The 72089-nt window shown below is 37.8% G+C and overlaps 1 protein-coding gene across 1 annotated transcript; it reads right to left on the minus strand.

Moving 5' to 3' along the window:
* Nucleotides 1-9096: 9096 nt before the first annotated feature.
* LOC309839989 (serine/threonine-protein phosphatase 4 regulatory subunit 3B-like) lies at nt 9097-40563 on the minus strand (the record flags this gene model as incomplete). The annotated part of the gene is made up of 4 exons (XM_082682008.1): nt 9097-9294; nt 10221-10342; nt 13447-15871; nt 40282-40563. 4 exons carry the CDS (start codon nt 40561-40563, stop codon nt 9097-9099), a joined length of 3027 nt encoding a protein of 1008 aa, XP_082538134.1.
* Nucleotides 40564-72089: the final 31526 nt, after the last annotated feature.

A 72089-nucleotide genomic window follows, 5' to 3' on the forward strand; every position in this document is an offset into this window, starting at 1 on the left:
TTGACTCCCTTTTACATTTTGTTTAGAATTTTATTGTGTATGTTTGCCTGATGCTTCTTCTTTAAAAACTTTAGAGCCGCACTTCTGACCAATGTGGAACTTGGATTCATCTTCTCACCTGCAACACCCCAAAACAGCGAACAGTTGAAGGACACCGAACATCAGGCAAAAAAGGACACTGATTCTTTTTTTTTTTTTTTTAATGGAAGTATAGTTGCAGTACAATATTATATAAGGTACAGGTGTATAGGGAGTTCCCTGGCTGTCCAGTGGTTAGGACTTGGTGCTTTCACTGCCGTGGCTGGGTTTCAATCCCTGGTTGGGGAATTAAGATCCCACAAGCCACGTGGTGCAGCCACCTCCCCCCCCCCAAAAAAAAGTTACCGGTGTATAATATAATGATTCACAATTTTTAAAGGTTATATTCCAGTTATAGTTATTATAAAATATTGGCAATATTCCCTGTGTTGTATAATATATCCTTGTTGACTATTTTATACCTAATAGTTTTGAGAGATGGGACACAAACAAAGTGAGACCCTAGAACTGCCTGAGCTTAGTCCTGAGAGAGAGTTTCTTGGCCTTAGAGTTTCCAGGCAGGGTACTGGAGGGCCCCTGGGATGGAGCTGACAGTTCAGGGAGACCAGGGTGGCTCTTATTCTCAGAAAAGAGTATTGGAGATGAGGGAGCTCTACAGAGAGAGAACCCCGGAGATCTGTAGGGGGTACCTCTTAAGTATTCGGCTGATTACTGAGCAGCAGATTCACGTGAGCACACACTACCCAAGGCTGGGGAAGGAACTACTGAGAAGGATTAGCGGGAACAGTGCTTGGTATTCAATCCATGTAAGGTTTGGACAAACTTTATTTTTATTGGCTAGCCTCTTAAAGTAGAAGCAATAAGCTGGTGCTGTGGGAACAGAGCAAGGGGCAATCTTGTAGGAGCAAAAGGTAGAATATGTTGCCTCTTCTTCATCTTCTTTGTCATCAGCCTCATAGCAGCCAGTCTTCATCGTCATTGTTGTCTTCCTTATGGAAATCTTCAATTAGAGACGTGCATGTTTGTAAAAGTACATATATGGGATCTTACTATTCATATTCTTCTACATCCATTTTATATTTTGTTACAGTACTTAAAATGTACCTTTGAGGTATTTTCCTGGGTCTACATATTGAAATCAACTTTACTCTGTAATTTTTTTAACAGTCTTATTGAATATGTTCAGGTTGATAGGGTGCAAGCATTACCATGGTGCCATTATCAATGAAAAAATGTTGCCTGCCATATCAGTAAACAAAGGATGTTGCAGCCATCAAGCTATCACGTTACAGCCACCCAGCAATCAGCCGCTTCAGTCACCCCCAAGGGTGCACCCTGAAGAGACTCAGGATGACAAAGCACAGGATACTGGCTCCAGACAGCTGAGGTGCATATCAAAGGAATGATTTCAATGAGTCCAGACTCTTGCATTTTCCCATACATAGTAAAGCGCTAAATTCCTTAACTTGAGATGCCGGGTTTTCTTTAATTAACGGTAATCTTTGGATGTTCTGACTACTACCTGGTCTTTGTCGCAAAAACTCCTATATATCCTGGCTCTTCCCTTACCTCTTCAGAGCAGTCTCTCAGAGCTATCTGAGAGGCTGCGTCCTGGACTTAAGTCCTCAGTCTTGTCCACCAAATAAAATGTAATTCTCAACTTTCAGGTTGTTCAATTTTTTTCAGTCGACACCATCCTACCTGCTTTGTGGACTCTCTTGCCTGCCTCTTGGATAATAGTGATAACTTTTCCAGTCACTTTCAGATATTAATAGCAATAGTCCTCTGGTACGTTTTACACACTATGCCTGTCTCATTTAAATAATAAATTGTTCAGTGTGATGAACCTCCCAAGATGAACCTCCAAGTTTGATTTAACTTGATTTCGTTTCGGGGGGAATATCTGCAAAGACAATCAGTTTTCTCTCTCTCTCTCCCACATCTCTTCTTTTCCTAACTAGCTATATAGTTTCTGGCCATTCCAGGAAGGGAGTGGGGTTAGAGTACAGATATATTCAGCCAGCAGTCTCTGGGTTTGCCAGCTGTTCAAAGACAGCTTATTTACTCCTGGGGTGATTTTAGGGATTTCTAAGAAATTCATCCGCATGATGTGTGATGGCTCTTAAGTTCCTTGGTGTCTGGTAAGCTACTCCATAGACTTTCCAGACTGGAGCTCCTGCCCTCTTTCAGGTAGCTATTTTGGGCCAAGTTCCTGCTAAGATGGCTTCAAGCTATTTTCTCTTTAGCTCTCTGATGGCATATCAACATACCAATTTGTGGAAAACACACTCACAGGCTTGTGCATTCTGTAGGTGGAAGTTCTGTTTGCTCCTAATAGCAAACAGAACTTTACTCTCTGGATAATTCCACAGCCTCTTTAGAACTCTCAGGTATGAGTCAAACGCCAGGGCACTGTGTTCCCCAAACTTCAGTGGACACTTTTCAAAATCTTCAGCTGGTTTCCTTAAATAAAACCCCTCTCACTAGAATAGCAATGAAAAGCACCTTTGTCCTCTCTTTCCAAAGAGTAGTGTAATGAAGAAATAAGAAGAAGTATGAGAGTCCTATAGCAAACATCTCCAAAGAAATTCTCTCTCTACCTTACTTCAATTTAAAGTCTCAAGTGTGAGTCACAAAACCTTTTTTCATACAACTTCTTTATGTGAACTGCATAAATGGACTAGTGCCTCACTTTGGCAACAATTGTTTTGTTGTCCAGTGTTAGGACCTCAGCTGAAACTGAGACAAAAGAATCTCATGTCATTTCTACTGTATAGCACAGGAAACTATATTCAGTACCTTGTAATAAACCATAATGGGAAAGAATATGAAAAAGAATATATATATATAACTGAATCACTTTGCTGTACACCACAAACTAACAACATTGTAAACCAACTATACTTCAATTAAAGAAAAACCTTTCAGAAAAAAAAATCTCATTTCAAATAATATAACGTATGTGCATAGTATGCTATAATGTGTAATTCTAGTCACTCGGTGATGGACATTTAAGCTACTTACAGAATGTATTACTCTAAACAATGCTGCAGTAAGTATCAAGGTACATTTGTCTCTTCACTGTTTCTGAATATGTTACTAGGAAAAGTTCCAAGAAGATAATATATGAATCAAGGGTTGTGTTTCTTTCTATGCATATTTCAAAATTGCAGGGGAATAGAATAAAAGTACCCCACTTTTCTTCTATCACCATACTTCACCAAGGTTTTAAATCTTTGCCCAGAAATGTAAAATAATATCTCATTGTTATTTTAATTTATATTTTTAATTGTTAGGGCATGGATTAGTTTACAGTGGCTGCTGTAACAAATCACCACAAACTGGGGGACTTAAAACAACAACAAAAAGGGAACTCCCTGGCGGTCCAGTAGTTAGGACTCTGCCTTTCCACTGCAGGGGGTACGAGTTCGATCCCTGGTCAGGGAACTAAGATCCCGCATGCCGTGCGGCACGGTCAAAATAAATAAATAACAAAAAACCAAAAAAATTCTCTCACAGTTCTGGAGGACAAAAGTTCAAAAATTAGCATCATGGGGGGAAATCAATGTGTCAGCAGGGCTGCATTCTCTCCAGAGGCTCTAGGAGAGAATCTGTTTCTTGCCTCTTCCAGCTTCTGGTGACTGCTGGCATTCCTTGGCTTGTGGCCACGTTATCCCAATTTTCAAGACTAAGACTTCGAATCTTTCTCTGCTCAGCCTTTACATTATCTTTTCCTCTGTACGTGTGTCAAACCTCCCTCTGCCTTCCCTCTTGTAAGGATACATGGGATTGCATTTAGGGCCAACCTGTATTACCCAGGAAAATCTTTTCATCCCCAAATTCTGAATTAATCACATCTGCAAAGACTGTTATTTATATACAGTAATATTCACAGGTCCCAGAGATTAAGATGTAAATATCTTTGGGGGAGCGTATCTTTTTCAGCTTGCCACAGACTATAGGATTACATGTTTACTGGTTTTTGGTATTTCATTTTCTGTGAACTGCTAATTTACATTTTTTCTACCAGTAAATTTAGTCATTTATGTTTTTCTTCTTTGATTGTAAAAAAGAAAGTATAACCCATAGAAAAACAGATATATATTTGGCTTATTTCCCACTACCACAGAACATTTTTGTGTCATCAAATATATCAGTCTTTCCCTTTGTCACCACTTGGATTTCCTGTCATTATGAAAAAAGAAGTCTTTACCACCTATGATTAGTAAAATCACAAAATAAAGTAGTAGTTTTATGATTTATTTTCTTGAAATATTGTATTTCTGTAAAATTTATTTTAATAATATAGGATAAAGTCTCATTTTTCTGTTAGTGTCTAGACTGCTGAACCAACACCATGTTTGCATAACTTAGCTTACCCCATATTTAGCATATGAGAAACCCCATAAATATATCTCTAAATTTTATTCTTCTCACTGAAATGTTTCTTTCTTGCTGCACCAGTACAGTAAGGTTTTTATTAAATTGGACTTACATATTTTGATATCTAGTAGAAGTCATCCTCTAACATTATTTTTTTCATAAAAGTCCATGTTACTCTCAACTAGTAATATCTCTAGATAAATTTCAGAATAATCTTATATTAAAAAAATGAAATCCTCGTAGTACTTTTCCTTGGATTGCATTACATTAATGAACTTATGTTTGGAAAATGGAATTCCTCACAATGCTAATTTCCTGTCCAAAATCAAGGCATGTTATTATTAAAGGATTTTTATTAAAAATCTTAGTAAAGGATTTAATGTGTCTTAAGAAACTTTAAGGCTTTATTCATATAGGTTTTACACATTTCTTATATTTATTATAGACATTTAATTTTAAGTAGCTACTGTGCTTAAAGGAAAAGATAAGGGAAAGTTACTGGCTGTCATTTACTAATTGTATAATCAACACCCTTACTCAATTCTCTTTTTGTTTTTCAGATCTTTTGGATCTTCAAAGTATACAATAATAAAATCTGAAAAAGATAATATGTCTTTCTTCTTCCCAAAATTTATAGCTCTCTTTTCTACCTTTCTTATCTAATTGGATAGGCTAGGGGCAACAGTTCAATGTAAAATAATGACTGGTTAGTGGTATTTTTATCTTGCTCTTGACTATAATAGATATTTCCCTAAGGATTCACCATTAAATATGATTCTGATTTTCATATACACATATAGAACATATTTTACATTAATACACACACATTAACACACACCAGTTTGTATAATGGAATGAAATTCAAAACATACTACAGCACCTACCCAACAGACTTTGACCTCTATCAATGAGCACTGAGCAACCAGTCAAATTGTACACTACCTAGTATGCCTTACCAGTATGTACGTACTGGCTACATATCATCTCTATGGATACATGCTACACACAGTTAAGAAAGTGTTAACTTTTTATCAGAAATGGGTATTAAATTTTATAATTATTTTAGTGTTCTACGAGATGAATATTTTTATTTGTAATAGTAATATAAAAAACACCTTACTCACTAGAAAAATAGTCATGATGTACTGATAGGCTACAACTGGTGGTATTTTATTTAGGAACTTGCTTCAATATGAATTAAAATTTTCTTTGGGGAATCTTCTTGTTTGTTTGTTTTTTTTCTAGTAAAATTCCAATCCAGTTTTTGAAGTGTTTGGACATTCTTTTTCTCTGTGCCCTGAAGCGGTTAAAATAACATTGTAGTTAATTTTTATCTTTGACACTTAAACAGAGTTCACCTGTAATATTCTCAGAATATGTCAGATAATAGAAAACCCAATGTAAATCAGCTTAAATTACAAAGGAAACATTTTCTCTGGTTATTCAATAATCCAAAAGTAAAGCTTTAGGTGCAGCTTGATTTAGGGATTAATATTGTAGACGGATTTCTCTCTATACAATTATCTGCCTTGCTTCTTTGCTACTGGTTTCTTCTGCAGTATGTTTTTTCCCTTGTTCTCAAATTATGGCTGCCACCGGCTCCCAAAGCGACACATTTCTCATTTACATCCAGCAGCAAAGAGAATCTTCTCAAGTAGATCTCACAGAAGAATAGAATTCCTAGAACTTATGCATTTCATTTGCTCTGTCTTTGTTGTATATCTATCCATGTATCAGTGGCAAATGTCAAGGAATACATACACTAATACGTCCCTGGGGCTGGTGATGGGGTAGGGTCAATCTCACTCCAAGTGCTTGGCTAAGAATTGCAAGTTGAATTTCCTATTGGAAATTTAGAATAATTCTCAGGGAAATGGAGGGAGAATGGAAAAGACAAAGAGTAAATGTCTATCAATGTTACATAGTATATATTTTATGTACATACACACATAACTATAATATGAATTTGTTATGAGTATATGCATATAAAATCCGTTGAACACCAAATTCATGTTCATCAGACTGATAAGGATGAGCTCCTGAGCAAACTGTAGGAATGATAGATCTTAGATTTCAGGTACCTAATGTGTACAGCAACCCAATATTATGGGGTAGCTTATCAGGCTCCTCGGCCCATAAGGTCCTCCTTTTCTGAAGGGTTGCCATAGTAACTCTCCAACCAAAGTAGTCTTCTGCAGTGTTCTCCAAATACTACCTGCATAATTGTTTACTTTAGTCATTGCAGTGAGAGCAGGAAATAATGTATCTCAAATTTGGTTTGCTTCTGATTCCAACAGTTTGGAGACGAAAAACCTTCTAGTGAAAACAGCTAAAAGTGGCAAATATAGCAGAACAGCAATCACATGAAATACTATAGAGAGATTATGCATATAAAACAATTTCCTTTAATTATTCCAGGGAAGGAGAGACTGATTAAATTTAGTCTTTATAAAATAAAGTGTGCATGTTACAATTTAAAGGTAACTAATTACCAGATTAGAATTGAAAAAATGCCTTGGAAAGCAATAAAGGGGAAAAGAGAAACAAACAAACATGAAAACAATCCAATAGAAGGGCAGAAAGGAACATGAGTTGGTGCAAGTCTAGTGGTTAGGAAACTCAGTCTACACACTCTGAAATGCAAGGGGTTTAATTTCAAGTTGTATATAATTGGACATAATTTCTATTTCCAGCCTCCGTTCTTCAATGGGGCTGAAATTTAATCTCAGTACATCAAGTAAATCCCTATGCCAGCCAGTTTTCTCAGATTACCAACTAAATTCTAGCATGAGCGAATGCATGAGAAGTGGTGATATGGACTGCCAAGGTTAATGTCAATGTGTCCCACCACCCATATAAAGTATTTAGTAGCATGGTGCTTAGCACCCAGTGAAAGTTAGCTATTTTATCTGTCTTGACTTCTGAGGCAAGAGGGAAAATTTCACCAGTCACCTCTTTAGCAACTCTTGTGGTAAGTGTGATGACAGTGGTTTGCACAGTACAGTGTTTCATGGAGGAGAATTCAAGCAGTGTTAGCTTAACATTTGGAAGTGTGGGTAAAGCAGAAAGAGGGACATTGTTACTATTTATGTGCATAGATTGTTCAAAGACATGAGATATTGATTTCAGATTTCTACTTTATTATTAATAAATATATATTATATGGTAGGTGCATATAATGGTTTTAATGTTTAAAGTACTTTCACCATATATTTCAAGACACGTTATATGTAGCAGAATCAGTCTATGGAGTTAAACAAACATATCTGAATAGTCTCACTAGTACTAGTTATGCAACTCTGGGAACACACTTCTGTGTGCCTCTATTTCTCCTGTAAAATAGAGTCAAAATACATACTGTGTTAGTCCAGGTTCTCCAAGAAACAGTCAGCATAAGAGGATTAAGCATGCAAGGATTTTATTAGGGGAAAAGCTAATGAGAGGCAATGGAGAGCAAGCTGGAGAATGTTGGAAGAGCCGTCGGATCATGATACACTCTGATGTCAAGTGACGGAGAGAGAGAATGATGGCAGCATCCTAGATCACTATGCAGTTTAAGAATGCTCAGGAAGGCCTTCAGAAAGTCCTCAAGTCAAAGTCTCCAGTCAGAGGAGTTTCTCTTCTTCCAGGAACAAGCCTGTTTTAGTACCCACGCCGTGCTAACCACTGGCTAGCAAGTGCAGCCTGGGAGAAAGAGGGGCAATGGTTGCAGAGCACACTGGCTGAGGCCCTTTAGTTTACTCAATCATTCTCCTTCTCTACAAAGTGCACTCTCCTCGTCATCACATCAACCTTGCAGGTTTATTGTGAAATTAGAAATAATGTAGGTAAACTGCCTAAGAAGGTGTGCTTGACATATAACACATACTTAATAAAGAGTTGCTATTGTCATATCTCATTTTCGAACTCATTATCATAATAACTCTGTGATATTCATAAGATATGTATTCTTTCATTTTTGCAGAACTTCTTCTTATTAGATATTTGTATTAGTTTGCTAAGGCTGCCATTACAAAGTACCACAGACTGGGGGGCTTAAACAACAGAAATTTGTTTCCTCACAGTTCTGGAGGCTAGAAGTCTAAGATCAAAGTGTCAGCAGAGTTGGTTTCTTCTGAGGCCCATTCCCTTGGTTTGTAGGTGGCCATCTTTTCCTTGTGTCTCCACATGGTCTTCCCTCTGTATGTTATGTCTGTGTCCAAATTTCTTTCTTTTAAAGAAACCAGTTATATTGGAGTTGGGTCCACCCTAACAACCACATTTTAACTTATCTCTTTTAAGACCAAGTCTCCAAATATAGTCCCATATATTTGTATGGGACTGGGTACTGGGAGTTAGGACTTCAACATATGAATTTTGGCGGACACAATTCAGCCATAACAGTGTGGTTAGCCATATATTACAGATAAGAAAACTGAGATTAGAGGTGTCAAATAAGATGCCCTGATTACACTTGTCATGAAAAGCAGAACTGGGATCTCTGTGATTCCAAGCAAAGTCCGTTCTCTTTCTATGAAAGTATGTTATGTACCTGACCCTTGTATGTACTGGGGTCTTTCAGGTAGAGGGTAAAAAGAGAAGATGACTCAGCCTACTGGATGTGGACCCAATATCCACAAAGTAAGAGATGCCCTTGAATTAAGCTCCACACATCTTTGGACTAGAGGTTCACAGTCAAGGGTGATTTTGCCCCCTTGAGGGATATATAGCATCTCTGGATACATTTTTGGTTGTCACAGCTGAGGGTGTGCTGCTGGCATCTCGTGGGTAGATGTCAGGAACGCTGCTAAATATCCTGCAGTGCACAGGAAAGCCTCCTACAACCATGAATGATCTGGCCCCAAACGTCAACAGCTGTGACGTTGAGAAGCCCTACATCAGAGTAAGGCAATTTGGTCGTTAAATCAGGACTAAAGGGACGGGAAATTATATAGGCCTCTTTTGAAAAGATAGGGTTCTGTCATGACCATTTCGGGGCGTGATGCATATTTCTTTCCCCAGACCAGCCTGGCTGGTATAGCCATGGTGGCAGCAGGGCAAAAATGGGAACTACATGATTCAAACTTAATTCTGGTTTTATATAAATGTCCTGTGCCTCTCACACCTGATCCTTCTAGATAAAAAGTTTGGGTGAGAGTAGGGAATGAACGGAAAAAGGGGCAACATTATAGTTACCACAAAGGGGCACTCAGGTATTGTGGAGGCGGAGGAAGAGCAACAACCCAGCACCCAGGGTTGCACAGGGGAGGAAGGGGCATTAAGGACCCATGTATTTCAGAGCTGCCTCTGGAGACTTCCTCCCCAAGGGAAACATTCTGGTGCAGCTCCCTCAAACTCCTGCAGGAGTCTTCAGTTTAACTGACTGCTGGGTCTGCCAGCCCCAGCTAAGCAGCTCTGACCACCCTTCCCCTTAACCTTACTGAGAGATCTATCAGGAGAAGCAGGGGATGATCACACACACCCCTCTGGATGTCATTTGACTCCTAATCTCAGTCATTCCATGGGATGGACTAAGGTCATGCCACCATGCTGGTGGCATGGACAAACAAGAAAACTGGATTGACTGCACTTAGCAAACCCTCCAAAACAAGGACTAGGCTGTTTTTGTGACTGAACTGGGAACTTGAAGGCTGACCTGCTAGCATCCTCAAACTGTGTTCTCTGACTGGTGTTGGGACCACCTGACAGGCCTGCCAGTTGTAAAGATTTTCTTTCCATGGGCTCCATTTACGGTCTTGAGATTGTACTTCTTGGGTGGGAGCCACGCATTAACGTGTCTCTCTCCTGAAAACACGGACTTGCACCTCCGGGTGGTAAGCTTTCAGCATCCTGGATCCTCCAACACCCCAAAGAGAAGGGCTTAACTCTGAGGCAACAACATCCGTAACAGGGCCTTCAGCTTTGCCTGTTATCTCAGGGGCTGTAGGGCAAGGACATTCGGGCTGTTATCTAGGGACACATTCTAGTTGACTACCCTGCTTGCTGGGATGGGACAAGGGGAACCGGGCTCAGTGACTCTTGCCTCTTTTACAAATCTTCGATGCCCTCCCCATCTTCCCTCCTACTTTTCTAATTTCAATCCCATCCTTCACTCCTGACATCTCTCACTCTTTGGTTAACACCTCAGACACCACTCCACCCAACTATCTTCATTGCTATGAAGGTTTATTTTTTTGTCTACTTTTATGCTCTTTATTTCAGTTGTTTCTCAGCAAGGCATGATACATATACATAGACTTGTCTGCCAACCAGAACTGAACTCATTAGTTTTTAATGTATCATGTTGCTATCAATTTGATCAAGAATATAGGATTATTGATTTATGAGCATAACTTGTGATATAAGGGCTTATACCTGACTTTATCCTCCATCTTCTTGAAATTATTATACTGCTCCTGATGATGATAATGAGTTTTGAAAGTTATTTACTGAGTACTAAATATGTTCTGGGTAATTTATATATAGTTTCTAATTTTTTAAGACAAGATGGAGAGATTGTGGCTAAAGGAGAAAATAAGTAAATTGCCTAAGGTCATGGAACTGGTAAGCATCGGAGCCTGCATTGTCATCAAGGGCTGTCTAAATATGAAGCTTTTGCTTTATCTGTTATATCACCCTCCCTTTGTTGGTGTGTTTAGAAAGTCACTAAGCCATAAAGGTAACTGGAAGTCACGTTTAAAGCCGAAACCTTGACAAATCCAGGGCACCTCTTCAAAAACGCTCACCTGAATTTTGTTGTAAGTACAAGGCCATTCCAAACTGTTTCTTCTTTTCATAAATAATCCACTTAAGGGGACTTTTAAAATTACTTCTTAACAACTTAAAGGTGAAAGTAAACATTTTTGACATGTATCGTCTCACACACATTTTCTACAGAGACTGAACATTTTGGTCAATTTTTCACTCAGTGTGCAGACAGTAAGGATTGCTCGTCTGTGTTTTGCTGCCCTCTTAAATGTTCCCTTAATAGTAGGTTATGCCATCTGATGGGCAATCTGCCTTTGCACCATTTTGCTTGTCATGTTGTTTCCCTAATGTTAAGTTGCTGAGACTAGAAAAGGGCTCACGGAGGTTACACAGCTCAGCTCAAGAGAATGCCTGTCCTTTTTTCTTTTGTTTTTCTTTTCTTGTTCTTTTTTCCTTGTTTTTATTTTTACCTTTTATTAACTTCCCATTACAGCTATGCCCTCCCTCGTCTTTCCTTACACACTCACTGGGGACAATACAACAAGAAATGCAAATATTCATTTTTTTTCCCTCCTAGTGTCCATTTTTTATGGCTGATTAAAACTAGCTGAAGAGAAGAGAATAAGCAGAGAGAGCACCAAAGAATGGTTTTTCTCTGTCTGGTTGTAAATATCTGTTCTGCTAAGGAACTGGAGCTACTACCACCAAAACAAAGAGTTAAGTATATTTTTTTCAGATAAAACTCTGTGTATGCCTGTAAATGTGTGTACTACAGATAACATTCCCCTGTCATGTCCTCAGTAATGTCTGATTATATCTCCTGAGGTCATGTCCACACTTTATCAGACTTTATATTTGATGATGAAATGATTATTTGTTGTTTTAGGAATACACTCTTTTTGTAGCTCTAACACAACAATCTCTCAGTTTTGCATAAGATGTGTCTCCTATGGCATAATAGTACATTTAAAATGGTCTCTTTTATTTTTGGAATTACAGGGTCACTTTTTAATTCCTGAATTGTATAGCTCAGCATAAATATCAGCAAATGGTACAAAACAAGTGGTATTTTTAATACAAGAGAAATATCTGTCTTCTGGAAAACTATACTTCCTATCTACACAGTCTATCTTGTTCAAACCATGGTCATAATTAAAATTAACTCTAAAATCTTCAAGTAGGAGAAACTGCTTTAATTTAAGCAATTCCAGGAAAAATGGACCCAGTTAACTTCCACCTCTAAAAATAAAACCACTTAATGCTTTGTTACAACTTATTATTAGAAATTCACTTGCATTCACTCTTTAATAAAGCACCTTTCATATTACTCCTGTTTATAGAAAAAAAACTTCATGTACTGTGTGTGTACTTTGACACAAGTAACTTTTTCTTAAAAAACTGTCCAAAATGGTTTCTACATATTAAGTGCCACTTCATTCAGCACTATTTTTTATAAATTGTTAGTCTCTGTAAATTACACTTTAAAAGTTGCCCACTGCTCTGAAGACAGACACAACTTTATTAATGAATCAGGAAATGACTTCCAAGTATCTTTCACAATTTAGGCAGTTGAAAGTATTCTTTTCTACCCACTCCCAAGGTCTTAGAGAACACTATTTTAGAATACTACTGGACCGATTCTTCACATCTCATCTAAACAAACAAAAAATTATGCTAAGAACAGCACATTTTGAATCCAGCTTCCTTTTTTGTTCATGAAAATACATACCAAAAGTTACTTCCCTCTAATTACTCATAAGGGTGAATTTTTGTCAAATCTTCACAGAAATGTGAATAGCGTACCTTTATTTTTTATTACAGTTGACTTAGCTTTCCACATAAACATGAATGTAAATTTTTATTTCAAAGAAGGCAACTGAAAAAAGAAAACCATAGCCAGAACCACTGGGCAAATAATGTTATACTGTTAACAGTTGTTTCTAATATATACCCCTGAAACAGAACTACATTAATATTAGATTATCAACCTGTTTTCTCCCCTCAAGCAAGACTTTTTTTCTTGCTAAGAAGTTATCGCTCAGGTTCTGGTTAGCTTTTTTCTTTTATTTTTTTGAATTCTAGGAAGTTTGGTTTTTACAGAAATAAATTCTCCTAGATGATAACACTGAGCATCTTTGCTACTTATTGAATAGTTATAAGTTCACATGAGAAAGATTTGGATTCAGATGTTTCAGCTAATGTTACAGAATTTTATTAATGCTTTGATGTTTTAGTAATGTTTTACACAGCTTTAGTAATGTAGAGTTTAGTAATGTTAAGGGTTTTCCCTTAAGACTTTAGGAGCTACATGTAGTTTTTTCCTGGGGGGGGGGTCACCTTCTTTATCTTCTTTGTTGTCATCTGAATAATCCACTAAGTTCACCATGCTGCTATCGTTTGGGTTACCTGCTCCACTAGCATCACTAGCAGAATGGAATGAAGTAAATTCGGAGCCACCCAAAGATGTTTTGGGGGGAAGATCTGCCTTGTCTTCATTTTCTTTTGCTTTTTCAGTCTCCACAGATTTATCACAATGATCTTGAAAATCACTTTCTGATGATGACATACCTGCTTTTCCTTCCTCTATATTTTCTTTAAAACTCTTCTCTTCCTTGTGCTTCAAGACACTGGCACCTCTGCAAAATATCTTACTATACTGTACAGGATACAAATTCTTCCATAGTTGATTGTTCCGGTATTTCTGTTCTTCATATTTAATCTTCAATCCTTTGAATGTCTGAACATATTCAATTGACTCAAGTGTTTCATAAAACTCTTCAACTATATGTGCAACAAGAGACGTGATATTTTCCTCTCTTATGAATTCAAACAGCTCAATAATAGCTGAATTCAACATATTGTAGTGAGTTCCATTATCCAGAAGGGCATTTACAACTGGCTTAAAAAGGTTTCCCTCGATGATGTAAAAATTACAAAGTTCATCTTTAAGGCCAATCATCCTTCTCATAAAGCGAAGAGCACACAAGACCAGGAAAGTGTGCTTTGAATTCAACAAGATCAAGACTCTTCTTAGCAAGTCTTTTCTCAAAATATAGGTTTTTATGTAATACGTGTGACGTTGCACACAAAATGTGAGCAGCTCTAAAATTAAGGCAAGCAGCTCTGCTGTTTGGTAATTATTGAAGCAATTTTTGTTGTTTTTGTCAGATCCAACTATATTATCCTCTTCACATGTATCTTCTGAAGTAGCTGACAAAAGTGGTGCTGTGAAGTTATGTATACAATGTCTATAGAAGAAATTTAGAAATTCACTTCTTTTACATTTTCTATGTGTTGGCAGCATGTTGTCTGGATCAAGTAGAGCACGAAGAAGTCTCATTAAATGAACAGCACCTCCTAGCTCAGAGTCAGTATCACAGATCATTTTTTCAATTATTAAATTAGTGAAAAGTTTGCCATCTTCACTTTGCTGGGCTTCGTCCATCATAAATCTTTGGACAATGAATGGAGTATACTTCACTAGATCACCAAGTATATCAGTAGCAGCTAACCTTATTTGCAAATCATCCATGCCCATTACAATTTTAAGAGCAGGAAGAATTCCCAATTCTGTCAGTGTTGTGAATAGTGCACACCTGCTTTCAGAACGTAATAGATGAGAAAATACACAGAATTCCTTTAAAAAAAATACCAGGTCACGCCGTTTATCATCATCTGTGGTCTCATCCCTCATCTGTGCAAAAACTTCAGCCAAATACTCGTCATCTTCCTGCAACATGTTGACTAGCTCAACCTTGTTAAAAAAAATAAAACTTGTAAGATTAGGAAGAATATTGTCTTGAAACTTGGATGGTATAGGCAAAAGGATGTCGTGAATGTACTGTACCCTGTATGTCTGATGTATTTTTTGTCGAATTTCACTGTCTGTTATTGGTATAACTTCCCTGAAGTGTGCATTTTGGGTTAAGAATTCCCTATGCCTTTTTGGCTGAGCCAAAGCAGGGTCATATTCAAGGCATCCCACCACATCCATGATACACTCATCAGAAAACAGGATCTCAAACAGAGATGTATTGTCGAGGAATAAGATTCCTTTAATAATTTCATGCAAATGGTATAAGCCTTCAGTATACTCTAGGTTCTCACAAGTGTGGAACAACTGCAGTAGTTTTTGAATATAGTCCTCCCTTTCCAAGAGCAGAGCCAGGAGTTCTTTATCCATAGGTGAGGTGAGACTCAAGGTAACTAAGTCAACAATCTCTCCAAGTTTATCGAGTTCGCAGTTTGGCAGGTCGAGCAGTTCACTGGTTTTTGGTGAGTCATCACCCTCTTTGGCTTCTGATTCATCCATGATGTCATGTATAGTTTCGACACATGGGACTTTACTGTGAACCTGGCAAATGGCTTTCCAGACCTTATGACAAATTGCCGTGTCCTGGAAATGTATCGCTGTACCACGGTTCTCAGCCTCAAACCAAAAAATTAACGTTCCATCTTTCTCATAGTACATGTCTGGATTTATCTTTGACTCCAAGATCAGTGAGTCATCGGACTTGGATCTAACTAGCAGAAACATGGCCTGGGTCCCCTCCTCATAAGTGGATGAGATGTACCCTGTGTCTAGAATGACCCACTGTTGTTCATCTTTCAGGGTGTAGACTTTTACGTAGCGCTGGTTGCCCACCATGGTGACCTCGGGTCTCTTCACACCAGCCCTGGTCTTGGCGCTGGTCCCCGCTTCTGTTATGCCCCGACTCAGTGACGGCTGGCTCTGTGGTGGCAGCGACAGTAGTTGAGGTGGCTAGTAGGGAAAATCATAATTAGAACATGGTGGATAAATAATGGCCACAGGGACCCCGGCAGCTCCTCAGTTCAACAGGGTTTCCCCGGAGTCCCACTACTCACTCACATCCCTGGAGCCCCTCCTTCCATGCTGTGATTGAAGCAGTGAGTCACTGAGCCTTCTCGCTGCTGTCTAGGAAAGACTCTATTATGTCATGATTCTTATGATTCCCCCAGGATTCTACCCAAAAGGAACGTTCTACACTTAAGGCGAGATGCCACCAAGCGTACCAATGGAGGCTTAGGAATGCGAGCAAAGGGCACTGCTCTTTCCATAAAAGGTTTTGTCCCTGAGAAACATTTTCACTCATCAAGTGTGTGCGGATGGAGACTTAGGACCCTAGACAAAAGAAAGCTTAATCACTCATGTCCTGAGCAAGTCAACACCGAACACCGTGTGTCAAAGAAAGACACTTCCCCCCACAAGCCCTGCTCCCCCCAACTCTGACCCTCTCCCCAAAGAAGCAGGAACAAGTGTACTGTAGACCATTACCAATGATTAGAGATCTGTAGGTAGGCCTTCTCTAAAAGGCTTAGCCAATGTCAGTATCACTAACTTACCCATCCTTGGGAGAGGATATTGTTCTAAGAGGGAGTTGGCAACTCCTTTACTCTGTTCAGCTCAGGCTAAAGCTCTATCTTTCAGCACAACAGGGAAAACATTTCCTCAAATTTTCCCAATTCTATAACCACACTCTTTATTGCTAGGGAAGGAGTGGGCCAGAGGGAAACTCAGTTGAAATTAGCCAAAAGTGAGTACTGAATACCACAGATCAATTGTTTTATTTCTTTTCTTAATAATTATGGTAGTAATAGCAATGACAATAACTAAGGAATGATAACTTGACTGCTTATTATAAAGAAAGGTAATAATATCATTGACCAAATATAATAATTTAGCGCTTATGTTCAAGACACTGTGACAAGGACTTTTATATATTTTCTTACTTAATTTTAATAATAACCTAGTGAAATAGGAGTACTAAGTGTCCTTCAGAAAACAAACTGAGAGAAGTTAAATAAATTGCCAAAGATCATATGACTAATAATTTGAGGAACTCTGAACACATGTCTTTCTGATTACAAAATTGGTTTTCTCAGCCATTGAAGTATGCTATCCCCTGCTTTTCCTGGCCTTCATTACACTTTATTTTACATTCCTTCCATCTGTATAATTTGTAATCAACATAAAATTATCAAGAGAAGATGAAAGTCACGCACTTCCTCCTTTAGATCCACATCTGTGTACAGCCAGTGGAAAAATAGAAGCTTGTATATGGCAATTCTGTTAAATATAATTTTAATAGTAACCAAGTTGATTTTTGATGTAGCAGCAACTTCTGCAGTTTTCTTAAAAAACAATTTTTTTCCCCCAAAACATTAACCCTGTTATTGCAAAGGAGAAACTGAGAATTGGGCCGCATCAAGCACATTTGGACTTGAAGAGTCCTATTTGTAACAATCACTTCACTTTACATAGCATTGGAGATGTGCGACCATTCTCAAGTAGAGCACAGAAAAACTCTTCCACACACCTCTCTTGAAATGTAGCCTCCAGGAGGTTACTGTACAGGAATATTCCCTGGGACAGTACAGTCAGGGCTCTTTGGGAATTGAATGCAAATGACAATCATTTCATGAGAAAATTTAAATCAGTGCCAGGATACTGCTGGTTTAGAAACATTTACAAATTATAAATAATACTTAAACATAAGAACTCATAAATGACTAATACAAAATTTGGCATGTGTGCTAGTTAAAAGCTCCCGTCTTATTTCAATAAAAGAGAATATGCAAATATATAATAACAATAATGACATGCATGCTAATGGTCCAATTTTTTTCTCTGCTGTTAAAGTTTCTACTAGCATCAATTATAATACTGTCAAGTGTCTGAATATGCCCTCGGTTCCATTCTGAGAGGCATTCAGCACAAATCTATGTGTTCTCGCAATTTTATCACAGGGAGTTTCCCTTATGCCAATTAAGGTCCCTTTATCTTAATTAGGTTAACTAGAATCTCTTTACAGTCTAAAAGAGCCTCAAGTCCGAATTTCTTATTGCTATTTCTGCAGTAGATTTTTCAGTTCCTGTCTTATTTGGCTTGGGAAGTAGAACAATGCCCTTTTTTTGTTTCAGTAGTTCTACCTATTTAAGATTATTATTTTTTTGGTGTTTTGTTGTTTTACAGAGAGCAGGGTAATGTGAATAAACAAATGCCATATTCTAGGAGCTGTGTAAGTCCCTTTTAAAGGTGTTATTTATTTTTTATTTAATCCTCGTACAATAATGGCCTGAGGAAGGTATTATTTCTACCATATTAAAGAGGAAAAAAACTTGAAACTCCAAAACTGAATCAAACATTTGGTTCAGACCTCTGCAGTACATGATGATGCTAGGATTTGAAAGTAGGCCTGTATAGTTCTGACTCTCCACTTTACTGTTCCCAATATGCAATGCTTTCTCTTAGGCTATGCCTAAACTGTTACAGCAGATGTTTATAATGTGGATGAAGAATGTCACCTGCCATATCAGTAAACAAAGGACGTTGTGCCATCAAGCCAGCAGCCACTGCAGCCACCCCCAACTGTGCACCCTGAGGGGTTTAGGATGGAGAAAAGCAGGATACTGACCCTAGATAGTTAAGGTGCATATCAAAGGAATGATTTCAATGAGCCCAGACTTTCGCATCTTCCCATAAATAGAAAAGCACCAAATTCCTTAACTTTAGACTTCTGGTTTTCTTTAATTAAAGGTAATCTTTTGATGTTCTGACTACTACCTGGTTTTTGTCACAAAACTCCTGTATCTCCTGGCTTCTCCCTTACCTCTTTGGAGCAGTCCCTCAGAGCTATCTGAGATGCTGCTTCCCAGGTTTAAGTCCTCAGAAAGTCCACCGAATAAAACATAATTCTCAGCTTTTAGGTTGTTTTTTTTTTCGGTCTACAATGACAATGTGATTTTTATCCCAACTATCACTGCTATTTGATGTTTCTCCTTTCTTGGGGTGGGGGTGGGGGGTGGAGGAAGGAAAATCACTGAGGCCAGTTCAGAATGAAACCAAGTGAAACCGAGTGGGGCCCTGTGAGGCTCCCAGGCACAGAGGCCTCTTTTTTGTCCCCCATTTCTTGTAGACAAGACTCCAGCCTCCATGACCTTCCCTGAGTTCCAAAGGGCAGATTGGAACAGTTGCTAATCAAGGGAGGAGCAGCCAAGAAACCACCTGAGGCAAGATTAAAGGGACCAGAGAAGCTCATCAAGATTAGGAGGCAGGACTACCTGAGACCTTGCACACACCCTAATCTTGTCAGCAACCCCACCCTTGGGAAGCACTGCTATAAAACTCCTTATCAAATCCTACTGGGTTGGGACATACAGTTTTTTGAGGCAGGAGTCTGCTGGGTCCCCCTTTGCCTGGCAAAGTAATAAAGCTATACTTTTCTACTTTGCCCCAAACTCTGTCTCTGAGATTCGATTCGGCACAGAGAAGCTGTGCTTTTGGCATCAAAAATCAAAATGGACAGACAATCTTAAAACTCTGGATTCCTCTTCTGTTTTGGATGCCTGTCTCTGTCATGCTGCCTCCCCATGACTTTAGGGTACTAAGAAGTAGGTCTTGGGGCTTCCCTGGTGGCGCAGTGGTTGAGAGTCCGCCTGCCGATGCAGGAGACACAGGTTCGTGCCCCGGTCCGGGAAGATCCCACATGCCGCGGAGCAGCTGGGCCTGTGAGCCACGGCCGCTGAGCCTGCGCATCCGGAGCCTGTGCCCCGCAATGGGAGAGGCCACAACAGTGAGAGGCCCGCGTACCAAAAAAAAAAAAAAAAAAAAGAAGTAGGTCTTGATGACTCCACCCTGAAAATAATTTTAGGTAAGGATCTTGTAACTCATCCACATTTTATGGCAACTAAGGGGTTAAATTTTATATTTCTCAGTTATTTTAGAAGAGAATAAAGAAATGAGTCACACATTTCTTAATTTTAGTTATAGGTAACTCAAACCACATGTATACATACAGAACATTTAGAAAGCTAAATATTCTATCTATAAGAGGAGAGAACATTTCATAGCGAGAAAAGCAAGGTTGTTTTTAATTTTATGAAATAACATTAAAATACAATTATTCAAATGTACCTGCTCTAAAATTTTCAACATCAAAATCATTAGTGAAAAACACACATGCTTGTTCCCTACAAGTTCTCCTTGTAACTTATTTAGTGGAGTGTTGTCCTTTTGGGCCACCATCATCTCTGATTTGGAAATCTGTAAGTCTTCTCCCCCAGCTTCTATCTTTTCCCCCAACTAGTATATTCTCAACACAATAGCCAGAGAGGATTCATTTAAAATATGCTGTTTCCTCCCACTCTTCCGCACCAAATCAACCTGTTTCCACCTCACTCAGAATAAAAGCCCAAGTTCTATCTATGGTTTATAAGGCCCAGTAAGACCTGGCCCCCTTGACGTATGTGAGCTCTTCACTTGGTAGTCTCTCTCCTTTATTCTGCCCCAGCCACACTAGCCACCTTGCGATATCTGAAGCACATCAGGCACACTCCTGCCTCAGGGCCTTTGTACCTGCCCTTTCTTCTACCTGGAACACTATTTCTCAATATCTACCTGACTTATACCTTCACCTCATTCAAAAATGTATTCAAATGCTCTTTTTTTTTTATAAAGTGGAAGTTTACTTATCTTTTATGTGTCAGTTGGACTTCCAGGTAATTGGCCCACTGGACTCCCCACAAACTCTTTTTTTTCGGCCATGCCTCGCGGCTTGTGAGATCTTAACTCCCCAACCAGGGATTGAACTCTGGGCCCCAGCAGTGAAAGTGCCAAGTCCTAACCACAGGACTGCCAGGGAATTCCCCCAAATGCTCTTTTTTTTTCTAGTGGGACCCTCCCTAACCACCTCTTTAAAACTGCAGAGACCTCCATCTCAAGTTATCCATCCGTTTTTTTTGATGTATCTTTTCTCCATAGCACTTAGCATCATCTGACTATTTTGTACTTCATTTATTCTTTTGTGTTATTTTTTTTAATTTAAAGAATTTTTTTGCAACCAGACTATCAGCTGTATGAGGGCTGTGATTTATGTTTATTTTTCTTACTGTTTATTTTTCTCACTGCCTGGCACCTGCCATAAGCCATGATACATAGTAGTTTCTCAAAATTAATTTATTGAATAAATACATAAATGAATACACATTGTTTCTAGGATGACTTCCAATAATCCATTTATTTATTCCTCACTTTGTTATATAACACCCCCTATGTACAGGCCGTATATCAAGCACTGGGGATAAAACACTGAATTTGAAATTTATTTTCAGTCCTCTTATGGAATAGATAGGTAGTTTTAACAGGAGATATTTCTAATTTACAAGATACATATGGCATTTCCCCTGCTGCCCTAATCCCATTCTTTTAGATAGTTTTGTTCTTATTGATGGTGACCAAGGAAGCAATATTCTCCTATTTAGGCTTTTAACTGCATGAAAAACTTATTTTATTGAATAAGCCACATGTTTTCCTCCATGTTCTGTCAAACATTCCTTCCCCATCTCTGGGTTAAATGTCAGGTAGAAAGTACAGCTTTTCCATCAGTAATTAGGTATCGAAAGAACCCAAATTTTCTAATATTAAAATTTCCAGTCCATTTCAAGCTTCTGTTTCGGTCATGTATTGTCCAAAGCAAGTCCATAGCCAAGACTAGAGTTTGGGAATGGGAAAGTATGTCCCACCTAGGGTGGGGATCATAGCAAAATTGCAAAGCAAAGGATGTGGGTAAAAAGAAGGGTGAAGAATTGGGACATTAAGGCAATCTTCCACAAGCTTGGATAAAACAGATATAACTCAGAACTTTAACGGGCAATGAGGGATGTGTATGATCGCCCTATTTAGAGAATGTTAGAATGTGTGGATATTTACAACTTTTTATTCTTAGCTTAAAACATCACCCTGTTGTGTGTGCATTGCAGGAGTACCAGCTATTATCTTCCCAATGCTGAGAGGTAAGAACAACTTTAAATACTTTCTTGGATCCATAGGCAGTTTCTATTAGCAGTAGCACATTCTCCATTATATGCCTGGCTTCCTTGGAAGCTCTAAAATCTTTTGCTCATACAGCATGGATTTAAAGGAGGGGGAAAAGAGGGAAATGTTGTTCTCTTAGCCTCATGTAAATTTAAAACTTTTACTGTCAATGCCATGCTCTCCTCTTTTTCTTCTGTTTCAATAGTTACTTCTTAGACTCCTTTTGAGTTTTGTTTCAAATTCCATAATTCATGGATCTTCTCTTCATCTCTATCCTGATAGACCATATTATTTCCTTTTTCTAACTAGATCTTCAGCAATAACATTAGCTGTCTACTTACTAATTACCCTACAACCATGTTATATAAGTAATAGCAATGAGCATAATTTGGAGTTAAAATCTGCTCAATTTTTAGAGATAGTAACCATCTTCATTTCTTCAGTATAGTGCTATATATATTTATATTATAAAATATAAATTTTCATTTTTTAGGCAGCAGTTAATTTCAACTTAACATTGTTGACTTAATTCCATTAACATTTAAAGGCATGCCTTGGAGAGGGCAGACAGAAGAAGGATGAAGAACTACAATCCTGCAGCCTGTGGAAGGAAAACCACATTCACAGAAAGATAGACAAAATGAAAACTCAGAGGACTTTGTACCAGATGAAGGAACAACATAAAACCCCAGAAAAAAAACTAAACGAAGTGGAGATAAGTAACCTTCCAGAAAAAGAATTCAGAAGTGAATAGTGAAGATGATCCAGGACCTCTGAAAAAGAATGGAGGCAAAGATTGAGAAGATGCAAGAAATGTTTAACAAAGACCTAGAAGAATTAAAGAACAAACACCTAGAACAATTAAAGAACAAACAGAGATGAACAATACAATACCTGAAAAGAAAAATACACTAGAAGGAATCAATAGCAGAATAACTGAGGCAGAAGAAAGGATAAGTGACCTGGAAGACAGAATGGTGGAATTCACTGCCAAGGCACAGAATAAAGAGAAAAGAATGAAAAGAAATGAAGACAGCCTAAGAGACCTCTGGGAAAACATTAAATGCAACAACATTAACATTATACGGTCCCAGAAGGAGAAGAGAGAGAGAAAGGACCAGAGAAAATATTTGAAGAGATTATAGTCGAAAACTTCCCTAACATGGGAAAGGAAATAGCCACCCAAGTCCAGGAAGGGCAGAGAGTCCCAGGCAGGATAAACCCAAGGAGAAACATGCCGAGCTACACGGTAATCAAATTTAAAAAATTAAAGACAAATTACTGAAAGCAACAAGGGAAAAACGGCAAATAACATACAAGGGAACTCCCATAAGGATACGACCTGATTTCTCAGCAGAAACTCTACAAGCCAGAAGGGAGTGACACGATATATTTAAAGTGATGAAACGGAAGAACCTACAACCAAAATTACTCTACCCAGCAAGGATCTCATTCAGATTTGATGGAGAAATCAAAAGCTTTACGGACAAGCAAAACTAAGAGAATTCAGCACCACCGAACCAGCTCTACAACAAATGCTAAAGGAACTTCTCCAAGTGGGAAGCACAAGAGAAGAAAAGGACATACAAAAGCAAACCCAAAACAATTAAGAAAATGGTAATAGGAACATACATATCAATAGTTATCCTAAACGTGAATGGATTAAATGCTCCAACCAAAAGACACAGGCTTGCTGAATGGATACAAAAACAAGACCCAGGGCTTCCCTGGTGGCGCAGTGGTTGAGAGTCCGCCTGCCGATGCAGGGGACACGGGTTCATGCTCTGGTCCAGGAGGATCCCGCATGCCGCGGAGCAGCTGGGCCCGTGAGCCATGGCCGCTGAGACTGTGTGTCCGGAGCCTGTGCTCCGCAGTGGGAGAGGCCACAACAATGAGAAGCCCGCGAACCCAAAAAAATAAAAAACAAAAAACAAAAACAAGACCCATATATATGCTGTCTACAAGAGACCCACTTCAGACCTAGGGACACATTCAGACTGAGAGTGAGGGGATGGAAAAAGATATTCTATGCAAATGTAAATCAAAAGAAAGCTGAAGTACCAACACTCATATCAGATAAAATAGACTTTAAAATAAAGAATGTTACAAGAGACAAGGAAGGACACTACATAATGATCAGGGGATCAATCCAAGAAAAAGATATAACAATTGTAAATATATATGCACCCAACATAGGAGCACCTCAATACATAAGGCAACTGCTAACAGCTATAAAACGGGAAATCGACAGTAACACAATAATAGTGGGGGACATTAACACCTCACTTACACCAATGGACAGATCATTCAAAATGAAAATAAATAAGGAAACAGAAGCTTTAAATGAAACAACAGACCAGATAGATTTAATTGATATTTATAGGACATTCCATCCAAAAACAGCAGATTACACTTCTCAAGTGCACACAGAACATTCTCCAGGATAGATCACATCTTGGGTCATAAATCAAGCCTCAGTAAATTTAAGAAAATTTAAATCATATCAAGTATCTTTTCTGACCACAATGCTATGAAATTAGAAATGAATTACAGGGAAAAAAATGTTAAAAACACAAACACATGGAGACTAAACAATACGTTACTAAATAACAAAGAGATCACTGAAGAAATCAAAGAGGAAATCAAAAAATACCTAGAGACAAATGACAATGAAAACACGACGATCCAAAACCTATGGGATGCAGCAAAAGCAGTTCTAAGAGGGAAGTTTATAGCTATACAAGCCTACCTCAAGAAACAAGAAAAATCTCAAGTAAACAATCTAACCTTACACCTAAAGGAACTAGAGAAAGAAGAACAAACAAAACCCAAAGTTAGCAGAAGGAAAGAAATCATAAAGATCAGAGCAGAAATAAATGAAATAGAAACAAAGAAAAGAATAGCAAAGATCAATAAAACTAAAAGATGTTTCTTTGAGAAGATAAACAAAATTGATTAGCCAGACTCATCAAGAAAAAGAGGAAGAGGACTCAAATCAATAAAATTAGAAATGAAAAAGGAGAATTTACAATAGACACCACAGAAATACAGAGCATCCAAAGAGACTACTACAAGCAGCTCTATGCCAAAAAAATGGACAACCTGGAAGAAATGGACAAATTTTTAGAAAGGTATAACCTCCCAAGACTGAACCAGGAAAAAATAGAACATATGAACTGACCAATCACAAGTAATGAAATTGAAACTATAATTAAAAACCTTCTAACAAACAAAAGTCCAGGACCAGACGGATTCACAGGTGAATTCTATCAAACATTTAGAGAAGAGCTAACAGCCATCCTTCTCAAACACTTCCAAAAAATTGCAGAGGAAGGAACACTACCAAACTCATTCTTTGAGGCCACCATCACCCTGATACCAAAACCTGACAAAGATACAAAAAAAAGAAAATTACAGACCAATAACACTGATGAATATAGATGCAAAAATCTCAACAAAATACTAGCAAACAGACTCCAACAGCACATTAAAAGGATCATACACCATGATCAAGTGGGATTTATCCCAGGGATGCAAGGATTCTTCAATATACGCAAATCAATCAATGTGATACACCATATTAACAGATTGAAGAATAAAAACCATATGATCATCTCAATAGATGCAGAAAAAGCTTTTGACAAAATTCAACACCAATTTATGATAAAAACTCTCCAGAAAGTGGGCATAGAGGGAACCTACCTCAACACAATAAAGGCCGTATATGACAAACCCACAGCAAACATCATTCTCAATGGTGAAAAACTGAAAGCATTTCCTCTAAGATCAGGAAGAAGACAAGAATGTCCACTGTCGCCACTATTATTCAACATAGTTTTAGTAGTCCTAGCCACGGCAATCAGAGAAGAAAAAGAAATAAAAGGAATACATATTGGAAAAGAAGAAGTAAAACTGTCACTGTTTGCAGATGACAAGATACTATACATAGAGAATCCTAAAGATGCCACCAGGAAACTACTAGAGCTAATCAATGAATCTGGTAAGGTTGCAGGATCCAAAATTAGTGCACAGAAATCTCTTGCATTCCTATACACTAATGATGAAAAATCTGAAAAAGAAATTAAGGAAACACTCCCATTTACCACTGCAACAAAAAGAATGAAATACCTAGGAATAAACCTAACTAGGGAGACAGAAGACCTGTATGCAGAAAACTATAAGACACTGATGAAAGAAATTAAAGACGATACCAACAGATGGAGAGATACACCATGTTCTTGGATTGGAAGAATCAATATTGTGAAAACGACTATACTACCCAAAGCAATCTACAGATTCAATGAAATCCCTATCAAATTACCAATGGCATTTTTTATGGAACTAGAACAAAAAATCTTAAAATTTGTATGGAGACACAAAAGACCCCAAATAGCCAAAGCAGTCTTGAGGGAAAAACACGGAGCTGGAGGAATCAGACTCCCTGACTTCAGACTGTACTACAAAGCTATAGTAATCAAGACAATATGGTACTGGCACAAAAACAGAAACATAGATCAATGGAACAAGATAGAAAGCCCAGAGATAAACCCACACACTTATGGTCAACTAATGTATGACAAAGTAGGCAAGGATATGCAATGGAGAAAAGACAGTCTCTTCAATAAGTGGTGCTGGGAAAACTGGACAGCTACATGTAAAAGAATGAAATTAGAACACTCCCAAACATCATACACAAAAATAAACTCAAAATGGATTAGAGACCTAAATATAAGACCGGACACTATAAAACTCCTGGAGGAAAACATAGGAAGAGCACTCTTTGACATAAATCACAGCAAGATCTGTTTTGATCCACCTCCTACAGTAATGGAAATAAAATTAAAAATAAACAAATGGGACCTCATGAAACTTCAAAGCTACTGGACAGCAAAGGAAATCATAAACAAGACGAAAAGATAACCCTCAGAATGGGAGAAAATACATGCAAATGAATCAATAGACACAGGATTAATCTCCAAAATATATAAACAGCTCATGCAGCTCAATATTAAGAAAACAAACAACCCAATCCAAAAATGGGCAGAAGTCCTAAATAGACATTTCTCCAAAGAAGACATACAGATGGCCAAGAGGCACATGAAAAGCTGCTCAGCATCACTAATTATTAGAGAAATGCAAATCAAAACTACAATGAGGTATCACCTCACACCAGTTAGAATGGGCATCACCAGAAAATCTGCAAACAACAAATGCTGGAGAGGGTATGGAGAAAAGGGAACCCTCTTGCACTGTTGGTGGGAATGGAAATTGATACAGCCACTATGGAGAACAGTATGGAGGTTCCTTAAAAAACTAAAAATAGAACTACCATATGACCCAGCAATCCCACTACTGGGCATATACCCAGAGAAAACCATAATTCAATAAGACACATGCATCCCAGTGTTCATTGCAGCACTATTTACAATAGCCAGGTCATGGAAGCAACCTAAATGCCCATCGACAGACGAATGGATAAAGAAGATGTGGTACATATACACAATGGAATATTACTCAGCCATAAAAAGGAACAAAATTGGGTCATTTGTTGAGACGTGGATGGATCTAGAGACTATCACACAGAGTGAAGTAAGTCAGAAAGAGAAAAACAAATATTGTATATTAACGCATATATGGGGAACCTAGAAAAGTGCTACAGATGAACTGGTTTGCAGGGCAGAAACTGAGACACAGATGTAGAGAACAAACATATGGACACCAAGCGGGGAAAGCGGCGTGGGGCGTGGGGATGGGGGTGTGATGAATTGGGTGATTAGGTTTGACACGTATACACTGATGTGTATAAAATGTATGACTAATAAGAACCTGCTGTATAAAAATATATATATATATATATATTATTTAAGTCATCCAATGATGGAATGACTCAGTTGATTGTATGACTGATTTGACCAATAACAGAGTGATGTGAGTAACAAAAAACCAAAAAAACTAAAAAATAAAAATAGAGCTACCATATGATCCAGCCATCCCACTCCTGGGCATATATCTGGAAAGACAAAAACTCTAATTCAAAAGTACATGTACCCCAATGTTCACAACAGCACTATTCATAATAGCCAAGACATGGGAGCAACCTAAGTGTCCACTGAGAGATGAATGGATTAAAAAGATGTGGTGTATATATATGTGTATATATATATATATATACACACACACACACACACATACATAGACATATACATACAACGGAATATTACACAGACATAAAAAAGAATGAAATATTGCCATTTGCAGCAACATGGATGGACCTAGAGATTATCATACTAAGTGAAGTAAGCCAGACAAATATAAAATCATATGATATCACTTATATGCGGAATCTAAAAAAATGAAATTAATGAACTTATTTTCAAAACAAAAACATACTCACAGACATAGAAAACAAACATATGGTTACCAAAGGGGAAAGGGGGAAGGGAAGGATAAATTAGGGGTATGGGATTAACAGATATACACCACTATATATAAAATAAACAACAAAGATTTACTGTATAAGATAGGGAACTATATTCAATATCTTATAACAACCTATAATGGAAAAGATCTGAAAAAAGTGTATATATATATATATATATATATATATATATATATATATCTGAATAACTTAGCTGTACACTTGGAACTAACACAATATTGTAAATCAATAAAAGAATTTATACTTCAATAAAAATTTTAAAAAGCAAAAAAAAAAACCAACACAAAAACCATTGCTCAAAATTTCTCACGAACCTCACCTTAATGAGGGGTCTCCTCCTTTGGTGTTAGGAAAGAAGACAAGAAACGCAGCGTTTCCAGGTGGGAGACAGTAGGGGATTCCCTCCTGCCTGGCCCTCTGTCCACAGCAGTAAAAAAGCACAGCTCAATTTTGATCTGCTCCCACCTGTCAACAGCAGGTGTCAGCCTCAGTTATTGTTTTGCAAATTCATTTCAGTCCTTTAATGATATTCAGCGGAGAAGAACTAGAGCGAGGTAGTGCTCCCGTTATCTCCGCTGTTTTTACTAAGGCCTGTGCCTCACTGGCTTTCCCAGGCTCTATCTCCTCCCTCCCTCCCTCTCACTCTGAAATGCATGTCTAGTAAAATGTACTGTGATAAACCCATCTGTAGTCATCAAGGGAGAGGTATAATAAAGGCAATGGGTGAACATGTTTGAAATACGAAGTGACGAAAATCATTTTTTATTTATGGAGAAACATTTTAATTTGGGACATAAAATCAAACGTAACTATGCGTAGGGAGTCAGGACTAAAAAGGAATGTTCTCATTTAAAGAGTCTGCTCTCTTGTGTCCTTTGTAGCTGCTGTAACACCGTTTTTAAGTCCAACAGGTCCTCTTGTCAGTTTAGCCAGTAAATTTCACACCACATGTGGGTGGCCATATAATTTATTGTCTAAACCAGGACCCTTTTGACAATGGAATGAGCACCATTGGTGATAGTCCTTCTGTGTCAGGCAGGCACGGGGACCATCTCAGGTTAACCAAGAGGTTCTGGAGGTTGAATTAATCACCAGTGCCTAGGGATTTAATCAACCATGCTGTGTAGTGAAGCCACCATTAAAATCCAAAAGTAAGGGTTTCACAGAGCTTCCAGGTTGGTGAAGCAGAATGCCTCCACGTGCCACCATGCTGGGCTCCAAACTCCAAGAGGACTGAAGTTTCTTTGTTCTCGACCTCATCCTATGAATCTCTTCATCTGACTGTTGGTTCCTATTCTTTAATATCCTTGGTAATAAACCACTCATCTGCCGTGTGGCTGACAGGGTCTTGGTGCTCCGGCCAGGTGTCAGGCCTGAGCCTCTGAGGTGGGAGAGCCGAGTTCAGGACACTGGTTCAGCAGAGACCTCCCGGTCCCACGTAATGTTAATTGACGAGAGCTCTCCCAGATATCTCCATCTCAACACTAACACTGAGCTCCACCCAATGGCCAGCAAGCTCCAGTGTTGGACAACCCATGAGAAACAACTAGCAAGACAGGAACACAACCCCATCCATTAGCAGAGAGGCTGCCTAAAATCATAGTAAGTTCACAGACATGCCAAAACACACCACTGGATGCAGCCCTGCCCACCAGAAAGACAAGATCCAGCCCCACCCACCAGAACACAGGCACCAGTCCTCTCCACCAGGAGGCCTACACAAGCGACTGAACCAACCTTACCCACGGGGGGCAGACACCAAAGACAACGGGAACTACGAACCTGCAGCCTGAGAAAAGGAGACCCCAAACACAGTAAGGTAAGCAAAATGAGAAGACAGAAAAACACACAGCAGATGAAGGAGCAAGGTAAAAACTCACCAGACCAAACAATTGAAGAGGAAATAGGCAGTCTACCTGAGAAAGAATTCAGAGTAATGATAGTAAAGATGATCCAAAATCTTGGAAATAGAATGGAGAAAATACAAGAAACGTTTAACAAGGACCTAGAAGAACTAAGGAGCAAACAAACAATGATGAACAACACAATAAATGAAATTAAAAATTCTCTAGAAGGAATCAATAGCAGAATAACTGAGGCAGAAGAACGGATAAGTGACCTGGAAGATAAAAGCGTGGAAATAACTACTGCAGAGCAGAATAAAGAAAAATGAATGAAAAGAATTGAGGACAGTCTCGGAGACCGCTGGGACAACATTAAACACACCAACATTCAAATTATAGGGGTCCCAGAAGAAGAAGAGAAAAAGAAAGGGTCAGAGAAAATATTTGAAGAGATTATAGTTGAAAACTTCTGGGAAAGGAAATAGTCAATCAAGTCCAGAAAGCACAGAGAGTCCCATACAGGATAAATCCAAGGAGAAACACGCCAAGACACATATTAATCAAACTGTCAAAAATTAAATACAAAGAAAAAATATTAAAAGCAGCAAGGGAAAGCAACAAATAACATACAAGGGAATCCCCATAAGGTTAACAGCTGATCTTTCAGCAGAAACTCTGCAAGCCAGAAGGGAGTGGCAGGACATATTTAAAGTGATGAAAGGGAAAAACCTACAACCAAGATTACTCTACCCAGCAAGGATCTCATTCAGATTTGACAGAGAAATTAAAACCTTTTCAGGTTAACCAAGACACGGTTCTCCTAATTATGGGCAGTTTGTACTCTGGGACCCAGTGACATTCTGGCATTGAGACGTGAATCTGTCCAAGAAAAATTGCACCAGGCAGAAATCAAACAGGCAAGGAAGTGTTTACTCAAGACTATTGTAATAGGGGAGAGAGATTGACCTCCACGCTGAATACAACAGGGGCAGCTGGGGAGGTGTAGCCAGTGGGCAGGGATGGGTCAGTGGATGGAAGATTATTAAGGGGAATTGGTTAGGTATGAAGGGCATGGGAATACTTGCTGAGCTGGGCCCAGTGGGACAGAGACTGCAGCCTAGGATGAGGCCTTGTTAAGGAGAGGATGGACTCAAAGGAGCCTGACTAAAGTTTAGTCAAAGAGGGAATTCTTACGGAATCTCATCAAATGACAGGCAGCTTTTAAAACTCACTCTTCTCCAAGGAAACCCATAGTTTCCCAACTGTAATAACTCTCTTGCTCTGAGAAATTCTTCCAAACATATTTATGTTCTAACTCCTTTTCCTTTATGATTTTATTTCCCTTTGCAAATCCAATTATTCTTGTGTTTGATTAGAAAATCTATTTTATCTTCTGATGTTTGCTTCGACTCCAGCAAAGCTACGGTGAAATTGACTTTTGAAAAATTAAGAATGGGGTTTGAATTGACCAAGGGAAGCACAGTCATAATTCAGCCAGGAAGGACTTACGAGTGGTCCACCCACATCCCATGGTGCATTGTTTAGTGGGTCTTAGTGAACAGAAGAAAAAGCAAGGGATTTATTTATATTATATTTATTTCACATGTATGTCCATCATGGTGGAGACCAGTATAGGATCCACTCTGAAGCCCAGTGTTCACCACTGGGGAGGCCCCTTCCCCGTCCTGGAATCACTTTCCTCGTCTATAAAATGAAGGTGTTCGATTAGATGACTCCTTGGTACTTTGCAGGGCTTTTCAAAAGTTCCATAATTCTGATTTTTAAGTCATTCTATCCCTCTGCGGATTGCACCTTCTTATAAAATATCCACCTTGGAGCCATTATAAAGGATCAAACATGAGTGATAGTAAATCACTCTGAAAATAATGACTTTATGTAGGAACTGTGTCTGAAAGGCTTGGTCTTCCATGCATGTGCATATTTTGTAGTTTAAGGTATAATGAATCCAAGGAGGGTATGCAAGAATGTTCCCAGCAAATGCAAAATAGATAGCTAGTGGGAAGCAGCTGCACAGCACGGAGATCAGTTTGGTGCTTTGTGACCACCTAGAAGGGTGGGTTAGGGAAGGTGGGAGGGAGACACAAGAGGGAGGGGATATGGGGATATATGTATATGTATAGTTGATTCACTTTGTTATAAAGCAGAAACTAACACACCATTGTAAAGCAATTATACTCCAATAAAGATGTTAAAAAAAAAATGTTCCCAGAAGCTTTGTTAGTAAAAGTGATAGTGAGGTGGGGGAGGGGTAGAAACAACGTGAAATGTACTTCATCAGGAGAACAAATGCAGAATAGTGATGGAATGGCACACAGATAATCAGTGAGCTCCAGCATCAAAGGGGATAAATATCAACAATTTTGAGCAAAAAAGGCAAGAAAAAAACCAAGTATGATACCACTGACTTAAAGTGTAAAAACACTCTGAACAGTGCTACTTGTTTTGAGGGATACATACTTAAAAAATAAAAATATTTTTTAAATGCTTGGTGATGATAAAACACCAGATTCAGATTAGTGGGGATTGGGAAGGGGTTACAATTAGGGAGGGAATTCAGAGCTTCAGCTGCATTTGCTAATGCTTGAATCTTTAAACTGGGAGTTGGATATGTGAGTGTTCATTGTATTATACTTAACACTTTTTTGTATATCTTAAATATTTTATGACATCCTTGTAATAAAGTTGGGAGCGTTACGGAAAAAAAAAAGAATAACCTCTTAACCTGTACTTTACATATCATGCCCTTTTCTGGCTTCCTGAAACCTCTTATGCCATAAATTATTCTGTGATTTCAATATTTAAACTATGGCTAGGAGTAATTTCTTTTCCCCCTTCAATAAAATGGGTTCAAGTGTTTTCCATCTTAAAACAAACAGACTCTCAAAACAAGAATCACATTCATAACTTTAACAGTAACACTGATTACCCTAAAATGACGGCAAAAATGTCTGTGATGTTCACTGCTGTGTTCCCAGGGTCTAGAAAAGAGCCTGGTACATAGCAGACACACAGAATTAAGATTCCTTCATTAACCATTTCTTAACAATTGCTAATGTTTGCTGTGTGGCAGATACCATTCTAAGTACTCCATAGGTGCTCTCACTTACTCCTCATATGGTAGATATAATTATTAGTTTCACTTTACTGATACAGAAATCAGGGTACATCAAAAATAAGTAATTTCTTCAAGATCACGGATGCCTTGCACTCAATCTCTAGACTTGCTTTATCTCTCAACTATAAATAGACAGTTGTACCTGCAACAAGAGATGGATGGTGAATAGAAAGATAGAGATTTATTTATATTATCTATTTATATATTATTCACATATAAATCTCCATCTATTTATCTATCCATCCATCCATCTACCTACCTCTATCTCTATTATATTGAACGGTGTTCAATTCTAGGTGGAAATATTTCATTATAAAAAGAATTTAAGTCCCCCCAGTAGTCAGACTCAAGAATCTGTGCACTTAAGCTCTTTGCTACATAGCAAGTCACCATTCTTTTTTCCTTTTCTTTAAATAGATACTGAAGCTATGTTTTATATCTATGGTATACAATCACCAAGTTAGAATCCTAAGCCTTTTGGGACAAGCAAATATGTGTCTCTATATTGCCCTTCCTATCCCTCACCTCCCTCTTTTTCTCTTTAATGGAAAGCACAGAGAACAGTTAGATATCTAGTGCTTCTAGTTGGTTGTACCTCTCACTTAAAGTATTTGACCCCCACCAGCCAAAGAGAAACATTCTTATCTTATTTACTATTTTTGCTTTAAAGAGAGATAAACTAACTTTGAATTTAATTCTTCTTTTTTCTCTTGCCTCTAATTGTGTTAAGCTCCAATAGAAATGCTAGTTTCCCCTTCAGCAATATCTTGCCCCTTTTACTTTTCGCACTTTTTTTCTTTCCATATGTCTTTCTTTTTTCTCTCTGTATTTCTTTCTACTGTGGACTCTTAAAAGATCTTTGTAAACATAGGGTTTATAGCCATTTGTCTTTTTCCTTATTCAATAGGATCATTCTCTGTACTAATTATATTATGGAGCCTGCCATTAATTTCTCCAGTTACATCTCTTTTAATGCAGTTGTATATGGAGAGCCCCTTTTAAAATTTTCTATTTGAGATTATCTAACTGATACCTTTCTCCTCTCTCCCACACAAACACATGCCTTTGACAGCTAGAATTGGATTGCTTAAATGGCTGTATTAGTCTGAGCAGCTATTCCTTTTGCTTTCATTTTAGAGACCTCCAGGCAGAGAGATAACTTTCATATATAATATCTTCTAGTATAATTCAGCTTGTACCAGCGGGACACTTTCTTGCCTTTTCTCTCAAATAAGCCTTCCTATTTTAATTTCTTACCATTCTACTATTCTCTGTTCAATGGCAGAGGCAAGAACGAGGGTTCACATATGCTGAATTACTTTCTTTCATCTGAAGGTAAGTGCCAGTCTTCTTCAGGCCACACATACGTGACCTTACCATGGCATTTATGATCGCTTTTGTAACTGTTAATTTGACTTTTGGGGGGTTGCATTTTCTCTCTTCACAACAACTAACTCTAGTTGTATATTTCAAAGAGAAATATCATTCTAATGTATAGCAATTCTAAATATCTTTAAAGAAATCCTCCATTATTCTAAAACTATACATGCCTAATTATCTAATCTCCATGTTGTGTGTACTTATATGGCCTTTGGGAATATAAGCCTGTACTTCACTTTAATTCAACAATGGAAAAATGAGGGGAGGGATATGCCCTCTTTTTTTGCAATATTCTTGAAGTTGTTCTGGGCACATACTTACAGGAGTCTTTGCCATTTACTAAGAATAATCAGCAAAGGAAAGCGAAGAAAAATGATAAGGCATATCCATTCCCTAGGGCTCTAATGTTCAGGCTCAATTGGAGTCCCAAGGGTATTTTAACACCTAAGGCTTCTGACTATAAATCTGTCCCTCAGGTCTTTTCAGTTATTTCAGGGAAGTGTCAGTTGCTTACAGTACAAGAAGCAATTATCTCCACGCAGAAAACAGTTCAGGGAAAGAAAGGAAGAAACCTAGTTAGTGCAACAAGGTACTGAAAGAAGAAAATGCACAGAGAAAAGAAAGGAGCACACTGAAAAAAGTACAATGATGTAATTTACTATTTATTTTATATTCAAAAGATAAATATAGATATAGTGACTATAGCTATATTCATCTATATCTACATCTGCATCCATATTTATATTTCACCCGTATATGCACATGTATCCAGTCTGTAAGTCAGAGGAAGCAGAACTGGTGGTTAAGAGCTCAAGCACAAAAATAGATACCTCAAGCTGAAACTGAGGCTCTGCCAGGTCATGTGACATAGACAAGATACTTACCATGTCTGGGCCTCAATTTCCGCATCTCTAAAGTGGAACCGTTACCTACCTCATTTGGTTGTTATGGGATTAAAAGAAGTAACAGATATAAAATACTTAAACCGATGCCTGGTGAAGTTATTATTTAAACATATTGGTTCATTTACAAATCTTATACCTGAACAACAACAACAAAAAGTGTTCTTTAACACACTTCACTCCCTTTTAAAGGGAATGGGTCCAAGAAACTGAAGGCTTTTTGTTGTTCTTAGCTGAGTGCCTAGGTGTTAAATGCAAATTTATCAAGGCTTGGATGTGTCCCTGTATAACAAAAGGGTAAGCTGTTTAGAGACCTGAGAAAACTGCATTAGAGACAGGAAGTCGCTCTCCCCACATTCCTGAGATGAAGGCAGCAAAGGAAAACCTCAGAGAAAGGGACCCGAGGATTGGCTCCCTGCCTGGGAAGCTTTGGAGGAGGAGCTGGTCTGAGGGCATTTGGAGTGAGTTGGTGAGTGCTGTGTAAGAGGGTTCGTCCCCAGGAGCCCACGGTGCTCCAGGTAATCCTGCCCTTTCTCAACACCCTTGCTGTTAACTAGTTTTCTTGGGAAAATAGGTCAAGTTGCTTGGTTTCACTTACAGCTTGAGTCCAGAGCAGAGTCAATCTGTGCAGTCGCAACCTTTTCATGGGTTATTACTTGAACAAAAGGACTTTAAATTGCTGAGAACGCTAGGATCAGGACACCCGCTTTCCTCAGGGGTAAGTATCCTACCCTGAGTTGTAAAATTTCCTACAATGATATTTTGATCACCAAAGTCGTTTCCTAACTCCTGTATTTTCTTTAGTTACCAATTCACTTTTAAAAATTTCTAAACTTTGCTAGATGTTTCTGATCTAAAGCCATTTTATATTTGAAGATATTTACCTATCTCTTATAAACAGAAATAACATTCATCTTCAAGGGTGTAACAGTTTTGAAAAATACATTTTCCCCCATGAATGTTAAAGAGCACACTCAGGAGCTAAGCAATCACATTGGACTCAGAATATTCAGAGGATTAGTCCTGGATTTATTTTGGATTGTCAGGGTGTCACTTGGGTAAGTCACATAACTCCTCTTTTTGCCTCAGTTTTCTTTGTGACGTGATTAGAATAATAATGAGACTTCTCTTTTGAGGCTGGACCTGGGAAATAAAATTTTAAATATGTGGGCCTCTAAGTTTTGGCATACAAGAGCTGAAAATACCAGAGAATGAATTTCATCATCAACTAACAAAATTCATTGTGGTAGTGTTTAAATGCAAACCAACACACTGTCAATGATTAGACATTTAAAATTGGAACTGAGGGCTTCCCTGGCGGCACAGTGGTTAAGAATCCGCCTGCCAATGCAGGGGACACGGGTTGGAGCCCTGGTCTGGGAAGATCCCACATGCTGTGAGGCAACTAAGCCCATGCGCCACAACTACTGAGCCTGCGCTCTAGAGCCTGTGCTCCGCAACAAGAGAAGCCACTGCAATGAGAAGCCCGCACACTGCAACGAAGGGTAGCCCCCGCTCTCTGCAACTAGAGAAAAACCTGCGTGCAGCAATGAAGACCCAACGCAGCCAAAAATAAATAAAATAAAATAAAATAAAAGAATCTATTTTAAAAAATAAAATAAATAAATAAAATAAATTGGAACTGATATTTGTGAACAGTAAAGGAAGTTATTTCAAGTATCCAGTATTGAGTGCCTAATATGAGCCAGGAAATTTGCTGGTGACTCAAAGGTAAATGCTAAGAAGAATGCTCACCCTTAGTCTCTCTTGAATCTTCAGCCTTGAAAGGGAGACAGTTAAACACCTGTAATGTAAATACCTTAAAGGGCACACAAGACAACATAGACATATCAGGAAAGTCTTCCCAGAGAAAATAATGATTAAGTTGTATCTTGTAGTATAATTGGAATTATGGATGTGTGAGTGGGAGGGTGGCAAGGGGGCAGGAGGAAAAGGGACCACAGCTGTAAAGAAAAGTAAGTACTAGGTCATAAAAATCATGTAAACTAAGTAAACTTGAAAGGGTGCACGTGGCAGTATCTTATCTGTATTAGAATTGTATGGAGAATGGAGAAGGAAAGCAAGCAAGGCATCTTAATAAGGAATGTTGCAGAAATCTAGTGAGACATGGTTGTGATCTGAACTACAATTTTAGCAGTGAGGGTAAGGAGAAATTGATAAATTCAAGAGACACTTAAAGGTTTTAATTAACAGAACTTCTGATTAGAATGAAGGCAATCAGGGCAAGTGAGGACACAATAAAAAATAATTGCCAACTTGGTGGATGGTGATGTGTTTTAGTTAGAAACAAGGGTAGGTTTAGGAGGGAAAGGTTAATTTAGTTTGGACAAATTGAGGTTGAGGTACTTATAAGACAGAATATAACAATAGGGCTATGGTATGATAAAATAATTATTTAATCTTTTTCTTCTACTTACATGGATGTGACACAGTGATGCTCTGCAAAGAGTGTTTGGAGGGACTTTAGAAATGATGAACTGAATATTTTCATGGCATAGAGCTGTTCCATCAGAAAAGCTCAAGGTAACTCTCAAGGCTAAAGAAAGAGGTGTCAATGCATAGTAAAAAAGAACTACTGCAAAACTGGTGAGATTAATTTTACCTCCTGTGCCTCTCTCTTCTCTTCTTGTAGCATTGTTTTTCTTTCTTTTTTAGGTTAGTTCCTGTTTAATTCTGGCCAAAATCTATCGCCATATCAACAGGTAAACTTATGTGCTTCATACGTTGTGAAAGGCAAAGTTGAGAATTGCAGTCCTTCTCTTTCTTCCTCTGCCAGCAATTACCACCTAGGACAAAGGAATAGTAGGCAACTCATTGAAACAAGGATGACACAGCCTGTGTTCTTTTCTCACCCTTAAACTCCTACAGGTAACAGTGAACAAGAACTAGATTTGTCTTCCCAGCTCTTCTACATTTCCTTTCCTGAAAAGTTGCAAGAATGATATGTAGGACATAACCTCCTGCTTTCTTTGAGTAGATTTAAAATAGCACGGTAATTGGTCTGGGGAAGTCTGGAATTTGGACTTCCTTGTTCTGACAAGGAGTGAATAGAAATGATTCCAGGCAAAACTGGAAAAAAAAATAAGCCTATTTTCAATGCTTCTTTCTCTCTCAATTTCTCTCTCTCTCTCTCTCTCTCTCTCTCTCTCTTTGTGTGTGTGTAGCTGTCCCTCTTGGACTTTATTTTGACCTTTTCCTGTGCAGGCATTTGCTCAGTATTCTTCTGCCGAAGAATTCGAGAAGTTCCCCAAACCCATTTTGCCATCAAAACCTACAGACACTATATTTCAGCATATACAGTATATGGGGAAGGGGGCTCAATGGGCTTTTAGTAATAAGCAATGTCAAATTAGACTATGTAAAATCATTCAAAGACAACTTACAAGCCTAAAAAATGCCCCACATTTTCAACTTCAAGTAAGCCTTCTATTACAAATCTTTCAGTTACTTTTAGAAAAATGCCTAGAAAGTGGATTTTTAGCTCACCAAGTAGAGATATATGGCCTGGTTGCAATGGCCCCACTGATTTAATTGAGTTCACTCCCAACTATGATTTTCGATGAATCTTTAGTCTCATGTGTCCAATTCTGCTTTGCCATTCTCTTATTTGGGGGATGGACATTTTTAGACTTGATATCCAGCAAGTGAATTTCTTTCTCAGTTATATACAGAGCTTTAAATATTGTTAACTCTATACTTCCAGGTAAGGCAGACATTTTGAATTAAAGTATTAGCACTCACTCCTTTTTTGCACAGTAGCAGTTTTAATTATGGAGGACATACAAAATTAAAGATCATTTTGAAAATGCAGATTTCCTCTTCTTGTTATTAAAGTATATACAAGTTGGAGAGTGGATTCCTGGATTAATAAGTGCTTTTTAAATTTGCCTACTGAGAAGAGAAAGTTGGCTTTTGCTAAGCCATTTAATTCTCTAAGAGTAATGAAATATCTGAAGGCATCTCTACTTTGTTTTAAGAGAAATAAATATAGGATGTCCCACCTATAAAGAGTTAGGATTACATTTCCTTTCTTTGCATGAAAGATACATAATTCATAAGCTAATGAGTTGTAAAGGTCTTCTCAAAAGTAGAATTATATTATCACTCCCAGGAGTAAGATAGTCAAACGATTCTGTAATAACTTTTCAAGTTTCTTTTATCTTAACATTTAAAACATAATCTCTTCTTTTTAAATGTGCCATTAAAACAATGCTCAGATACAGAGAAGGTGAGAGTTACTAGAGTGAGAATGGAGAGAAATCTTAGATAGTATTTATGTATTTGTCTTTTGATGAAGAGGAAATTCAATTGTTAAAAAAAAACAAACTAGGAATATAAGAATTGACTGTTTAGCAGCTCAAATATAACTTAAATTTTTTCAAGAAACTTATTTCCTTTTGCCTTTATGGCTTCATCCCCGTGGTACAGAGCCTTTTATCAATATGATGACTCCCAATGATCCTGCCTCCTGGTATTTATGCCTTTGTGTAACCCCCCTTCACTTGTGTATGGGCTCAACCTAGTGGCTTGCTTCTAACAAATAGAACATGGCAAAAGTGAGGGGACATCAATTTCAAGATGAAACTATAAAAGACTGTGACTTCTGTCTTGCTTACTCTCAACCTGGCACTCTCTCGGCTTTTCTCTCTTGCTTGCTCTGATGAAACACGATGCCATACGAAGAGGCTTATGTGGCAGGAACTGAAGGTAGCCTCTGACCAACAGCCAGCAAGAAGCTGAAGCCCTCTGTCCAACAACCCTCGAGGAACTGCATCCTGGTAACAATCATGTAAGTAAACTTGAAAGTAGATCCTTCCCTGGTAGAGCTTTCTCATGAGATCATAGCCCTGTCCAACACTCTGATTACAGCCTCGTAGTCCCTGAGCCAGAGGACCCATGTAAACTGCATCTGGATTCCTGACCTACAGGTCCTGTGAGATAATAAATGTGTGTTGTTTTAAACACTAAGTTTGGGGATAATTTGCTATGGAGAATTAGGTAATTAGCAAAATCCCCCCCAAAATTCACTACTATACTGCGTTTTATATATTTACATTTCTATTGTGTGTAAATTTATCAAGGCTCAGTGACAGCTGTTATGTAAATTAAACATTTGTAAATATGAAACATGTATGTAGTCCCAGAAGCCATTTTTTTTTTTTTTTGTCTGTGTTGGGTCTTTGCTGCGCATGTGGGCTTTCTCTAGTTGCAGTGAGTGGGGCCTTCTCTTGTTGCAGAGCACAGGTTCTAGGCGCATGGACTTCAGTAGTTGCAGCATGCGGGCTCAGTAGTTGAGGAGCGCGGGCTCTAGGGTGCATGGGCTTCAGTAGTTGTGGCACATGGGCTCAGTAGTTGTGGCTCGCAGGCTTTGTTGCTCTGTGGCATGTGGGATCTTCCCAGACCAGGGATCGGACTCATGTTCCCTGCATTGGCAGGTGGATTCTTAACCACTGCACCACCAGGGAAGTCCCCCAAGAAGCCATTTTTAAACCAGGCTGTTTTCATGGTGAATTTCGTTGTCACCAGAGAAAGAAGAAACATTACTTTGAATTTGATGGACAAGTAATTTTCCTCTCCAGTATAATTTTAATCTGACGTCCTGAGATTCATGATAGGTTATTACAGAAATTTTGGGTGAGAAATTTTTTCTCTGCGAGAAGTTTATATTACCTGTTCCTCTCTCACTAAATGTCAGCAGTGGGTCCCAGATACTGGGAAAACAAAAATACACCCATGCAATTCCACACCCACCTGGAGAAGATCTTATTGCTTCTAGATTAGAAGTACAAGAAATTCCTGGATGGGCTGTAGCCTGTCTATGAGCCCCTTCTCCAAAAAATCACTGTAAACTGTTAATGTTTATGTGCGTTTTTCTAGTGAAAGGGTTCATGACTTTCGTAAGTTACTAAAAAGGGGTCCTGGTTCCCAAATATGTTTAGAATACCTGGAATACACTACCAGATTAATTTTGTTATAGTGGTTAAAATATCACAAGAGTTAGTTGATCAATTAAATGATTCTTATTCTATTCAACACATTTATGGCGGACCATTCTAGGCATTAGAGTTACAACGGGGGGTGGGAGGGAGGTCCAACAGGGAGGGGAAATATGTATACATATAGCTGATTCACTTCATTGTACAGCAGAAACTAACACAACACTGTAAAGCAACTATACTCCAATAAAAAAATAAATAAAATAAAACATGTACTATTTAGTCTTAAAAAAAAAAGACATCTGTGATTCCTCTCCTAAGGAGCTTAAACTTTTGTGGTACACCAGATACTAATCATAAAGAGTTCTGTTTCCTCCTTGGCTGTAGCTCCAACTGGGCAGCTTCTACCTCTGTGGTTCAAGTACTGGTGGTTCCAACTCCTGACACCTGGTAACACTATTACTTCCTTAGACTTTACCCCAGGGCTCGAGTCATGATGGCAACTTCCTGCGATTGTGAATCCATGGGTGTCTCATCTTCTGTTTGTTCTTTCAGCTCATCTAACACCTTCACAACTTGGCTCCTATATTAAACTCCCTCTATTGACCTACCTACCTGGGGTGGGTTCTGTTTTCTAACTGGTCCCCGATTGCTACAAGGGAGCACTCAACCCGGTTAGGGAAGAGATGTGTCAGGAAGGCTTGACGATGTTAGATTTGAGCTGAAGTATGAATTATGAATATGTATTAACTAAGTCAAAATCAGGCAAGACAGATAGGAGAACATTCCAGGCAGAGTATGTGCTTATAATTTTCCAAAACTTGAAGGTCAGTGTTGTTGAAGTTTAGAAAGCAGTGTGGAGCATGGCATGAGATGAAGTATATAAAATACTAACTTTTACAGGACTTTAGTCACCGTTAAGAGTTTTAGTCTTTGTCATAAGAGGAATGGGAAACCTTTCATGGGTTTTCGAGAAAGTGGTTTTGAGCAATGGGGTGACATGTTCAAATGTGTGTATTTTGACATGTTCAAATGTGTGTATTTTTAAATATGTGTGTGTTTTTAAATGTGTGCTTAAAGTTTTAATATGTGGAGACTAAATTAGCAGGGAGTATAAGTAGATGCTGGTGCAACAGATAAAAGGTTATTGTAAAAAGTGATTCGAGCTTGGGCAATGTTGGATAAAATCCTAAAGCTATTCAAAGTACTTGTGATGCTTTAGATAAAAGGGTAAATCAGATGAGGTAAGGGAAGCGACAAAATTGATTCTCCTTAGCAAAAATGTGAATGATGATGCCACTTAGTGGGTTAGAAAAATTAGAGAAAGAATGGATTTGAGAAGGAAGATAATACAAGCTCATTTTGGATCTGTTGAATTTGAATGTCTTCGAAACATAATAGAAAAGTCTATTTGTTAAGATGGCAGTATTGGATTTACCATTAATAAATCCCCTTAACTGGATTTATTTACTTTTGCCCTGTTGGGTGGTCAGCTAGCCAAGAGTTGATCTGGACATATTATAGGTTAGATGAACATTTTTTAATTGCTATCTTGGTAAGATAAGCATTTCCATTCTGAAATATCTTAAATAACTCAGCTTGGAAAGTTTAATTTTCTCTAAGCATATATTATTCATTTTAGTGTTTCCACTTCCCCATCCCATGACATGTACTAGATACTTAATAAAGTTTTGGAAATTAGAAATATGTTTTTCTAAATGACACCCACTGTTTTTCCCTCCCAGACTAACATTGTTAATCACATGGCAAATTAAATGAATTTTAGAAATGCAATAACTATCTTAGTTTGTGGTGATAATATGGTCCTATCTGAAGATTTGGGTATGAGGGAAAAATAGAATGCCAAATATTTTCTACATTTCAGAGGTACAATAGATCAAATGCTAATTTCAAACTTCAGAGTTCAGAAAATATGAATTCCTTTAGGTTCCATGAAAAAGAGCTAATTACTTTTACTCATTTAAAGTTCTTGACATAGCTTCCTCTTATCTTTAGTCTTTCTTCAAAACTCACGTTTAGATATATTGTAATATTTTCAAAGTATATGGAATGAAAATGTGGGCATCTGTTTGAGTCAACTCACTACAGACATTCGACAAGTGTAACAATACTAGGAGGAAAAATCTGATTTTTTCATATAGAGAGAAAACTCTCTTTTAAAAAAATCTGAGGGTATTTTACAATAAATGAACTATCTTATTTTAGGGATTTGTAGAGTATTAGTGGGAAGAATTTGTGGAGAAAATATGGAGGACAGCTTCTCCTGACTGCAAGTTATTAGATTAATTCACATGTCAGTTTCACCTCATTAACATTCTAAACTCTTTTTTTTCTGTCAAGAAAGGCATCTGTCAAGATCACATAATCTGTTATTTTGAGATTACCACTCTACATTTACCATAGCGTCTAATTTATGTTTCAAGCAAGCCCCCTATTCCGAAAAGAGTAATTTCAAATTGTCTTGGTTTTGTTTGTCTGTATGTGTGTGTTTTGGTGTCTTCATTCTATGTGTGGTTTTATTAAATCAGTGATAACATAAAACTTCAAGCAGCTATCATCTGTAATCTGGCAGCTGCTTTTTCAGAGTAATTTAAAACAACACCGCATTGACCCAAACACCTTTACTTAAATGTTTAAACATTTTGTATCAGTTTATCTTATCAATTTTGTGAAAAATTTATGAGAGTAATGTAAAATCATATCAATGAGATAGTGTTCTACCTCAAATAGAAGAGAATAAACTGTTCAACCATCTCTATGCATAGGGCAAGACAATATGCACTCTTTTTCACAAAGACATGCAAGATGGACTTGGAAGGTTCACCATTTCTTAATACAAGACATGATGAAAAGGTGATTTTTGAAGCAGTAAATGCATAAAGTTATTTAACTCTTTGTAAAATACTGTGTAATTTGTGATGGGGAAGAAAACCAGATAAATTGAATGGCTTAATTTGCATAAGATTATAATAAAACCATTTTAGACATACTTTGGTATTAAGTTATAGCACATCAAATTATGTCATTTAATATAAAAATCAAGTCCTTTATCTAGATTTGAATAGACTTATTTCCACTTTACTTTTGTCTACTTGGGCTTACTTAGGTTTAAAGCATGAAGGAGAATGTTATTGTGCACAGCCGACGTTTGGGTGTTGAAGCAAAGATGTGACTAGCTGCAAGTGATAACAGGCTCCCTTCCCTCTCCGTTTCCCACTCCCACTTGTATGCCATTTTTTTAAGTTTTGAGATGCCACCTGTCCAGACTACCTCCACCAAAAAGTGATTCTCTGCTTCAAACAAATTGACCTCAGTCAAGCAGGAAAATGCATAGGGGTTGTGGAGGAAAGGATCTGTGACCTCCATGGATTTAGATGCTCTGTTGTGTAATACTCTAGCATGAAGAAAACTAATGTGAATGAATTAAAATTTAAATCAATGTATAAGAATCTCAAGTAGATATTTCTGGTGTTTGCCATTTCTAATCGATGTTATTTCAAGGATAAAGACATATTGTTGGTATATTGTTGGCCTCTAGGTAAATTCTTTTAAGTACTGTTTTTTGATAATGGTATCAAAGGATTCGATTATCTTAGCACTGCCGATTAACAAGTATTAACAATTTCAAATAGAGTTGGAGGATTATTAAACATTATTCATCTATTCAGGGACAGCAAAACAAACAAAAAATGCTGATAGATATAAGAAAGTGTTTGTATAGTGTCTACACATCTCTTGGCAATGTCTTAACTATTGAATAGTAATCAGTGAAAATTCAAACCTTTCAAAATTATTTTTGGTCTCATAGTGATTTTCAGATTAAATTCAAATCCTTCTCCAGAGCTTCACAAATCCTCTTCTATTAAAACTTGTGAAATCTTTATTGTACTAACTTGAAAAGATCAGAAAATGTGACCCCTGAAGTGTAGGAATTCCCCATCCCAAGGTGATGTCAAATAAATAATACATCCAAATTACAATAATAATAACTGTAAAAACAAAAGCAAAGCAACTTGTGATTTTATGTTTAAGCTAAATAAAATATATCTTGTATACTTTATAGATATTGATAATGAGTTAGAATCAGATTAGTCTTATTTGGAAACAATGAGTACCTAATTAAATGAGAATACTGTGTAAATAAGTTACTCTTTATTTGTTTAAAACATTTCCAATTATTTGTATGTCTTAAACAAGTCCCTTTTCTTTAATAGATTTATTTATTTATTTATTTATTTTTGGCTGTGTTGGGTCTTTGCTGCTGCACGCAGGCTTTCTCTAGTTGCGGGGAGTGGGGGCTACCCTTTGTTGTGGTGCACGGGCTTCTCATTGCGGTGGCTTCTCTTGTGGAGCACGGGCTCTAGGCACGTGGGCTTCAGTAGTTGTGGCACGTGGGCTCTAGAGCGCAGGCTCAGTAGTTGTGGCTCATGGGCTTAGTTGCTCCACGGCATGTGGGATCTTCCCGGACCAGAACACGACCCCATGTCCCCTGCATTGGCAGGTGGATTCTTACCCACTGCACCACTAGGGAAGCCCAAGTGCCTTTTCTTTTGTGCAAAAATATTGTTATATTACACACACAGACTACTGAGTGTGCATTATATATAAAAGTTCTAAAAAAATCTTAAGTTGTTCTAAAAAATCTTTAGCTGTTGAACTGTTTATTGAAAGGAGAAAAAGAGCAGCAGAGACTCAAACAAGGCACCAAGTCAGAAAATATGAGCAAAGGCATAAATGCAAAAACAATGAAAAAAAATCCACAGTGAAAAGGAAATCAGGGGCTTCCCTGGTGGCGCAGTGGTTGAGAGTCCGCCTGCCAATGCAGGGGACCGCGGGTTCGTGCCCCGGTCCGGGAGGATCCCACATGCCGCGGAGCGACTGGGCCCGTGAGCCATGGCCACTGAGCCTGCGCATCCGGAGCCTGTGCTCCACAACAGAAGGGGCCACAACAGTGAGAGGCCCGCATACCGCAAAAAAAAAAAAAGAGGAAATCAGTTATCTCTTTATAAAGAGAATGGAAATGCAGGTATAACCTGATTTTGAGAAGAGGGAGTTTATTCCAAGGTTTTAAGTCATAAGCACTAAGGATTTTCACGATTTGACAAAAAAATTAAAATGACTATGCAGAACCTGCAGTGGAGATGATCAGACAGTATATAATTGCCTTACGAACCTAGTCTGTTGGTAATACAATATATTGTTTGTGTGTGTGTATGTGTGTGTGTTTTCATGAAATTACATAGACATAGCTATTCTCAGTCTTGGCGTTGGAATTCAAAAGGTAAAGTTATGTAAAGAGCTTTACTAAATAAAACTCTTTTGAGCTAATATGTTAATGTATTGAATTCTTGGCATGCATGTTGTAATCAAAAGTTCCACGTATTCTAATAAAATCGATTTGAAGGCTCTTAGCTATTGGTGAACTACAATGAAGGAGGAGGGATGGTGAAGAAAACACAGCCACAGAAAGGGCATGCTATGGGCCAGATTTCTTTAGCTAAATTCTTTCATTCTTAGGTTGATTTTGATATAAAAATTGATTAGCGTTGAAGTTCAGTATCCTTCTGTATTAGAGCTACCTGTAGTGGTTTTATCATCATCTGGGATCCAAAGAATAAAGTAAAAATAACCAAAAATATTTATTATTCTATAGTATGATTAAGCATACAAATTAACACATTGATAAAACAAATTGAATCAATAAAGCATTTTACAGGTTAATCTTTGAGTGATCCAAAATTTAACTTAACCTCTTAACATGTATAATTCCAGACAATATTAAATGATAATTTTGTGACACCAACGGGTCCTGAATCATATTACTGCTAATCAGAAATACATGTACTAAAAACTCTCTCACATCCTAATATTTGAAGTCGCTATAGGGTATGTGCCCAATTGCAAAAAATTTAAAAAATATATCAGTTTAAAAATATATATTCTATTAAAATGCAAGTATTGTCTGGGAAGGTCCCACGTGCCGTGGAGTGGCTGGGCCCGTGGGCCATGGCTGCTGAGCCTGCGTGTCTGGAGCCTGTGTTCAGTAACGAGAGAGGCCACAGCAGTGAGAGGCCCACGTACCAAAAAAAAAAAAAAAGACTAAAATGCAAGTATTGACCCTGATATAAAACCTCCATTTTCTTTACTCAATGTCATAGGAATTTGGCTTCAATAAAAATCTAGGCTATAACAATAATATTGTATTGTGTTCCACTCTAGGTATTATTTTTTAAGAAATAAATGAATGAAGGAGAAACCAAGTCAGAAATGTGATTCCAATATTGGAAATAAAAGTAGCACATATGGGGTTTCCCTGGTGGCGCAGTGGTTGGGAGTCGGCCTGCCAGTGCAGGGGGCACGGGTTCGTGCCCAGGTCCGGGAGGATCCCGCGTGCTGCGGAGCGGCTGGGCCCATGAGCCGTGGCCGCTGAGGCTGTGAAGTAGTACATACGAATGAGTTTTGTAACAAAGAAATTTCTAACTCTAAATTTCAGTGTTTTCTCAATTTCATTTTCAGGTTGCTAGTGTACAGAAACGCAATTATTTTACAACTTTATTGAGGTAAAATTTATATGCCTTAAATTCTCCAATTTTAAGGGTACAGTTCAACAACTTTTCATAAATATACTAAGTTGTGAAAACTTTACTGAAACCTAATTTTTTTTTAATGTATCCATCACCCCATTTCTTTCATGTCTTTTTGTCCATTCACATATCTTCTTGGATGAAATTTCTATTCAAATCTTTTGCCTACATTTAGATGAGTTATTAGTGTTCTTCTAGAGTTGAAATCGTACTTTATGTATTCTGGACACAGTTGTCTTATCTAAGATTAGCACTTATTTTCCTCAGGCTGTGACTTATCTGTGACTTTGAATTCTGTTCCATTAATCTGCATGTCTATTCTAAAGCTGGTACTACTACACTATTAGGATAACTGTGGATTTGTAGTAAGTTTTGTAATCGGTTAAATTCTCTAAATCATTCTAAATTTCAAGATTATTTTGGCTATGCTGGGTCCTTTAGATTGCTGTATGAACTTTACCCTCAATTTGCCAATTTCTTCAAGAAAGCTGAGTGATATTTTGGCAACGATGTGGTTGAATCTTTAGATCTACTAGGCTTATTGACATCTTAACAATAATGACTCTTTGAATACGTTAACATGGAATGTCTCTCCAATTATTGTGATCATCTTTAATTTCTTCCAGTAATGCTTTGTAGTTTTCAGTGTACAAGTTTCACTATACTTATTTATTTACATCAATTATTCTCTTCTGATTCGTGCTCTTGACACTGATAATGTCTTCTCAATTGCTATTTCTGATTTACATTGCTGGTAGAAAGAAATGGAATTGATATTTTAGAAATTTTATTGAGATATAATTTATATAAGATTCACTGTAGTTAAATATAAAATTCAATGAATTTTTTTTTTTTTTTTTTTTTTTTTTTTTTGCGGTACGCGGGCCTCTCACTGTTGTGGTGTCTCCCGTTGCGGAGCACAGGCTCCGGACACTCAGGCTCAGCAGCCATGGCTCACGGGCCCAGCCGCTCCGTGGCATGTGGGATCTTCCCGGACCGGGGCACGAACCCATGTCCCCTGCATCAGCAGGCAGACTCTCAACCACTGCGCCACCAGGGAAGCCCAATTCAATGAATTTTAATAAATATAGAAGTTGTATACCATCACCAAAATCTAATTTTTTTAATAGATCTTTATTGGAGTATAGTTGCTTCACAATACTGTGTTAGTTTCAGTTGTACACCAAAGTGAATCAGCCATATGCATACATATGTCCCCATATCCCCTCCCTCTTGAGCCTCCCTCCCATTCTCCCTATCCCACCCCTGTAGGTGGTCACAGCAAAGCACCGAGCTGATCTCCCTGTGCTATGCTGCTGCTTCCCACTAGCTAGCTATTTTACATTTGGTAGTGTATATATGTCGATGCTATTCTCACTTCATCCCAGCTTCCCCCTCCAACCCCGTGTCCACAAGTCCATTCTCTGTGTCTACACCTTTATTCCTGCCCTGCAACTAGCTGCATCAGTACCATTTTTTTTTTTTTAGCTTTTGTACAGCAAAGGAAACCATAAACAAGACAAAAAGACAACCCTCAGAATGGGAGAAAATATTTGCAAATGAAACAACAGACAAAGGATTAATCTCCAAAATCTAATTTTTAATGATGCTACCACAGCAAAGAGAAACCTTGGACCTATTTCCAGTCACTTCTCATTTCCACTCACAGCTTCAAACAAACACTAATTCACTGTATATTTTCCTTCTCTAGACACTTTATATACTTGCTGTTTTTGAGTGGCTTCTTTCACTTACCTTAATGTTTTTCAGGTTCTTTCATGCTACTTTATGTCTCCTTTGATTTTCCTTTTCTGGATATTTGGCTATTATGAATAAAGATACTATAAAACTTCTGGTAAAAGTCTCTAACTTGGATAGAAATTAATTTTTCAAATGCAGAATCCTGTACTAAATGTTTCTTTAACATTTTATTATCAGGCAAAGTTTTCCAAAGTTATTGTAACATTTTATATTTTCAGTAGCAATATGTGAGGCTTCCAGTTTCTCTACATCCTCAACAACATGTTTTATTATTACCATTATAGTGGGTATGAATTGGTACCTACTTGGTATTTTAACTTGCATTTTCCAAAAAACTAATGGACTTGAGCGTCTTTTCATGTTCTTCTTTCCCATTTGTATATCTTTTTTGAGTGAAAGGTCTATTAATGTCCATATTTAATTGAGTTATTTGTAGTCTTCCTATTTTCTCTTTCTTTTTCTTATTTGATTCTACAAAAATAGGTCCTATTCAATTTTGTGAGAAAATAGAGACTTAGAAATATTAAATTATTTGCCCAATGTGAGACTTAGTAAGTGGTAGAGCTCATTTTGGAATCCAGGGTATAAGGCTTCAGCATCTAAGTTCTTTTCTTTCACATCACTGTCCTCAAGCTAGTTACAGTGATCTTTTGATGGCATTTTACTTTAGAGGTTAGGATATACTGATTTTGCTATATAGACAATGTGAAATCATAGAGTCTGGGCTTGAGTACTTTGTTGATATTCACTTTTGAAGCTCAAAGTTTTTTAATTTGGTGAAGTCAAAATATTCTCTCTTCTTTTTTAGTGTGCTTTGGTATTGTTTATAAACAATCATTGCAAATGTCAGAGGAACAAAGATATGCAAGTATGTTTTCTTCCAAAAATTTTGGCATTTACACTTAAGTTAATGATCCTTTTTGAGTTGATTGTTATGAATTTAGGGTCTGCATTCACATTTTGCACGTGGACATCCAATTTTCCTAGCATCACATTTGGAAAAGACCACCATTCAGCAATAAATCGGCTTAATAATGTTGAAATTCAACTGAATCAACATATATGGGTTTATTTCTAGATCTGAATTCATTCCATTGGCCTATATTTCTATCCTAATGCTAGTACCACACTCTCTAGATTACTATAGGCTTGTAGTACATTTTGAAATTGGAAAGTGTTTGTCTTCCCACTTTGTTGTTCTTTTTTAAAAATTGTTTAGACTCTTCTCAGACCTCTGCATTGCCATATTAATTTTAGCATTAACTTGTCAATTTATGCAAAAAATTCAAATGGGATTTTGACAGTGATGGTTTGAATCTGTAGACCTGATTCTACTGACATTTTAACAATATTGAATCTCCTAATCTGTGAACATGGATTTGTATTCCATGGATTTATATTCCACTGTTTGGATGTAATTTTTTATATATAATTTCTAGTTAATGACATTTTTTCCTTTTCATTTATTTGGTGCTATGAATAATGCTGATACGACTTTTGTGTCCATGTTATTAGGTGAATATAAGTTTTCATTTCTTTTGTGTAGTTTATTAATCCTGCTATTGCTGTATCCTATCAAAAATAATTATCAGAGGGACTTCCCTGGTGGCACAGTGGTTAAGAATTCCACCTGCCAATGCAGGGGACACGGGTTCGAGCCTTGGTCCAGGAAGATCCCACATGCCACGGAGCGCCTAAGCCTGTGCACCACAACTACTGGGCCTGCTCTCTGGAGCCCTCGAGCCACAACTACTGAGCCTGCGTGCCACAACTACTGAAGCCTGCGCACCTAGAGCCCACGCTTCACAACAAGAGAAGCAACCGCAATGAGAAGCCTGCGCACCGCAACGAAGAGTAGCCTCCGATCGCCGCAACTAGAGAAAGCCCGTGTGCAGCAATGAAGACCCAATGCAGCCAAAAATAAATATATTTTTAAATAAAAGAAATAATTATTAGAAACTGTCATACTGTTTTCCAAAGTAGCTGCAAAATTTTACATTCCCATCATCAATATATACGGGTCCTTTGTGACTCCACATTTTGACTATGCTTATTATTTCCTGGAATTTTTTATTACAGCAATTCTTCAGGGCAAAAGTGTTCTACTCTTTTCATTTTAATTTGCATTTCATGTTAACTAATGGTTTTGGGCATCATTTCATGTGCTTTTGGTCATTCATATTTCTGCCTTTGTGAAATATCTCTTCAAATATTGGCCCATTTAAACAAATTGGTTATTTGTGTTCCACTTACTTCTTCAGTTGAAAATAGTCTTTATATATTCTGAACTCACTTTCGTTACCTGTTATGTGATTTGCCAATATTCTTCCAGTGTGTTTCTTGTCTTTGCCTTTCTTTAATGAAGACTTCTGTAGTGCAAAGTGTGCAATGCACACCTTGCATTGGTGTAGTACAATGGATACAATTGATGACACAATATTTAAAAATTTTAAACTAAAGTCCATAGTTTACATTAGGGTTCATACTTTGTGCTGTACAAATCCATGGATTTTGATAAATGCATACTGTTATTCACCTACCACTTCAGTGTCATACAGAATAGTTTCATGGCCTTAAAAATCCCCTACCTAGGGCTTCCCTTGTGGCGCAGTGGTTGAGAGTCCACCTGCCAATGCAGGGGACGCTGGTTCGTGCCCTGGTCCGGGAGGATCCCACGTGCCACGGAGCGGCTGGGCCTGTGAGCCATGGCCGCTGAGCCTGTGCGTCTGGAGCCTGTGCTCCACAATGGGAGAGGCCACAACAGTGAGAGGCCCGCGTACCGCAAAAAAAAAAAAAAAAAAAAAAAAAATCCCCTACCTAATCATCCACTCTCCCCACTCTAAAACCCCTAGCAAATACTAATCTTTTTACTGTCTCTATATTTTTACCTTTTCATTTTTTTTATTGTTGTAAGAGCACAACATGAGATCTACTCTCTTAACAAATAACTAAGTGCACAGTATTGTGTTCTTAACTATAGGCATTATGTTGCACAGCAGGAGTTGGACTCTTCAGCCAGTTATTCACTTACTACCTAAATTTAACACATCTTATGAAGTTTACCTATGGCTTACAAAATATTTGCTTACTTATTATTGATTCTTAACAAATCCTATGAGCTTCACCTGTATTTCATAAGCTACTTGCTTAGCTTATCTCTATGCTTAACACTTTATGAGTTTCATCTATCCCATTTGTTTTCTTGCCCTCTATAGCAGAACTGAATGTTCTCAAACAATACAGAAAACTCACATTGCCAATGTATTTACTTTCTACATTTTTTCCATGGGAAAATATTCAAGAGAGAAAGGAAATTTAACTCTAAAAATAGGGAAAAGGATGATAGTAACTCAATAGTATCATTAGGGTGTCAGTTTTCTTACATCTTCTTGGTCCACCGTCCTGATCAAGTGAGTTTTGTCTTTCTCATTTCAAGATGGATACTGCATTTCCAAACATTACATACATTTTCTAGGCAGGAATATGAAGAAAGAGGAGAAATAAAAAGTTGTTACCCATATCAGCATAGCAAATATTTTCCAAAACTTTTTCATCTTCTGCTTCATTAGTCAGGAAAGTCCATGCCAGACATTTTATTTGGTAGAGTGTCTATTCAAGCCTTTGCCCATTTTCTAATTGGATTGTTCATTGTCTCACTGTTATATTTAGAGAGTTCTTTATATATTATTTTTATTTTTTATTTTCACTTTTATAGAGATATAACTGACATAAAACATTGTGTAAGTTTGAGGTGTACAACGTGTTGATCTGATGTATTTATATACTTGATGAGTCCTTTGAAAGATACGTGATTTTTCAAATATTCTTAGTAGTGTGTGGCTTGTCTTTTAGTCCTCTTAGCAGGGTATTTTGCAAATCAAAAAGAAAAAATTAATTTGGTCATGTCCATTCAAGTTATCTTTTGATCGTTTTATATTTAAGTCTGTAAAAATTTGGTGTTAATTTTTGTATAAGATGTGAGGTTTAGGTTGAGGTTCTTTTTTTTTTTTTTTTTTGCCTAAGGATGTCTATTCACTCACTGTTTGTTGGAAAGACTATCCTTCTTCCATTCAATTGCTGTTACACTTTGGGGAAAAATCAGTTGGACATATTTGTGCGGGTCTATTTTTTGGTTCTCTCTTCTGTCCCATTGATCTATGTCTCTGTCAATATCACATGTAGCTATATAGCAATTCTTAAAATTGAGTAGTACGATTCTTCCAACTTTCTTCTTTTTTTCAAAATCATTTTAAGCTATTCTAGTTCATTTTATTTATTCAGTCGCAGGAAATATGTGGTTGTGGATTATTTATATTGCCATTACATAGCATTATATACATGTATAGACTACTCTTTCCTGGCTTTACCTAAAAGAACACACTAAGTGTATTAGAAAAGAGACTGAAAATATAATTTTATCTTTTTAAGAGTTTTAGAAATTCAGAGACAAAGTAGAATTTTATTATTGCATTTTCTTGCTTATCATATTACATATGAAGAAACAGACCTAATGATTGTGCTTATGAACCTGAGTTTTCTGGCTTTACCAGATGATCCACAATAATTAGTGTGCAACATCCATTACATTGTGTTGAAATACTGTGTTGTGTGAAAATATTTTTTTCAACATGGAAACACAAATAAAATGAAAATGAACATAAAGTCATTTAAAACTTTCATTAGCTTAAATGATTTGATTACCTTTTGGATCAATCTAATCTGACGCTAATTCTAGCATTTTATTGGCAGTAGGGATTACAGTGGAAATTCACTTTTGGAGTCAGAAGACCTATGTTTAAACCCAGTATCTGCCATTTACATAGCTCTATGATTTTAGGCATATCTTTTAACTTTTCAAATTCAGATTTCTCTTCTATACAAATGATATAATAACTCATAAAGTCAGAAATAATATGTAGGGTGTGTGTGTGTGTGTGTGTGTGTGTGTGTGTGTGTGTTGTTCATAAAAATGCTTGGCAAATAGTAAGACATATGTACTTACTGTTCTTTTGAAGAGTCATGTTCATGGGCCAATAAGTCCATAGAAAACCAAATGAAGGGCACATATGAGGGGAAAGTGGGTAGATATCCTTCTCTGGCACTGTCTCATCACTCAGAAGGTTTACAGCATCCCCTATGTCCCACTGCTTACTAGTGAAAGAAATCCAATGGAGTGGATACAGGGAAGATGAAGAATTGGACTGACTCATGGAGGCAACCAATATGCCATAGATTTCAAGCTGAATCTTTAGGAAGAAATAGGTCAAAAATTGTCATACACATATGAGTATCAATAAAACCAATCCCTGGGGTGGAAGGATATCTTTGCCAGGAATCACTGCCAAATTTCATGGTCCTGTCTTTTTATACCTGAATTTTCTGTCTGTTCCCCAACTTTATTCCTTGTACTTTGAGCACATTTTGCTTCCATTTATGTGCAGAGTTTTTCACCGGTTCATTGATTGTTTTATATGTTTTCTTGCCATAAATGAAGCCTATACTTCTGCCCAGTGTTACTTTTGATCTCAATAATTATATTCTAACTGATACTGAAACACTCCTTCTGTTCTAATTATAACTCTCTCTTTCATTGCGGAGCAAATGATCATCCTAAAATAGTAAAAAAATGGTTATTATTTATTCAGGTTAAACACCTTATATGTAAGATCAGATTTAAATATCTGATATGTAGGCATTAGTACCCTCACTTTACAGATGAAGTAGAAACTCAGAAGTTTTAAATAACTTGTCTAAAGTCACACAACTAGTAAGTGGTAGACTCTAGATTTGAACCCATGTATATAGGACTTCAAAGCTTTTGCTTCTTATCCAGTACAGAATATGTAAAACTGCTGGCTAAATATTTGGCTTTGATATATGAATTTTCCAAAATACTAACTTGCAATTCTGATTCACTCTCTTTTACTTTTTCATTACAATTTATGTAATTTCTTTACTATTGATTGCAAAGTGTTTTTATAAGATTATTATACCTAGTTATTGATTTCAGCTTATGAGAAACTACTTATTATAATTTACTTGTTATTGCAATAAATAGATATATCATCATTTAATGGTAGTGGGCATATTTATCATTTGACCCCACAATAATATGGTAGCTAGCTTCTAGTATGGAACCCAATGATCCTAGTTTCCTGGTACTCATACCCTTGTGTAACCCCCTCCTTTTGAGGATAGGTTGGACCTAGTGACTTCTAATGAATAGAATTATAATTATTAGAATATTTTATTCTAATGAATAGAATATGGCAAAAGTGATGGGATGTCACTTGTGTGATTAGGTTACAAAAGTGTGTGCCTTCCATCATGCTGGAACTTTTTTTTTTTTTTTTTTGCTGATACTCTCTCTCTTGCCCTCTCACTTGATGATAAAACAAGATTCCATATTGTGAGATACTCTAAAGAGAGGCCCATATGGCAAGGAAACAAGGGAGGCCTCCAGTTAATAGGACATGAGGACTTAAGGCATCAATCCAACAGCCCACAAGGAACTGAATCCTGCCAACAACCACATGAATAAAGTAGGAAGCAGATTCTTCTCAGTTGAGGCTGTAGAGGAATGCAGCCTTGAGAGAAACCTAAAGTCAGAGGACCCAGTTAAATCCTGTTTGGATACCTGACTCACAGTAACTGTGAGATAAAAAATGTTGTTGGTTTAAGCCACTAACTTTTGGGGTAATTTGTTACATAGCAATAAATAACTTATACAAATAAGTTATCATGCTTTTTTAAACTGCAGTACTCTGGAGGCATGCTCTGGCCAGGACCCCATATCAAAGTGAAATGTGACCTTGAAGCAATTATCAAATAACTGAGGCTAAAGCTTCAAATAATCTTGGTAATTTAGAGGAAAATACAGGTTGGCTCAATCTTTTTTTGCTCTTAGTTTGTCAAGATTTGAACAAACAGAGAAATGAAGAAAAAATTCATGTTTATCATTGAAGACAAAGAAAAATCATGTTATCACAGATTTATAAAACAGTGAAAAAACTTTCATTCTCACTTCAAGTCTTTGTCAAGAATGAGAACATACCCATGCTAAGATATTTACAGAGTGAAAATTGCGAGTTTCACACATCTCTCCACTCCAAAACAAATTTGTACACTCTATGGCCTATGAAAAGATAAGTATGGAGGGTTTCGGGGTTTTTTTTTTGACTTTTCTTTTTTTTCAATGAGGATTTTCAAAATAGTGTATTAGTTTCCTAGGACAGCTGTAAGGAAGTATCATAGTCTTGGTGGCTTAAAACAACAGACATTTATTCTCTGTAAGTTCTGGAGTCTAGAAGTGTGAAATCAAGATTTTGGCAGGGCCTTACTTCCCATGAAGCCTCTGGGGGAAGACCCTTCCTTTTTACTTCCAGCTGCTGGTAGCCCCAGGTGTTCCTCAGCTTGTGGCAGGATTACCCCAATCTCTGTCTTCCTCTTCAAATAGTTTTCTTCTCTTGTGCATCTGTGTTTTCAGATGGCATTCTCCTGTCTGTGCGTGTCTGAAATTTCCCTCTTGCAAGTACATATTGGATGAAGACTCACCCTAATGACCTCATCTTAACTTGATTACATCTGCAGAGACTATTTCCAAATAAGGTCATGTTCAAAGGTTTCTGGGGTTAGAACTTCAACAAATCTTTTGGGGAGATACAATTCAACCCATAGCAATTAGTATTTTTTTCCTTTGTCTTATAAGGTCTTTTTTTTTTTTTTTTAACATCTATTCCTGGCTTTTTTACAACATTCAACTTTTTCTATGCCAGTCAAACAAATTATACTTTGTCATCTCACTCCTTTCTGTAATGTAATTGTCTACTATCCTATTTTCCCTGCAATATTTTAATTGTCGTATGTTTCAAGAGATTATGGTCAGTGTTGTAGCAGAGTTTTCTTTATATAATCCAGTAAAATAACAGCTTTATTTCTCAAAGAAGCATTTAAAAATCTGTTAAATCAGAATATTTTTTTCCTTTGTTACACCTGATCTTAACACTCTGAAATTTATGTTAATTTTAGGGGTTCCCAGGTGTCATGAAATTCTCTATCATAAATTATTTTAATATAAAAGGTGGTTGTTAATACCAGCCAGATATTTTCCTGTCATCCACAAGTTGATTGATATTGTACGCCTTCTAGAGGGTGAGAGAATAAAATATTACACCAACAAAGCAAATGATAAAAGTAACCTATGTGCATTCATCAGGTATATATTACTTACATACTGTGTTCTCTGAATTAATTAGAGGTGGCATTATTATTATTATTATTATTTTTTGCGGTACGCGGGCCTCTCACTGTTGTGGCCTCTTCCGTTGTGGAGCACAGGCTCCGGACGTGCAGGCCCAGCGGCCATGGCTCATGGGCCCAACCGTTCCGCGGCATGTGGGATCCTCCTGGACCGGGGCACGAACCCGTGTCCCCTGTATCCGCAGGCGGACTCTCACCCACTGCGCCACCAGGGAAGCCCTATTTTTAGTTTTTTAAGGAACCTCCATGTTGTTCTCCATAGTGGCTGTATCAATTTACATTCCCACCAACAGTGAAAGAAGGTTCCCTTTTCTCCACACCCTCTCCAGCATTTATTGTTTGTAGATTTTTTGATGATGGCCATTCTGACTGGTATGAAGTGATACCTCGTTGTAGTTTTGATTTGCATTTCTCTGATAATTAGCGATACTGAACGTCTTTTCATGTGCTTCTTGGCCATCTGTATGTCTTCTTTGGAGAAATGTCTATTTAGGTCTTCTGCCCATTTTTGGATTGGGTTGTTTGTTTTTTTGATATTGAGCTGCATGAGCTGCTTGTAAATTTTGGAGATTAATTCTTTGTCAGTTGCTTCATTTGCAAATATTTTCTCCCATTCTGAGAGTTGTCTTTTCTTCTTGTTTATGGTTTCCTTTGCTGTGCAAAAGCTTTTAAGTTTTATTAGGTTCCATTTGTTTATTTTTGTTTTTATTTCCATTTCTCTAGGAGGTGGGTCAAAAAGGATCTTGCTGTGATTTATGTCATAGAGTGTTCTGCCTATGATTTCCTCTATGAGTTTGATAATCTCTGGCCTTACATTTAGGTGTCTAATCCATTTTGAGTTTATTTTTGTGTCTGGTGCTAAGGAGTGTTCTGATTTCATTCTTTTACATGTAGCTGTCCAGTTTTCCCAGGATCACTTATTGAAGAGGCTGTCTTTTCTCCATTGTATATTCTTGCCTCCTTTGTCATAGATTAGGTGACAGAGTCAGACAAATTTAGACTCCAATACTTGCTTTGCTACATGCTATTAATTCTTTTAAATACCCATTTCTTTTAACTGTGAAATGGTATATTAGTACTCATCTTGTAGACTTGTTTTAAAGATTAAATATGATGGCATTAATACTATGCTCTTGATAAAGTTGATAAAATGTCCTTAATTCCTAGCAATTATATTTAATAATGTGTAGATTACTAAAACAAAAACAAAACCACTCAGAGCTTCTGATTTTCTTATGTAACATGAATTTAGTGTCTTTATTGATGATACAATCTGCATAAATATATGGCACAGCATATGCCCTTAACATATACTGGGGTCCTTCATCACAGGTTTTGTAAGATACCAAGGTTGAATACAGTCATTCTTAATTTTTGCAACATATAAGTTCATATAAGTATTGGGTTTGCCAAAAAGTTCATTTGGGAAAAATCTGAGTGAACTTTTTGGCCAACCCAATATATTTACTAGGTTTGTTCTCATTCATGAAACCATTTATGCATTCAAAAAAACTTTATATGTGTTTTGTAATTTAAATGACGTTATGAGATATAGAAGACCTAGAATACCAATAAGAAAGTGAAGCTCCAAGAAGTTAACTGATCTTCTCAGGAGAAAACAGCCACTGAGTTTCAGAGCTAGGATGCAAATCCAAATGTGTATAGTAAGTCTGACAATTTTGATCCATCCAACTCAGTGCCAAATTTATACACTTAGGGGATAGAAGAAAGGGCAGAGGATTTTTTTTTTTTTTTTTTGCGGTACGCTGGCCTCTCACTGTTGTGGCCTCTCCCGTTGCGGAGCACAGGCTCCGGACGCGCAGGCTCAGCGGCCATGGCTTACAGGCCCAGCCGCTCCGCGGCATGTGGGATCTTCCCGGACCGGGGCACGAACCCGTGTCCCCTTCATTGGCAGGCGGACTCTCAACCATTGCACCACCAGGGAAGCCCAGGGCAGAGGCTTTTGAAGTAAAACCAAAAGTACAGTAAGAGAAGTACAAAAAAAAAAAAAAAAACTAGGATCATACTGTAACAGGGAAGCCAGAGATACACTTTGAACATGAAGTGGAAGCACAGTGAAATAGATGTGGTCAACCAGAGGGAGTGGTCTAAGTTTGGACTAACAGTCAAGCACATAAGACATAGTACCCTTTACCCAACATCAAGTTTACTCTTTTTAAGAAGGGATACTGGGCAGGGAGCAACACAGCATACACACAGCAACACTGTGGTGATCTTGTGATTTGTAAACACAACTTCTAATGTCTCAGTCACTTCGCCCTTAGAACATGTGTGATCACACTAGATGAGAATGGATTGGCACAGACTACTTCAGTTCAGGCAATTCAGTGTCTATGAGCACTCTGCAACTTTTGTTACCTGAAAACCATGTAGCTCCTTCAAGGTAAAAAAAGTAGCTCCTATTCTCAGTGCAACTGTGTCTCATCAATAACTAGTTACACATCACTTGATAAACCACCTTGACAATGAAGTAAAGGTGCTTGGTCTGATTCATAGTGTTCAGGAGGACTTTCTTGGATCTCACATGCACCCATAAATTCCTTGAGTTAGTGTTGCAAGGAAGACTGGGCTAGGTTCAGATCCTTAGACATCTCTTAAGATAGAGGATGGCCACAAAACCCACTGTTATGCCAAGAATAGCTGTTCCAATAGGATAATAGTTTACGTTTTTTGGGTTTTTTTCTATTAGGTATCAGATGGCAGATAGAGCATTCTGCCATTAGCTACAGTGGCTTTTCACTGGCTTTTAGAGAGTCAGTGTGAAGATACAGAGCATATAAGAAACTCAGAAACTCTAAGATTTGAAACATCTCCCCCAGCCCTGATATTCTGACACTGTGTCATTCCCCTCCATCTCCATCATGGTATTCACCTTCCTTCCCTTAGCTGAATATTTCTGAATGAGATTCAGCCCTTGACTTGGTATCCATGATTAATTTGTAAGGATTTGTACAAAGCTGCTGCCTGTTAAAAAACCTGAGCATAGATATTGCTGTAAATCTGGTATATGAGAACATTGTCAGTCAATTTGACATTTCCTGACTTCTTAACAGAGACTATAACTCTACATAAAATATTCTTGTAAATGAAAATTTAAAAAAGAAAAGCAATTGCAGGTTGTCTAACGATTACTGTATTTTAGAAAATTTAAGTTTGCTTTTACACCATTTCTGTGAATGTTCCCTGACTTTTCTTCATTCTGTGTGAGGACAAATGTAAACTTATCACTGACATGAAATCAAATTAATCATCATAATAAGCTCAACTCTTTCATTCTTTTGCTTACAACAAAATGTGTTAGTGAAGGGGAATAATTAAGGCTTGGCTTTAATTATAGTTTTGAAGATTAACGAATAGAGTTTGTGGAACACAATACAGCACAAAGAAAGTGAATATGTGCACAATGTATGTATTGACTATTTATGGAAGTCATAATATTATCTATAAATAAAAGATATATTATCTTTTGTGATATATGCCACTTCTGGGAAAAATACTTAAGAATAAGTGTATGATTCTGCACATTTTCTTAGAGGTGATGATGAGCTACGGTGAGCTATGGTGAGCTATGATGAGCTATGGTGAGCTATGATGAGCTATGATGAAATGAAGAGTCTTTCAACCTGGTTTGCTGAATGCGAACAATGAGCAAAACCCCCAGATGACCCACACTGGCCACAAAACATAAGCAAGAACTAAAATTTGTTACGTTAAATCATGAAGATTTGTGGGTTGTTACTGCAGCATAACCTAGATAAAACGACTAAGAAAGTGCATAAGAAGTATGTTGAATGAACCACATTAAAATAGTCAAGGCCATACAGAAGAAGGTTTTTTTTAACACATCAACAATAAAAATAGGGAACATCAAAACACTAGAAACTTGGGGAGACCTTCAAGATGGCAGAGGAGTAAGACGTGGACATCACCTTCCTCCCCACAAATACATCAGAAATACATCTACAAGTGGGTCAACTCCTATGGAATACCTACTGAACGCTAGCAGAAGACCTCAGACCTCCCCAAAGGCAAGAAACACCCCACGTACCTGGGTAGGAGAAAAGGAAAAAAAAAAGACAAAAGAATAGGGACAGGACCGCCCCGCCTGGGAGGGAGCTGTGAAGGAGGAAAAATTTCCACACACTAGAAGCCCCTTCACGGGCGGAGACTGCGGGTGGCGAAGGGGGAAAGCTTTGGAGCCACGGAGGAGACCACAGCAACAGGGGTGCAGAGGGCAAAGCGGGGAGATTCCCGCACAGAGGATCGGTGCCGACCGGCACTCACCAGCCTGAGAGGCTTCTCTGCTCACCTGCTGGGGTTGGCGGGGGCTGGGAGCTGAGGCTTGGGCTTCGGAGGTCAGATCCCAGGGAGAGGACTGGGGTTGGCTGCGTGAACACAGCCTGAAGGGGGCTAGTGAGCCACAGCCAGGCGGGAGGGAGTCTGGGAAAAAGTCTGGAACGGCCTAAGAGGCAAGAGACAATTGTTTCGGGGTGTGCAAAGAGAGAGAATTTACAGCACCGCCTAAACGAGCTCCAGAGATGGGCGTGAGCCGTGGCTATCAGCGCAGACATCAGAGATGGGCATGAAATGCTAAGGCTGCTGCTGCAGCCACCAAGAAGCTTGTGTGCAAGCACAGGTCACTCTCCACACCTCCCCTCCAGGGAGCCTGTGCAGCCCGCCACTGCCAGGGTCCCGTGATCCAGGGACAACTTCCCCGGGAGAACACATGGCACACCTCAGGCTGGTGCAACGTCACGCCAGCCTCTGCCACTGCAGGCTCGCCCCGCATTCCATACCCCTCCCTCCCCGCAGCCTGAGTGAGCCAGAGCCCCCTAATCAGCCACTCCTTTAACCCAGTCTTGTATGAGCGAAGACCAGATGCCCTCTGGTGAGCTACACGCAGAGGCGGGGCCAAATCCAAAGCCGAACCCCAGGAGCTGTGTGAACAAAGAAGAGAAAGGGAAATCTCTCCCAGCAGCCTCAGGAGCAGCGGATTAAATCTCCACAATCAACTTGATGTACCCTGAATCTGTGGAATACCTGAATAGACAACGAATCATCCCAAAATTGAGGTGGTAGACTTTGGGAGCAACTGTAGACTTGGGATTTGCTGTCTGTGACTGACTGGTTTCTGGTTTTATGTTTATCTTAGTTTAGTATTTAGAGTTTATTATCATTGGTAGATTTGTTTATTGATTTGATTTCTTTCTTCCTTTTTTCTTTCATATAGAGATATATACATTTTTTTCCTTTTTCTCTTAATATGAGTGTGTATGTGTATGCTTCTTTGTGTGATTTTGTCTATAGAGCTTTGCTTTTACCATTGTGCTAGGGTTCTGTGCGTCTGTTTTTTTTTTTAATATAGTTTTTAGTGCTTGTTATCAATGGTGGATTTGTTTTTCAGTTTGGTTGCTCTCTTCTTACTTTCTTTTTTTATTACTTTTTAATTTTTAATAATTTTTTAAAAAAATTTATTTTAATAACTTTATTTCTTTTTATTTTGCTTTGTTCTTTCTTTCTTTCTTTTTTTCTCCCTTTTCTTTTGAGCCGTGTGGCTGACAGGGTCTTGGTGCTCTGGTCGGGTGTCAGGCCTGTGCCTCTGAGGTTGGAGAGCCGAGTTCAGGACATTAATCCACCAGAGATCTCCCAGCTCCATGAAATATCAAATGGCGAAAGCTCTCCCAGAGATCTCCATCTCAACGCTAAGACCCAGCTCCACTCAATGACCAGCAAGCTACAGTGCTGGACACCCTATGCCAAACAACAAGCAAGACAGGAACACAACCCCATCCATTAGCAGAGAGGCTGCCTAAAATCATAATAAGGTCACAGACACCCCAAAACACACCACCAGATGTGGTCCTGCCCACCAGAAAGACAATATCAAGCCTCATCCACCAGAACACAGGCAACAGTCCCCTCCATGAGGAGGCCTACACAACTCACTGAAACAACCTTACCCAATGGGGGCAGACACCAAAAACGAGAACTACGAACCTGCAGCCTGTGAAAAGGAGATCCCAAACACAGCAAGTTAAGCAAAATGAGAACACAGAGAAACACAGCAGATGAAGGAGCAAGGTAAAAACACACCAGACGAAAAAAATGAAGAGCAAATAGGCAGTCTACCTGGAAAAGAATTCAGAGTAATGAGAGTAAAGATGATCTAAATTCCTGGAAATAGAATGGAGAAAATACAAGAAACTTTTAACAAGGGCCTAGAAGAACTAAAGAACAAATAAACAATGATGAACAGCATAATACATGAAACTAAAAATTCTCTATAAGGAATCAATAGCAGAATAACTGAGGCAGAAGAACGGATAAGTGACCTGGAATATAAAAGAATGGAAATAACTACTGCAGAGCAGAATAAAGAAAAAAGATGGAAAAGAATTGAGGAGAGTCTTAGAGACCTCTCGGACAACATTAAATGCACCAACATTCAAATTATAGGGGTGCAAGAAGAAGAAGAGAAAAAGAAAGGGACTGAGAAAATATTTGAATTGATTATAGTTGAAAACTTCCCTAACATGGGAAAGGATATAGTCAATCAAGTCCAGGAAGTGCAGAGAGTCCCATACAGGATAAATCCAAGGAGAATCATGCCAACACAGAGATTAATAAAACTATCAAAAATTAAATACAAAGAAAAGGGAAAAACAGCAAACAATATACAAGGGAATCCCCATAAGGTTAACTGCTGATGTTTTAGCAGAAACTCTGCAAGCCAGAAGGGACTGGCAGGACATATTTAAAGTGATGAAAGGGAAAAACCTGCAACCAAGATTACTCTACCCAGCAAGGATCTCATTCAGATTTGATGGAGAAATTAAAACGTTTACAGACAAGCCAAAGCTAATGGAATGAAGCACCACCAAACCAGCTTTACAACAAATGCTAAAGGAACTTCTCTACGCAGGAGACACAAAAGAAGGAAAAGACCTACAATACCAAACCCAAAACAATTAAGAAAATGGTAATAGGAACATACATATTGATAATTACCTTAAATGTAAATGGATTAAATGCTCCCACCAAAAGACACAGTCTGGCTGAATGGATACAAAAACAAGACCCACATATATGCTGTCTACAAGAGAGCACCTCAGACCTAGGGACACATATAGACTGAAAGTGAGGGGATGGAAAAAGATATTCTATGCAAATGGAAATCAAAAGAAAGCTGGAGTAGCAATACTCATATCAGACAAAATAGACTTTCAAATAAAGACTATTGCAAGAGACAAAAAGGACACTACATAATGATCAAGGGATTAATCCAAGAAGAAGACATAACAGTTGTAAATATTTATGCACCCAACATAGGAGCACCTCAATACATAAGGCAAATACTAACAGCCATAAAAGGGGAAATCGACAGTAACACAATCAGAGTAGTGTACTTTAACACCCCACGTTCACCAGTGGACAGATCACCCAAAATGAAAATAAATAAGGAAACACAAGCTTTAAATGACACATTAAACAAGATTGACTTAATTGATATTTATCGGACATTCCATCCAAAAACAACAGAATATACTTTCTTCTCAAGTGCTCATGGAACATTCTCCAGGATAGATCATATCTTGGGTCACAAATCAAGCCTTGGTAAGTTTAAGAAAACTGAAATCGTATCAACTATCTTTTCTGACCATAATGCTTTGAGACTAGATATCAATTACAGGAAAAAATCTATAAAAAATATAAACACGTAGAGGCTAAACAATACACTACTTAATAAACAAGAGATAACTGAAGAAATCAAAGAGGATATCAAAAAAATACCTAGAAACAGAGGACAGTGAAACCATGACGACCCAAAACCTATGGGATGCAGCAAAAGCAGTTCTAAGAAAGAAGTTTATAGCAATACAATCTTACCTCAAGAAACAAGAAATATCTCAAATAAACAAACTAACCTTACACTGAAAGCAATTAGAGAAAGAACAACAAAAAAACCCCAAAGTTAGCAGAAGGAAAGAAATCATAAAGATCAGATCAGAAACAAATGAAAAAGAAATGAAGGAAACAATAGCAAAGATCAAAAAAACTAAAAGCTGGTTCTTTGAGAAGATAAACAAAATTGATAAACCATCAGCCAGACTCATCAAGAAAAAAAGGGAGAAGACTCAAATCAGTAGAATTATAATTGAAAAAGGAGAAGTAACAACTGACACTGCAGAAATACCAAGGATCATGAGAGATTACTACAAGCAACTATATGTCAAGACAATGGACAACCTGGAAGAAATGGACAGATTCTTAGAAAAACACAACCTTCCAAGACTGAACCAGGAAGAAACAGAAAATATGAACAGACCAATCACAAGCACTGAGATTGAGACTGTGATTAAACGTCTTCCAATAAACAAAAGCCCAGGAACAGATGGCTTCACAGGCGAATTCTATCAAACATTTAGAGAAGAGCTAACACCTATCCTTCTCAAACTCTTCCAAGATATAGCAGAGGGAGGAACACTCCCAAACACATTCTATGAGGCCACCATCACGCTGATACCAAAACCAGACAAAGGTGTCCGAAAGAAAGAAAACTACAGGCCAGTATCACTGATGAACATAGATGCAAAAATGCTCAACAAAATACTAGCAAACAGAATCTAACAGCCCATTGAAAGGATCATACACCGTGATCAAGTGGGGTTTATCCCAGGAATGCAAGGATTCCTTAATATATGCAAATCAATCAATGTGATAAACCATATTAACAGATTGAAGAATAAAAACCATATGATCATCTCAATAGATGCAGAAAAAGCTTTTGACAAAATTCAATACCCATTTATGATAAAAAAACCCTCCAGAAAGCAGGCATAGAGGGAATTCACCTCAACATAATAAAGGCCATATATGACAAACCCACAGCCAACATTGTTCTCAACGGTGAAAAACTGAAAGCATTTCCTCTAAGATCAGGAACAAGACAAGGTTGTCCACTCTCACCACTATCATTCAACATAGTTTTGGAAGTTTTAGCCACAGCAATCAGAAAAGAAAAAGAAATAAAAGGAATCCAAATCAGAAAAGAAGAAGTAAAGCTGTCACTGTTCGCAGATGACATGATACTATACACAGAGAATCCTAAAGATGCTACCAGAAAACTACTAGAGCTAATCAATGAATTTGGTAAAATAGTAGGATACAAAATTAATGCACAGAAATCTCTGGCATTCCTATATGCTAATGATGAAAAATCTGAAAGAGAAATTAAGGAAACACTCCCATTTACCATTGTAACAAAAAGAATATAATACCTACGAATAAACCTACCTTAGGAGACAAAAGACCTATATGCAGAAAATTATACGACACTGATGAAAGAAGTTAAAGATGATACAAATAGATGGAGAGGTATATCATGTTCTTGGATTGGAAGAATCAATATTGTGAAAATGACTATATTACCCAAAGCAATCTACAGATTCAATAAAATCCCTACCTAATTACCAATGGCATTTTTTATGGAACTAGAACAAAAAATCTTAAAATTTGTATGGAGACACAAAAAACCCCGAATAGCCAAAGCAGTCTTGAGGGAAAAACACGGAGCTGGAGGAATCAGACTCCCTGACTTCAGACTATACTACAAAGCTACAGTAATCAAGACAGTCTGGTACTGGCACAAAAACAGAAATATAGATCAATGGAACAGGATAGAAAGCCCAGAGATAAACCCATGCACATATGGTCACCTTATTTTTGATAAAGGAGGCAAGAATATACAATGGAGAAAAGAAAGCCTCTCCAATAAGTGGTGCTGGGAAAATCTGACAGCTACATGTAAAGGAATGAAATTAGAACACTCCCTAACACCATACACTAAAATAAACTCAAAATGGATTAAAGACCTAAATGTAAGGCCAGACAGTATCAAACTCTTAGAGGAAAACATAGGCAGAACATTCTATGACATATACCACAGCAAGATCCTTTTTGACCCACCTCCTAGAGAAATGGAAATAAAAATAAACATATGGGACCTAATGAAACTTAAAAGCTTTTGCACAGCAAAGGAAACCATAAACAAGACGAAAAGACACCCTAGAATGGGAGAAAATATTAGCAAATGAAGCAACTGACAAAGGATTAATCTCCAAAATTTACAAGCAGCTCATGCAGCTCAATATCAAGAAAACAAACAACCCAATCCAAAAATGGGCAGAAGACCTAAATAAACATTTCTCCAAAGAAGATATTCAGACTGCCAACAAACACATGAAAGGATTCTCAACATCATTAATCATTAGAGAAATACAAATCAAAAACTACAGTGAGGTATCACTTCATACTAGTCAGAATGGCCATCATCAAAAAATCTACAAACTATAAATGCTAGAGAGAGTGTGGAGAAAAGGGAACCCTCTTGCACTGTTGGTGGGAATGTAAATTGGTACAGCCACTATGGAGAACAGTATGGAGCTTCTTTAAAAAACTAAAAATTGAACTACCATATGACCTAGGAATCCCATTACTGGGCATATACCCTGAGAAAACCATAATTCAAAAGGAGTCATGTACCACTTTGTTCATTGTAGCACTATTTACTAGAGCCAGGACATGGAAGCAACCTAAGTGTCCATCGACAGATGAATGGATAAAGAAGATATGGCACATATATACAATGGGATATTACTCAGCCATAAAAAGGAATGAAATTGAGTTATTTGTAGTGAGGTGGATGGACACAGAAACTGTCATACAGAGTGAAGTATGTCAGAAAGAGAAAAGTAAATAACGTATGCTAACATATATATATATATATATATATATGGAATCTAAAGAAAAAAATGGTTATGAAGAACATAGGGGCAAGACAGGAATAAAGACGCAGACGTAGAGAATGGACTTGAGGACATGGGGAGGGGGAAGGGTAAGCTGGGATGAAGTGAGAGAGTGGCATGGAATTATATATACTACCAAATGTAAAATAGATAGCTAGTGGGAAGCAGCTGCATAGCACAGGGAGATCAGCTCGGTGCTTTGTGACCACCTAGAGGGGTGGGATAGGGAGGGTGGGAGAGAGATGCAAGAGGGAGGAGATATGGGTATATATGTATATGTATAGCTGATTCACTTTGTTATAAAGCAGAAAGTAACACACCATGGTAAAGCAATTATACTCCAATAAAGATGTTAAAAAAAAAAGAAAAAACACTAGAAACTTCAAAAGACTTATGAAAAACAAATCTCCAAAGAAATGCATTTCCTTGATTTCATAATGCCTAAAACAGCAGAGGGACTGAGGAACAGAAACCATTATATCCACACTCACATTGTCTTACGCAAGGGGTGTAGGCCAAAGACAAGCCATACAGTATTTGAGCGGTCCACATCTATTTTCCATCTACGTGCTTGGGAATAGGCCTTGGTCCTGAAGTCCACAAAAAGTGCAGAACCAATAACGGAAGGCTTATTTTAAAGTTATGGTTGGTACATTCAGCGGTACTAGGGAAAGACAATGGATATTGCCTACCCAGATTTCTCTATGCACAATATATGGAAAAGGAATTCTTATCACAATGGATGAGCTAGTAGCTAAAAATGCTTCCAATCTAGCTCTCACTTTATCATATAATGTTAGATCACTAACCTGATCAAGGAATTAGAAATTTAATTATAAACTCATAGTTTTAAGTATATATATGTGGATGAATAGCTGCATAGATGGATGGATAGACAGGTAGGTAGGTAGGGAGATAGATACATATTTAATAGATAAATATAGACATAAATATATACATAGACATATGACTTAATAATATCTACTGAGAGAACCCAGAAGCAATAAGCTTCTTGAGAACTGGGTTAACAGTAAGCATATTTAAGGTAGTAGCAATGAGCACACCTAGGGCCACATCTTGCTTCTTAAATACCATTGTTCACTAAAAGGAACAAGGGTTCCTTGACTGAATGGCTGATTGCAAAGCTAGGAATGGGAAGGTACAAGATGAGCTTGGAACATTCTGCTGTGCCATAAAGTAAGGGACTGCTTAGAGAACTGATAGGAACATGTCAAAAGGACATAGGCACCAACTTGAAGGTGCTTACACTAGCCAAATTGAGGGACATTCTGGAAAATATATGGTTTATACTCCTCAAAATTGTCAACATTTTTGAGACCGTTGGAGGAGGTCATCAAGAGAATGTGATCGCCAGTTGACCTGAAAGCTGAACCCGGGCAATTGGAGGCCCCTCACCCCCACCCCTGTCCTAGGAATATGTATGTTCCACCCACTGTTTCCACAGTGGGAGCCATTTTCAAGGATGTAACCTTAAAAGAGCAATGTACTGTTGAGACCACCTAGACAGTATACATGACTGAACCCTGTTAAGGACTCTATATAGACTTTTAAGATTCTGGTGGGCAGGTGTGGTGTTCTAGTCATCTTGCAGTGCCTAAGACAAGCCTTGTGGACAAGTGCCCTTGCTGCTTAAACCTGCCACCTATCAATCTGGAGTGGTTGCCTCTTTCTTCTATCTCTCCTTGCCCTCCATGTATAGGGGCCAGTTTCAGATTTTACCCAGAAACCTCCCAAGTTTTCGAACCAACAGAGATAGAGCAATTATACTGTAATCCTGGATTGGATTCTACACCAGATTTGATCTTCTGTAATGGACACTAAGAGCTAATTGGCATGATTTGTTTAAAGTTTGTTTTCATATTAATGTTAATATCTTGACTGTGATAAATGTACTACAGTTATGTAAAAGAATGTTTTTATTTTTGGGAAAACACACTGTAAGTATTTAAAAGCATTATAACTGCAACTGACTCTCAAATGTCTCAAAGTTTGAGAAAAAGTACAGTTGACCCTTGAACAACGTGGGTTTGAATTGTGAGGGTCCACTTACATGTGGATATTTTTCAATAGTAAATACTGTAATACTAAATTGTCTGTGGTTGGTTGAATCTGGGGATGTGGAGAAACTATAAATTATATTCAGATTAACCCCCACATTGTTCAAGGGTCAACTGTATGTAGATATATAGATACACACATATATAGATACAGGCTTACGGATAAACAGAGAATAACAAAACCAATGTGGTAAAAATTTAACATTTGGGAGAGCTTTACACTATTTTTGCTCTAAGCCTGAAATTATACAACAAAAAGAAAAGGAAAGAAAAGAAAATGCCAAGGTCAAAATTTTCTTTCATGCCCTCATTTTACTTGAGTGCCATTTTATTTGACATTGCTCACCACTCCTCTTGAAAACTCCTATTCCCTGCATTGAATGATACTGAATTCTGTGATGTTAGATGCATGTCTTCAGGCTGTTATGAAAACACTGCTTTTCCCTAGAGTTTCTTGACTTTTTGGTCTATACATTCCCTAACTAGTAGCATCTAGTTTTATGGTTTACACCACCACTTTGGAAGTTAGAGTTCCAAATTTATATCTCAAGCCTAGATTTTTCCTTGTATTCTTTACTTCTTTAACCAATTTCTTACTGGATGCCTTCATTTTAATTTCCCATAGGCAACTCATTCAGAAAATGTTCAAAGCTGTATGTTATTTTTCTCTTGAAACCCAACTGCTGCTTCTGCGTTTCTATACTTACTAATTGCATCAGTCACCCCAACCCAAAACATGGTAGCATCCTAAATCATATTCACCAAGTTATATACTGAAAACACACTAATCTCTCTTGTCTCCATTCAAACTGACATTCATTCATTCAACAAATATTTATTTTCTATGTATTCAGCACTGGGACTAGAGCAGTGAACAAGATGTATGTAGCTCAGTTTTGGTTAAGTTTGTTTTCTAATGGGAAAAGCAGACAATTAAATGTAAGTCCTCTTTACCACTT

The sequence above is a fragment of the Grampus griseus genome (genome assembly GCF_964374135.1).
Source record: "Grampus griseus genome assembly, chromosome: X".
NCBI classification, from domain to species: domain Eukaryota; kingdom Metazoa; phylum Chordata; class Mammalia; order Artiodactyla; family Delphinidae; genus Grampus; species Grampus griseus.